At 38.1% G+C, this 72,089-nt stretch overlaps 2 protein-coding genes across 3 annotated transcripts; both read right to left on the bottom strand.

Moving 5' to 3' along the window:
• Positions 1-59,333: 59,333 nt before the first annotated feature.
• On the bottom strand, positions 59,334-64,385 carry LOC149677961 (uncharacterized). 2 transcript variants are annotated; one of them, XM_089837334.1, is made up of 3 exons: positions 63,918-64,385; positions 63,773-63,849; positions 59,334-59,927 (listed from the first exon to the last, which is right to left on the bottom strand). In XM_089837334.1, exons 1-2 carry the CDS (start codon positions 64,383-64,385, stop codon positions 63,835-63,837), a joined length of 483 nt encoding a protein of 160 aa, XP_089693460.1. In that variant the 3' UTR covers positions 59,334-59,927; positions 63,773-63,834. The 2 variants fall into 2 exon arrangements, with proteins under 2 accessions (XP_089693460.1, XP_089693459.1); XM_089837333.1 differs by having other exon boundaries at positions 59,918-59,927; positions 63,773-64,385.
• Positions 64,386-68,645: 4,260 nt separating this feature from the next.
• On the bottom strand, positions 68,646-69,862 carry LOC149677960 (hyaluronan-mediated motility receptor-like). The gene is made up of 3 exons (XM_089837427.1): positions 69,124-69,862; positions 68,985-69,033; positions 68,646-68,870 (listed from the first exon to the last, which is right to left on the bottom strand). The coding sequence occupies exons 1-3, from the start codon at positions 69,327-69,329 to the stop codon at positions 68,646-68,648; spliced, it is 480 nt and encodes a 159-aa protein (XP_089693553.1). The 5' UTR covers positions 69,330-69,862.
• Between the last annotated feature and the right edge of the window lie 2,227 nt (positions 69,863-72,089).

Genomic DNA, 72,089 nt, shown 5'->3' with positions numbered 1-72,089 from the left:
CCCCAAAATTTGAAGAAAGGGGGCAAGAGGGGTACCCTTTACTTTAAACGTCAATATTAGCAAAGTTTCGAAAGATAATAGGGACAACTTTATTTTAAACGATTTAACTATTTTTTAAGTTATTTACTGGCGATAAACTTATTTCTTTGTAATGACTCAAGTGAGGGTTTATATAGAACGAGTAATGAAGATTCCATCCGAATCGAAACACTACAGGCACATCAAAGTTAAAATAAAGCGAGTAGGATGATAAGATCTCTTACAAAACGATAACATTTCCTTTTTGCAGAATATTAAATGGAAATATTTAAAATATGTTTCGGAAATACGATTCTTTAAGTAGTTGTGTAGCTATAAAGCCCTGTTTCATCTTAATATTCCAAGAACATCTTTTGATATTACCATTTCAAATTTGGTATTTACTTTTTAATTCAGCTTTACTACATTTATTTACATATAGTGTAAACGCATTTTTTATATTCATTAGATAATATGGATGTTAATTCTTCATCTACTCACAAGTGTTGAAACGATTGGGTCTGTGAAATAAGATACTCTAGATTTAAACTAGAAATGACCTTGTTTCGCCTCCTCTTATAGGAGGTGTTAACGTTTCAGAGTGAGCCGAAAGTTAAATACGCCCTTCAGTGATACATTTTAGGTCCTCATTAGAATTATTGAGGACACAAAGGAAATTGTTAAACGCTTAAGCCTTTGCTAAAGACCTTGGCAATATTTCGCCAATTTGAACTATGTATTTCCGGTTTTTCTCATTGGCTGGTGGACATGTGTTTAGAAAGTAAATTTGTCTCGGCTCGGAGAGGTTTATTTTGGTTTCCCAACTTGTATACTTTTTACTAGAGTCAAGGCGTGTTCGAGAACAGACAAGTGAATTCGAGGTATTTAACATGTACGAGGGTAGAAAATTTTCGCGGGCAAAATTATCAGAAACCTTGCCATTGGACTATAGTTTCTCAGGTGACTTTTCTTTTCTTGGGGACATTTAGAGAAACCCCTTCAGCGTTTCTTGGATTGACCGTACGAGGGTCTTTGGTTTAACCGTATTTACCATCTCAAATAGTGACAGTACATGTTAAAAGCTTATAGAGGCTACTATAGTGAAAGGCAGCATGATGTCCTTACTTTTCAAAATTATTTCAACGTGTTCACGGTGGGCCCCCTACCCCCCCCCACGCGTTTGGGGTTCGCGACCCGGGGTGCTCGCGCGCGTTCGCTTATTAATTGAATACGTTTAAGTACGAATCATAGTTACAAATAATTTTCATTCGAGCATTAGCTATGATACCGTTCACTACACCTGGACATTTGTTTATTTTTGGTCTTTGGGATCTGGTAAAACAGTTTTATGTAAACTAATAATTGAAAATAAGGATAAAATGTTTGAACCTAAAGTCGATTTAGTTGTTTGGCATTATAGTATATATCAGCCTTGCTACGATAAATTTAAAAAAATGGACGTAATTATGCGTCAAGGTTTACCCGACGTCACTATATACGATGGCTATAAAACAATATTAATCGTCTTAGACGATCTCATGTTAGAAAGTAAAAATAATATTTTATCGGAAATATTTACTAAGCAATCGCACCTTAGGAAATTATTCGTCATCACCCTTTTACAAAATATATTTGAAAAAAACTCGAGAACAGCCTCCTTAAACGCACATTACATGATTCTTATGAAAACTGTGAGAGATCTTATGCAATTAGTGGCTCCCTCTAAACAATTGGCACCCAACAACTCTAAATTTATTGTAGAATGTTATCTGGATGCGACTGAAAAACCACACGGGTATTTACTTTGCGATTTAACCCAGAAGTGTCATTCCGATTTAAGGTTTAGAACAAATATCTTACCGGGAGAACAAATAGTCATCTATACTCCCAAGAAGAAAACGATATAATTAAACGACATTACTAAAATTTAATCATTCTTTACGATGTCACCACCGCGAAAGGTCAAGAAAACATCGGGTAATAAAAAGAAAAGTTTAGCATCTAAAAACATCAATTTGATAGCAGCGTTGGGGCAATTAATAAACCTCAAAGATTAGCTATTCTTAAAAATTCTAATCGTGAAATTATTGATTCAATCAGCGAGTGCTGTCATAACGCCTTACAAGGAGCTGTAAATCTGAAACCAGACGTATATAATAAATTGTGTAAGCATAAGAAACATATTCGCAAAATTTCTTGAAAAACACTCATTGGAAAGCCAAAAGAACCATATTATCTAAACAAACAGGAAGCGGTTTCTTTAGTGTCCTCTTTCCCGTAATTTCAAGCCTTTTAGGTGGCTTATTCTCAAAATGAATAAAACACTAGTTTACGCTAATAAAATGACATTAGTACCCTTGGAGCAACAACAACAACCTGAACAAAGTCATAGCCCATCAAATCAATTAATAAAATCAAATAATAAGATTTCAAGAAACAATACAGTGTTATCGGAGTTGGATAAGGAGATGAGCACGATTATCTCAAATCAATCTTTAGATGAAAGAACTAAATGGGTTTTTTATGAAGAGGCGATGAAGCGCTACCAAAACATCTCGAAACCCCGCCCATCGAATAAACAAGACAGCTGGATTAATATGTTTCCCCTGAAATATAGAGGAGCGGCGAAGAAAATATTCGACCACTTAGCAAGTAACGCTCCTAGTATACGTTGGGATGACTCGCGGGTTCTCTTCGTGAACGACCTTAAGATCCCAGATTCAGATATAGTTCAGCTAGTTTATTTTACTATATAACCTACCTTCTTCAATAAGTACGGAGTAGCCTGTTCACTCGTAGGTAATCCACCGAGGGGTGGACAGAATTTCAACCCTTTGTGCAAAACTTTCTAGCGCCAAAAAGCAAATCAACGTCTCGATTAGCACCGCCCCCCTCAACCAAGGCATCGCCCAGTTCTGTACCGCTGAAGAATCGGCTTCGACCCCGAACGTATATAAGAGCGAAGAAGAGATTAACTTTTGAAAATAAAACGAGCCCTTTAATTTCGAAGAAACAACCTTTTAAAGCCAAGAATACATTATGGGAGGTTTATCGAAGCTGCAAAAAGTAGAAACTTTAAAGAATACTTATCTCAACAGCAAACAACGGTCAGGGTTCACTGGTTTAAACCCATTGTACAAGGCTGTCAAATCTCAAGGTATTTCGAGAAACGAAGTCAAAACCTTTCTAGAAACCACTGACGTTTACACACTGCATAAAACAGCTATACATAAATTGAAAAGGCGTAAAATCCCCGTCTTTAACATCTCGGATAGATCTAAAGTAGATTTGGATGATCTGGGGTCAATCGCTAAATACTATGACGACTACAGATATCTTATGGTGGGTATCGACTGCTTCTCCCGAAAAGCTTTTGTAGTACCCATGAAAAGAAAACACGCAACCGAGGCTACGAAAGCTCTCGAGGTTATCATCGAACAAAGCAAACCTAAAGCCATCTGGTCTGATTTAGGTAAAGAATTTATTAATTCACAGACGCAAAACCTTCTTAAGAAAAATAAAATCAAATACGGCTCTATGACGTCAGAAAAATTCCACTGTCCATTTGTTGAACGTTTGCTGCTGTCTAACAACCAATTGTTTCACCCAATGCCAACCTGTATTTAATGGTTTCTAACTACAACACCATGCACTAGTCTTTGGTGTACACCACATACGCCACACGTGAGACATGAGAAATGTCTAGCCTCCTAATGGCAGATCTTCCACCCGAGGTTCAGGCAATCACGCATTTCTTATCTCTTAGTGTGAATCAATCACCTTATATACCCAAAATTTACAAAAGTTCTGATATAGGTGTTTCCTAGAAGTATATTTTTATAGATAGCTATGTATAAAATTATTTTAGGAATTAAGTTTCTTAACCGACCTAACTATAATTATCGAAAAATACTGACAATTAAAATAATTCATATCACTTATATTAATTTAATTATTTAAGACTCCTGTTTAAGATAAACTTCTTTCTTTGGAATGACAAAATTAAGAGTATATATAGAACGAGTAATGAGGATTGCATCTAAATCGAGACACAACACGCATATCAAAGTTAATATAAAGCGAGTAGGATGATAAGATCTCTTACAAAACGATAACATTTCCTTTTTGCAGAATATTAAATGGAAATATTTTAAATATTTTTCGGCATTACGATTCTTGTAGTAGTTGTGTAGCTATAAAGCTTTGCTTCATCTCAGACACACAGATACGTCCAGTGTAATTTCTCTCCGTGACGTCATCGTCACTCTGAGAGATAAAAACCTGTGTCAAGAGGAAATTCAAGTGATTTTTTACGAATTACTCTAATTCCAAGACATTCCAGCACATTTAACTCTTCGAGAATTATTTTGCAATGCTTGAAAAATCAAAATAAGTATAAATTCCCTCAAATATTAGAATAAACTAGTCCTAAAAATATAAAATAATTTTGTTTTTTAAAATCTTTGGGATATTTTTAGGATGCTTCACTATGCAGGTATAATTAGTAGATTATTTCCGCCTAAGCTCATATCGATAACGTTTCACTTAAACAACACTATATCAGCTAAAAATGAATAAAGTAAAGCGGCAAAGGTGTTCATTCGCACCATTCAAACAGATTTATATTAATAACACTACTTCCGTTTAAAAAAATATTAACTAAGGGTCAATTAACACCTAAAGGTGTGTCTACGTGCCTGTGAATCACCATTTCCTGAAAAAATACCTTAAAAGAGTCAACTAGCACCTTTTTTCGGAGGAAACACCATCTCAGTTAATAAACACTCAAAAAAGAGTTTATAAACACCTCAATGTATTTCCGAACACCCATGAAACACCTTTTTTTCTAACAGTGTTCTATTCTTTCAATTTCACGGTCTTCCTCCTCAGATTAGGTAGGCTCCGCGGAGTTCGGACGTGCCGATTTTCCGCTCCCAAATCGCTAAGCCTAGGCTAGATTTTAGTAACTTAACCAAGTTTCTCCTTTTATGGAAACCCTGTTATTTTATATTTATTCATTCAGTTTTATATTCGTTTAGTATATTTCAACTAGAGATTTTAAATCATGAAACAGTGTTTGCCCGAGTGTTCTTTCCATGGAGGCGGGGAAAAACACGGCGCTATGATTACCTGCGGGTGTTGCCAAACATCGTATCATATAGTTTGCATAAAACTGAAAAGTGCACTAGCTAACTTGTTTTGGATTTGTACTCAGTGCCTTAAGACAGTACAAAATATGAAAGGTCTATCAGATCAATTTCATAAATTTAAAGAAAACTCTACCAAATGGAAGCATTCCATGGATAAGAAAATTGAAACTATAATTGGTGATATGCAACAATTGAAGCAACAATCTCAGATTTTGCAAAACGATTTCGAAAAGCAGACGACAAAACTTTCTTCTGTGGCTACGTTGGACAACCTAAATACCGAAGTTGAAAATTTAAAGACTCATATCTTCACAGTAAATACCTCAATAACGCAAAATATATCAGAATTAGAAACTAAAATAGTAGCTACTAAAGCTAATGATAAGACACCGGGGCTATTCCTTTTGCCTTCAGCGATCCATTTACATCTACTGGAAGAGACAAAGGCCCAACAAATGGCCCTATACAGTGGGGTAATCAAATCAATAATCCCGGAGCCCCAAGGTTCAGGCCTAGGCCCTACACTACCCTGGTAAATCCGGAAATTGGACAAATATCCACAGCAGCAGACAGGTCCTCGGAAACCCTACCAACTACTGCACGAGCACAAACCACATCAAAAAGGAATCAGCAAAGTACAGCTAGCACGCACCGAAAGCTAAGGAAAAAACACAATCGTGTTTTTGGATCAGATGAGACTCCAAGCTCGTCAGGTCTTGCCCCTAGTGAAGAACTCATAGAATTCTATACATATTATTGGAATAAGGAAACTTCTAGACAAACTTTTGTGAAATACTTAGCCTCCAAAGAAATTCACTACGTAAGGCATATCAACGATTATATACCCAAGGACCAACGAAATTGGAAAGGTTTTTTCTTCAGGGCTCCAAGAAACAAGATACCTGAAATACTATCGCCCGCCCTCTGGCCAATAGGAACAAATTGCACCATTACGAGGAAACACCAAGAAAAAGATGCCCCAGTGGAACCTACTCGGGGTGTAGGCGTATTAGAAGATGGAGATACGTTTGTTGCTCCTGATTCAATACTTATGTTTCTTGGGCGATTAGCTGAAAGTAACACTTGTCAAACCGTTCAACTGCATCTAGAAGAAAAGTTCATAACTGCTATTGATATCGATTAATTGACACCACCAGAATACAGCGTTGCCAAGTCATTCAGAGTAAAGATACTCAGGAAAGACCTGAAAGCCTTTCTCTCCCCGGAAACCTGGCCACAAAGGGTCGTAGTAGACTACTACAAAGAACCAAAGCCTACGCCAACCCATATCCGGAAAGAAGCAGACACTGACCAGTGACTGAGCGTGAGAGATCTCACCTTCTTCTACACGAACGCTCGCTCTCTCTCATCAAACCATCATGAGATAGTCACAGCTTGTCAATTAATAAATACCCATATACTTATGATATCTGAAACTCATCTAAGTCCCTCAATATCGAATGTGGGAATATTTCCTCCGAACTTCAAAGTCTTCAGAAAGGACCGTAACACTCATGGTGGTGGAGTAGCCATAGCAGTGCATGAATCTATAAAGTCTGAACAAATAAGCATAGCCCCGGCACCCTTGGAAGCAATAACCGTCCAAATAAACTCAGGACAAAACTCAGTCATCATCTCCTGTGTTTATCGCCCACCTAATAATGATACACAGTTAATGGAAAACCTGGTTCACTACATTAGCTCCTTACGTGAAAACTACCCAAGATCTCGAATCATCAATCGAGGCGATTTTAATTGCCCAGATATAGACTGGGAAAAACAGACAACAACCTCGCAGTTTCAGAGGGAACTTCTCCACGCTTCTTTGGAAGAGGGGCTTACGCAACTTGTATCCGAACCAACAAGACCTTGCCCCTCTGGAGGTAATATCTTAGATTTACTATTTGTAACTCATCCTACTGCCATTTCGGATGTAAGGATTCTACCCGGGATTACTGACCATGAAATTGTAACCTGCAAAATACACATGTTGGACAAGGATCCCAAGATGCGCAAGCCAGGGACCCGCTTACTTTACCATAAATCAGATTTTAATGCTATGACAAATTATTTAAATGAAACTTTGCCTGACATATTTGCTGGACCAAGTGTATCTGTAAATGACGCCTGGGAGGCTATTAAAAATAGCATCTACAAGGCTATTGAAAAGTTTACTCCCAGAAGACCTCTTACTGTAAGAAACCACGTTCCATGGATAAATAGAACAATGAAACTACAATCAAAGAGACTTAAACGCCAGTACTCTCAAGCCAAGAAGACGAACTCAGCTGATAAATGGAATTTGTTTCGAGACACCCGAAGGAAACAAAAACAATTGCTGAAAGCAAGTAGAACCACATACTACAAAAACCTCCTAACACAAAACCCAGGAAGACGCAAATTTTTTAAACTTGTCCGACCGGAGAAGTCTATCCGCTCTAGTGTCTTACCAATCCCGAGTCACAAACCGGGTACCCTACTCCCTGCCAAAAACAGAGCCGAACTCCTTGGTCTGCACTTCACATCGGTGCATAACCGAGATGACACTGATCCAGTACCCTTGCTACCAAATAGAGCTCCTCCGATGCTGACTATCATGGTAACGGAGTCAGGGGTGCTTAAACTTCTCAAGGGACTTTGCCCGCACAAAAGCCAGGAACCTGATGACATACCACCTGTGCTACTAAAAAATTGCTCTGTAGCACTAGCACCGGCACTAACCAAACTTTATCAACTGTCATTAGATACGGGTACGGTCCCACTTGATTGGCAAACGGCAAATGTCGTCCGAATTTACAAATCAGGAAACAGGAAGGACACTACAAACTACCAACCTATATCCCTCACAAGTATGCCATGTAAATTACTGGAACATATACTAACGACCTCAATATGGAAGCATCTTGACGAATACCAGCTGATAACAAGTTCTCAGCATGGATTTAGAAGAAACCATTCCACCGAAACACAGCTCTTAACTTGCATTGAAAACTGGGCTCAAGCCCTGGACCAGCGAAAAATTGCAGATGTAGTCGCCTTCGACTTTTCAAAGGCATTTGACAAAGTACCCCATGAACTCCTAAAATCTAAATTACGCACCTTCGGTATAAACACCCAAATTTTGAAGTGGATTAGCTCATTCTTGGAAAATAGAAGACTCTCCGTCGTCTTAGAGGGTGAGAAATCTCTAGATCATCCAGTACTGTCAGGCGTTCCCCAGGGATCAGTCTCGGGTCCGTTACTTTTTCTCATTTATATAAATGACATTGGAGAAGGGATTACATCGGAATCTAAATTATTCGCCGAAGATCTTGTCCTCTTCAATGCTGTGCCCAAGGGAATAGAAACAAACGCTAAACTCCAAGCTGACATCAATCAAATACTCCAATGGTCTCTGAAATGGAAAATGCCTCTAAACATTGCCAAGACGAACCATATACGTATATTTCTCTCACCAGTCGCTGGAGACCCGCTCTATACCTTAGACGGATCAAATATACCAAGAGTACCGACCATTAAATACCTAGGTGTGCTCATAACTTCGAATCTTTCCTGGACCAAAAACATAGAAAAAGTAGCTTCTATTGCAATAGGAACCCTAGGAGCTCTAAAGCGACAACTTCACGGATGTGACAAGACTACCAAAACGGTTGCCTATAAAACGCTAGTAAGACCCCAGCTGGAATATGCCGCAGCAGTCTGGGACCCGTTTACTGCCAAATCTACTGATCTACTGGAAATGGTTCAGAGACGGGCAGCTCGCTTTGTGCATGGCATCCCTCAATATGAACGGAACATCTCGATCACTTCTCTCATCAAAAAACTAAATTGGCAACCTCTAAAATTTCGACGTGAAAAGCAGCGTTTATTGAGCTTTTCAGGAATCGTTTTTAACTTATCCCCAGCTCTTGCAACGTTAGTTGTGACCCCTGCACCAAGAGGCACCTCAGCAGCAGAGAGGAAGCGAAAGCTTTACCAAACCTATTGCAGAACGAACTTGTATTACCAGTCATTCTTGCCACGTACGACTCGCGATTGGAATAAAATGAAAATCCCTGACGACGCTATAGAGTCTTATCAAAAAACAATCTCCTATATCAATTACTTGTCTAACTCTGTAACTTAAAAAGATCAAATTTATCATGTATTTATTTATAACCTTGATGTGAACCTGGTGTGATGGACGACTTAGTCTTTGGCCGGGTTAATAAACTTGAAACTTGAAACTTGAAAGGGATAATTTTAAATTCGTCAAACAATCGTCTTGTTGTTTAATAACATCCCCTTGTTTATCCAACTCAGTTTTTAATGTTATATTATCGTTATGTTTAGTTGTTATTTCGTTTTGTAATTCGTAGTTATCACGTGATAATTGTTCCTTTATTTCTTGTTATTTATTGACTTCATCGTTCACCATCGAAAATTGTTCTTCTAACGAATGTTTTTCGTATTCAATCTGTTGAGTTGTTTCAGCCTGTAGCTTCAGATTTAGACAGCGTCTTTCGAGCTCCAATAATTGGCAGTTCAAAACATGAATTTCTTGATTTAGTTTCTCCTCAATTTGGTTTCGATCATTCAAAGAGTTTTCAAATTTCTCTTTCAAATTTGCGTATTTTTCCTCAGCCAATGTTTCATTTTGTTTCATCTCGTTCATCTCATCGTCGAGCTGTTTCTTCACTTCCCAAATTTGACGCTTCAACTCCTCTTCTAAATCAATCTTTTCTCGAAGTTGGTTACGATATTCTTCCATTTCGGTTGTAAAAAGTTCAATTTCATAATTGGTTTTTGAGCATTATCTTCTTGTTCTATCTTCATTTTGGCAATTGATTCTTTCAGCGCAACATATTTTATCATCAATTATTCTTCACTTTCATTCTTTTGCGACATATTACTCTTTAAAGTAAGAATTTCGTTATGCAGGCTAGATGCAGTGTCATTGTGTTTGACGATTTGTTCTTTAATCGATTCTTTCAAAACATCGAAAGACGACTGCTTTTCTCGAAGTTCAATTTCAGTGTTGATGACCCGAGTTTTTAACTGCTCAATTTTTTCGTCCTTTAGTTCAACGCTTTGTTTTAGTAAATTTCTTTCATCGTTAATTTTGGTAACTTCTTCTTCAAGGGTTAAAATTTGGCAATCCAAAGATTGTTTCAACGTATCTAAGAAAGACAGCTTTTCCCGTAGTTCAATCTCATTGTCGAAGACACGAGTTTTCAATTGCTCAATTTCTTTGTCCTTGAGCTCTAACGGTTTGTTCTAGTAAATGTCTTTCATCATTGATTTGGGAAACTTCGTTCTCGAGCTTAAAATTTGGCATTCCAAAGATTGTTTCAATGTATCGAAGGAAGACAGCTTTTCTCGAAGTTCAATCTCATTATTGATGACACGACTTTTCAATTGCTCAATTTCTTTGTCCTTGAACTCAACGGATTGTTTTAGTAAATGTCTTTCATCGATAATTTGGCAAACTTCTTCCTGGAGTTTAGTAATTTGACATTCCGATGATTCTTTCAACGCGTCGAATGATGACTGCTTTTCACGAAGTTCTAAATAATGTTTGACGACCTTAGTTTTCATCTGTTCAATTTTTTCATTATCGAGATCAAGTTCCTCTTTTAATGAATGATTTTCTTCATACAGTTTGACAATTAGAGCCTTGAGCGAGGTATTTTGCCGATCAAAGTCACGAAGCGAAGACTGCTTTGTTCGAAGCTGCACCTCAGTCTCGTTGGCTTGCGATTTTAACTGCGCAATATTTTCGACATTTTCGGCAACAATTGGTCTTAAAGAATTAATTTCGTCCCTAAATTTGGCTTCTTCATTCTGAACGCTTTCAGTAAGGCAATCTGAAGTTTTTTTCAACGAATGATAAGTATTGAACCAAGACGTTTTTTCTTGAACTTCCTGTTCCAATTGCATTTTGTACTGTTCAATCTTTTCATCTTTAACGATATTTGTTTTGTTCAGAGTACATATTTCTTCACTTAGCTAACTAACAATTTTATCCAACTTGGAATCTTTAATCTCGAAGATATTATTTTGATCCTGGAAATTTTCTTTCAGCGTACTGAAAAACGCCTGATTTTCCTGGAGTTCAGTTCTTAACTCCTGGTTTTTTTGTTCCTTTTCAAACATTTCTTTTTCGAAAACCACAAATTTTTCTTTCAATTGTTCGTAATCTTTAAGTTGTTCCATAAGCCTATAAATTTCGTCATCGGCTTTTGACAATTTTATCAAAGCAGTATGTTTAGCTTCGATAAATTCGCGATTTTCAGGAGTTAACTGTTGCGTTGTCAAACAAACTTGATCTTTTGTAACGGGACTTTGATCAATTGTAAAGGACACCTTAAATAAATCGGAACTTAGAAATCCATGTAACAGCTACTGAAAAGACTAATAACTTTTCCTTTAAATATTTACATGTTTTTCTGCTGGTTGAATAGCTATGGATTGAGCATTATTGGCAATACCTGCAATGGCCGTGCCTGACCTACTATTGAATTGATACGCTTGACCTTTGGGACAGGTGATGGAGATGGACTAAAGAATCTGAGCAAGGGTGATGAGCAACAGAATAGAGCGCCAGTATACGGTAATTAAAGATGGCGGCCACTCAAGGGGGAGGAGTCGGGTTTTCCCGATCTCCTCACTTTACCTGTCAATATTTGATTGATTGATTGTATATGCTTATAACAAAAGGAGGTTTTGTAGGAATAAAGATCATAATATAAAGTAAAAAACTATTTATTTTCTTTAAAAGTATAGGTTCTAATTAAAGATGGCGGCCACTCAAGGGGGAGGAGTCGGGTTTTCCCGATCTCCTCACTTTACCTGTCAATATTTGATTGATTGATTGTATATGCTTATAACAAAAGGAGGTTTTGTAGGAATAAAGATCATAATATAAAGTAAAAAACTATTTATTTTCTTTAAAAGTATAGGTTCTAATTAAAGATGGCGGCCACTCAAGGGGGAGGAGTCGGGTTTTCCCGATCTCCTCACTTTACCTGGCAATATTTGATTGATTGATTGTATATGCTTATAACAAAAGGAGGTTTTGTAGGAATAAAGATCATAATATAAAGTAAAAAACTATTTTTTTCTTTAAAAGTATAGGTTCTAATAAAAAAGACTTTTTTTCAATTTTTATTTTAAAATGCATTTGATTTATTCTAAAATAATTCCTTCTATCTTCGTAGGGAAGAAGATAAATTTTAATATTATTTTTAAATCTTACGTAAGTCATTAAGTTTTTCTTTGATATACAAAGCGTTAAGTTTTTTCTAATGTAGAGTTCCAAAACTAATCTTTCGAGATCTTTAGTTTTGACTTTAATGGTATGATAAGTTTCTTTCGCGATTTCTTGAGGTTTTTCAAGCATTTTTTCTCCAGTCTTGACTTTTATATTTTTGGTGTACGTTTCTGTTTCATCAATGGTAAAGGGTATGTTTTTAGTAGGCCCACCTCTGATAAAATTACATTTAGGGAAATGTTTTAAATGTTCTTCGTAAGGATTATCGGTCGGTTTCCAGGCTAGCAAAATCCCGTTGCATTTGAAACATTGTACTAGATCATCGGTATGTAACGAATAAAACCCCGCTCTGCTTAAAGCTTTTTTATAGTTTTCATCTTGAGGCCAGGAGTAAAAAGAGTGATATCTTTGCAGCTCAGAGTTCATGATGCTGAATGAATATGAAGATAGGATTATCTGAGTTATGTCCACACTAAATTTACTATCCCCCCTTTTTCCTTACCCCCTTCCTTAATATACGAAATAAAAGAAAACAGTATTAAAAAAAAGGTGACACATTTATTTTTTCAAAAATACAAAAGAGATTACAATGAGTATTTGTTAACAAAAGGATTAAGTTAATCTTTACGGGCGCACTTCAACATGTTTGTAACAATGACGTCATTTTTCAAGCAATCTCGTCCAAACTGTCGCATGAATGATTTGTGGCTCTTTCTTTTTGTTCTTTGTATTATATACATAATACAATAAAGTCCGCATGTCGAACTTGACAAGTTTTGAAGTCTTCTTTTGTTCAAGGACCATTTTCTTGAATTTCTTTTAACAAATTTTTTAATTGAGGGGATAAGGTTCCCTAAAGCCAAGGAGTCAAAGTAATAACCCCTTCTGTTACCATCAAAGTAAACGGACACCCAGTGGGATCTGTCTTTATAGTGATTGTCTAAATTTATTATAATGGATGAAGGAAACTTGTCAAATTTTTCGGGTAATAAATGACTTGGGTAAACACCTAGGAAATTTGGAGTGAATCGAAGAAATCGTGTTATCTGATCGGCGTTCATTATATCTCTTAACAAACGATTGACACGTTTCTATTTTTATCTATTTGTAACAAAGCCTGGAATTCGGATAGTACGATGCAGCTTAGTGTAGTGGGAGTGGATTTAATGCTTAAAGCTTGTTCACGAGCAAGTAGAATTTTAGGAGCTAATTGAAGCTTTAAGATGTATAATAAGGCTTCAACGATTACGGGTTTATGACCATTGCCTGACGCGTTAAGTTTACCCATAAGACAAAAACTAGCTTTGCTTCTATGTAATTTTAATTTCATAGAAACGCCGTTTATCAGGTATCGGGGGATATTGAACATATCTACGTAAAGGCTGGAATACATTTCAATTTCCTCGGATAATGCTGCGAGTTTCTGGCGTTTAACAAAACCCATATTTTCTGTAAGCGAATCCATGCTTCCGCCTGTATCCTTGTAAAACAAGGAGGCACCCAAATGGGACTCTTTAGCTGCCGGACCGTATGACGTCAGGGCCGAAAGCAAAGCAGTGTACGCGTAGTTACTAGCAGCGGGTGTTGTTGCGCAATCGCCCAACTCCAAATCGTCACGCTCAAATTGACTATGCTGAAAATTATTTACGGGTCCAACTTCGTCAGTAGCTGTTAAAGCAGTTCCATCTTCATTTACAATTTTAGTTCTGGTGTACAGCATTGTTAAGGCTGTATCCACGTATTCGCTACCGCTAGACATTACTTCTAATTCAATAGGTTGGTCGCCTTTCAATGAGGTCAAAGGTTGATAAGGAAACCATTTGGTATTTTCGATGGATGTTTGAAGGGGAGGGGGAGCGAAAATATCGAAACCCGTGCTGCAAGCCTCAGTCATTTTTATTGAGAGAAAATATCACGAACCGTTTTGAATGAAAGTTTACGTTTATTTGATTTAAATTTGTTTGTGTTGTTTTGTTTTATAGATTTCTTTCTCTTTGGTGTTTTTTTCTTTTTAGCTAGTCTTTTCTTTTGTTTGGCAACCCCTCTACCGTATTGTTGTTGCACATCATCCAAAGTTTCGGTGAACCTTCTTTTAGCCGAAGTTTTCAGATCCTTTCCAGAGGCGACGTCGCTTATGATATTTGAAGATGTACCCAGAAAGTGTTTACCAAGAACTTTGCCCCTTTAATTAAGAAAGGTGATACGTTTCTTCCGAAAGATTTCAAGAACGAGCCCATGCCTTCCCCGTTTTGGCCATGACCTTGTTGTCCTTGTTTCCCGACGTAAAAAGTCGGACCTGATCCTGACTGCGCTTGTTGGGTATTATAATCCGTGTAAACACATCTTTTGTTATCTAACTCGTTGGACTTGCGCATCTTAAATGAACTTTACAGTGCAACAGTCCAAACTGAAATAAAGCCGGTTCACCCATGTGATCCTTTATATGGATGCCAACCTCGCTAATATAATGTTTTGACAGAGGGAAGTAATGGGTTGAGACAAACGTAAGGCACAGATATACCCGTGTTTCTTGTCTTCGATGGGTATAATACGTAAGAAATGGTCGTGGGTGTTACCGACAATTTGTCCTTCGACCAGATCGCAATAAATTTATAATTGAGATGGTACGTGGTAGTTTAACCTGGCTAGTCTATCGCTCAATCCTTGTATATTGAGAGGGTTTCTGTACCCCAAAATCGCAGCTAATGATTCATGTGGTTTGAAGATAATTTTGGTATCTCCAGTGGCATCGGTTTTTAGTTTTACATGCCCCGTTGTCTCAACAAAATGAAATATAGAAGTGGTTTTTTCGCATACTTTGGAAGTATTGATAGTTTCCACAATGTGGTTAAGTGATTTGTAATGGCCAGCCGGTATATTATGTAGATGACAGCTTTCGACTCTACTAAGATCGCCATCTTCTTTTCGTTCAACCTGGTTGGTAACGTCGAATTGCTTGGGGTTTTTAAATTTTTTAGACCTACTTTCTTGGATTAAATCTTCAAGTGTTTTTCTCTTGCTCGCCTTCCTCTTACTCGTTTTGTATATAGCATTGTAGAAACTGCTTTCATATATTATTTCTACTAAAGAAATTTCCCATTGTCCTTGTAAATTAATAGGATCGGGAAGTGTAGTGATGTAATTACCCATAGTGTTATAAGGGTAGACATCCATACTAGCGTCGCTAGGTAAAAATAAATAGAATTCAGATTTTCTCGACATTTTCGGCGGTTACCCACGAGTTCTGCGATTTAGGTAGACCGATAAACGATACAAAATATTCTAATGTCCCTTTACGTTTACGTTTCTTGAGTATAGTATCTATCTTAACAGTTTGGGCTCCACTGTTCGAATGAGCTGATCAGAGTAAAACAACCCGGTTATATGCTTGCTGTCCAAATCTTTCAAACGATATAATACGGGTTTTCTGAAGTTCAAAATAGAGGAATTGACAAATACTTCCGTTGAAAAATTTGGCTCATAACCTTTAGAAAATGCTGGTTTAAGTTTGTTTATTCTTACGTAATCTCCGACACGAAATTTGACGTCTTTTTAGTAGGCTTATTACTCATTTCCGGTTTGTAAATGTTTTTGTACAATTCCAGAACGTTAGAGGGGGAAACATAGTCGGGTGTCATTTTTATTACGGAATGATAAGAGGCATTGTAGCCTTTAACTTTGTCTGTCAAATGATCTATATATCTATGAGAATTGAAATGAGTCAACATTTTGAATATTCGATGTTTCAAAGTTTTAATTAAACGTTCTACAAATGGACAGTGGAATTTTTCTGACGTCATAGAGCCGAATTTGATTTAATTTTTCTTAAGAAGGTTTTGCGTCTGTGAATTAATAAATTCTTTACCTAAATCAGACCAGATGGCTTTAGGTTTGCTTTGTTCGATGATAACCTCGAGAGCTTTTGTAGCCTCGGTCGCGTGTTTTCTTTTCATGGGTACTACAAAAGCTTTTCGGGAGAAGCAGTCGATACCCACCATAAGATATCTGTAGTCGTCATAGTTTTTAGCGATTGACCCCAGATCAGCCAGATCTACTTCGACTCTATCCGAGATGTTAAAGACGGGGATTTTACGCCTTTTCAATTTATGTATAGCTGTTTTATGCAGTGTGTAAACGTCAGTGGTTTCTAGAAAGGTTTTGACTTCGTTTCTCGAAATACCTTGAGATTTGACAGCCTTGTACAATGGGTTTAAACCAGTGAACCCTGACCGGTGTTTGCTGTTGAGATAAGTATTCTTTAAAGTTTCTACTTTTTGCAGCTTCGATAAACCTCCCATAATGTATTCTTGGCTTTAAAAGGTTGTTTATTCGAAATAAAAGGGCTCGTTTTATTTTCAAAAGTTAATCTCTTCTTCGCTCTTATATACGTTCGGGGTCGAAGCCGATTCTTCAGCGGTACAGAACTGGGCGATGCCTTGGTTGAGGGGGGCGGTGCTAATGGAGACGTTGATTTGCTTTTTGGCGCTAGAAAGTTTTGCACAAAAGGTTGAAATTCTGTCCACCCCTCGGTGGATTACCTACGAGTGAACAGGCTACTCCGTACTTATTGAAGAAGGTAGGTTATATAGTAAAATAAACTAGCTGAACTATACCTGAATCTGGGATCTTAAGGTCGTTCACGAAGAGAACCCCCGAGTCATCCCAACGTATACTAGGAGCGTTACTTGCTAAGTGGTCGAATATTTTCTTCGCTGCTCCTCTATATTTCAGGGGAAACATATTAATCCAGCTGTCTTGTTTATTCGATGGGCGGGGTTTCGAGATGTTTTGGTAGCGCTTCATCGCCTCTTCATAAAAAACCCATTTAGTTCTTTCATCTAAAGATTAATTTGAGATAATCGTTCTCATCTCCTTATCCAACTCCGATAACACTGTATTGTTTCTTGAAATCTTATTATTTGATTTTATTAATTGATTTGATGGGCTATGACTTTGTTCAGGTTGTTGTTGTTGCTCCAAGGGTACTAATCTCATTTTATTAGCGTAAACTAGTGTTTTATTCATTTTGAGAATAAGCAACCTAAAAGGCTTGAAATTACGGGAAAGAGAACACTAAGAAACCGCTTCCTGTTTGTTTAGATAATATGGTTCTTTCGGCTTTCCAATGAGTGTTTTTGCAAGAAATTTTGCGAATATGTTTCTTATGCTTACACAATTTATTATATACGTCTGGTTTCAGATTTACAGCTCCTTGTAAGGCGTTATGACAGCACTCGCTGATTGAATCAATAATTTCTCGATTAGAATTTTTAAGAATAGCTAATCTTTGAGGTTTATTAATTGCCCCAACGCTGCTATCAAATTGATGTTTTTAGAGGCTAAACTTTTCTTTTTATTACCCGATTTTTTCTTGACCTTTCGCGATGGTGACATCGTAAAGAATGATTAAATTTTAGTAATGTCGTTAAATTATATCGTTTTCTTCTTGGGAGTATAGATGACTATTTGTTCTCCCGGTAAAATATTTGTTCTAAACCTTAAATCGGAATGACACTTCTGGGTTAAATCGCAAAGTAAATACCCGTGTGGTTTTTCAGTCGCATCCAGATAACATTCTACAATAAATTTAGAGTTGTTGGGTGCCAATTGTTTAGAGGGAGCCACTAATTGCATAAGATCTCTCACAGTTTTCATAAGAATCATGTAATGCGCGTTTAAGGAGGCTGTTCTCAAGTTTTTTTCAAATATATTTTGTAAAAGGGTGATGACGAATAATTTCCTATGGTGCGATTGCTTAGTAAATATTTCTGATAAAATATTATTTTTACTTTCTAACATGAGATCGTCTAAGACGATTAATATTGTTTTATAGCCATCGTATATAGTGACGTCGGGTAAACCTTGACGCATAATTACGCCCATTTTTTTCAATTTATCGTAGCAAGGCTGATATATACTATAATGCCAAACAACTAAATCGACTTTAGGTTCAAACATTTTATCCTTATTTTCAATTATTAGTTTACATAAAACTGTTTTACCAGATCCCAAAGACCAAAAATAATCAAATTTCCAGGTGTAGTGAACGGTATCATAGCTAATGCTTGAATGAAATTTATTTGTAACTATCATTCGTACTTAAACGTATTCAATTAATACGCGAAGGCGCGCGTGCACCCCGGGTCGCGAACCCCAAACGCGTGGGGGGGGGGTAGGGGGCCCAAACGACACGCTGGGGGTGGAGGTGGGAAGCGCGGCTGACGCGGGTAGGCCACCGTGAACACGTTGAAATAATTTTGAAAAGTAAGGCCATCATGCTGCTTTTCACTATAGTAGCCTCTATAAGCTTTTAACATGTACTGTCACTATTTGAGATGGTAAATACGGTTAAACCAAAGACCCTCGTACGGTCAATCCAAGAAACGCTGAAGGGGTTTCTCTAAATGTCCCCAAAAAAAAGAAAAGTCACCTGAGAAACTATAGTCCAATGGCAAGGTTTCTGATAATTTTGCCCGCGAAAATTTTCTACCCTCGTACATGTTAAATACCTCGAAGTCACTTGTCTGTTCTCGAACACGCCTTGACTCTAGTAAAAAGTATACAAGTTGGGAAACCAAAATAAACCTCTCCGAGCCGAGACGAATTTACTTTCTAAACACAGGTCCACCAGCCAATGAGAAAAACCGGAAATACAGAGTTCAAATTGGCGAAATATTGCCAAGGTCTTTAGCAAAGGCTTAAGCGTTTAACAATTTCCTTTGTATCCTCAATAATTCTAATGAGGACCTAAAATGTATCACTGAAGGGCGTATTTAACTTTCGGCTCACTCTGAAACGTTAACACCTCCTATAATCGTTTCAACACTTGTGAATAGATGAAGAATTAACATCCATATTATCTAATGAATATAAAAAATGCGTTTACACTATATGTATATAAATGTAGTAAACCTGAATTAAAAAGTAAACACCAAATTTGAAATGGTAATATCAAAAGATGTTCTTGGAATATTAAGATGAAACAGGGCTTTATAGCTACACAACTACTTAAAGAATCGTATTTCCGAAACATATTTTGAATATTTCCATTTAATATTCTGCAAAAAGGAAATGTTATCGTTTTGTAAGAGATCTTATCATCCTACTCGCTTTATTTTAACTTTGATGTGCGTGTAGTGTTTCGATTCGGATGCAATCTTCATTACTCGTTCTATATAAACTCTCACTTGAGTCATTACATAGAAATAAGTTTATCGCCCGCCAGTAAATAACTTTAAAAATAGTTAAATCGTTTAAAATAAAGTTGTTCCTATTATCTTTCGAAACTTTGCTAATATTGACGTTTAAAACAAACGGTACCCCTCTTGCCCGCTTTCTTCAAATTTTGGGGTATATATACGATTCGTTTCCATTATTATAATAGATTAAAACGCATTCGCGTGAACCGATGGTGGAAAACCTGCCATTGGGAGGCTAGACGTTTCTCATAACCCTAGCCGATCGCCGCGTATATCTTAAAACCAAACGATAACGATGGAGAAAAAGCCGGAATGGACAAAGACCTGAAGATGGTGGTGCATAGAAGCTGGTGTCAATGTGGCATTGACGAAGATGGTGGTGCTTACGAGCCAGCAAGTACAGGCTAGTGTCCATGTGAGATGGACAAAGACTAGCAGATTGTGGTCCTTAGAAGCCAGTTAGTAAAGACTGGTGTTGGTAGATGAATGGCCAGATTTCCGTGAACCGCGAACGCGTTCCGGAAATCGGGTTTTTGTTTGCTCCGATTTGTAAACTGCGAACGCGGTCACGTGGGGTGTGAAAGACACACAGACAGACAGACACGTCCAGTGTAATACCTCTCCATGATGTCATCGTCACTCGGAGAGGTAAAAAACCTACAATTCTCTTTGAAAAGTAAATTTTCGGGGATCTGAAAGTATTTGGTACTTCTAAACTAAAATAGGCGTTTAATATTTTACAGAATGTTTGCGTATGGTGCTCAATTTCTTTGACCATTATTTTATTATAAGTCAAAGAAATTCCTTGCTTGCAAAGATGCAAGCTTAGCGCTCCCGGGAATTAAATTCATTTTAGTTCCATCGGGTGTATATGCGCATGCATTCTTGTCCCAATGGATCGAATCCGAAACCCGGAGAAGTGCGGGTTTTCGCTCCAATGGGACTGTCCCTATGGACCGAATCCGCCAAAAGTGCGGGTTTTTCGGTTCATTGGGACTGGTTTCGGTTGAATACGATTCGGTCCAATGGGGCAGAGCCAATGTCTCAACCATTTACTGTAACATGCTTATTTACCCTAAATTAAATATAAATTGGTCTTTACAATCATCATTTTACAATAATATCAAATGAATTGCGTATTTCACCTTTCCCTTATATTTACATAAGACTTCAAATCGTTGCTACGCAATTATTATCGGAAAAACATGAATATGGTCACATTCGTCAAGTGCAGTCCCTGATGGCTATATACCACTTATTGTAAACCGCCCAAGGCGCGGGAGTTTGATCTAATGGAATCTCAGCATTTAGGTTACGGTCGAATGGGAATACGGTGCATTGGAAAGAAATCAACACAAATATCGAGGGTCGGCATTATTGGAGATATAATGGTCCACTAAACTATTCAAAACTATGAGAATTTGTCATTGAAGGCTGTCAAAAATACCACTGTAAGCTTTCCAAATTGTCATTTACACCATTCAAAATTGATACATTATCTTTGTCAAATTATTAACTATACTGTTCGATTTTGCATCTCGAAGAAGAAATCTTACCACACACAGTGTTCATTAATGAGCATGAAAGTGCGCAACCTAGCACACTGTTTAAGTGTTTAATTTTGGTCCCTGTAATAACTGGTCAAAACTGAACGCAAAAGTGTCCCCCCCGTGTGTTGAGGCTCTGCACAATTATTTGTTCAAATTAGAACAAATATTTCTTAAAGTGTAGGTACCCTTTTTGAAGTTTTAACTGTTTTTTCGTCTTCTCATAAGGTTTTTTGTTTTGGTCGTTGTTCAGTAAAATATTAATCGTCAATGGTGGGTGAAAGCAATCTACTTCAACGAGTAGTGTTTTATCTTTTAGAACCTCTGTTTCCGTGCAGGGGGTTAGAACCAGATCCAAGATATTTCCAGAAATATTATGTATTAGGGTCAGCTGCCCTAATTTGGAACACTTTTCTTAAAATCGTCATAACTTAAGTTTGAGAGCTTCAAATGAATATTTTAAGGGCTCATTTGGAAGAATGAACATCTCTCTATCCATAAAACACGGCCTCAAGACTCTATCATAAATTTCAGAGACGATACGAGCGAAATTAGACAACCTCATATTTTGCATAATTTATTTTTTCCAAAATGAAGGGAAAGTTCTCCCATGGGTCTTGGGAAATAAGCTTTCACGGCCAATGGGAAAAATATAGGCCTACGAAAACGATTCCATTGAAAACCTCGGATCTTTCTCTTCAAACAAAAACCTTTAAACGCCAGGTTAGGCCCAAAAATTATTGAGAAACCTCCAATAGAAAATATGTCATCATTTGCCTAAAATGGAACACCCCGAAACACGGAAATTTACTCTATCTTTTTACATCCATAACAAATGTTTTACTCACTAATGGACAACAAAAAAGGCCTTACAAGAAGCGTAGATTCATTACCTGTCCAATAATTTTGGTCCCGTAAGCGTAGATGAAGATGCGGAAAAGATACGGGAATTAGCCCAGTACCAAGATTTAGTCATAAACCTGATGCCAATACACATACACACGTCCAGTGTAATACCTCTCCGTTACGTCATCGTCACTCAAAGAGGTAAAAATGGCAAGCGTTGGTCGCTAGAAGGTCGTAGCATCGCTAACAAATTATATTTGCTTATTATTAGTTACAAAAACTCAGATATTTTCGTATTTAAATTAGGGTGTTCCAAATTAGGACGGGGTGTTCCAATTTAGGACGGGGGCGTTCCAATTTAGGACGGACCGTTCCAAGTTAGGGCTCAAATCGACCTTTCTTAAACCCATTTTGCAGGAAAAGTACGCGTCTTAGCATTCTGAAAATGGGTGCAATCGATCGGCAATAGTTTATTTTTATTGTATTGGTCTGCTTTTTAACTTCACTAACTTATTTGGTACTGAAAAATCTGACTTTCCAAAGAGCTTGACAAAGAGTTCCAAGATAGGGCTACTGACCATAAATTACGTTGATTGAGGTTTAAACTTAGAACAAAATGAAGGACAGTTTCTGCCTTTGGTTTAACCCAGGAATTACATGCTGTCGTCAACCCTAGTTCCCAGTTGACTCAAGGAATATTTAAATCTCCAACGATTATATTGGACTGCTTCTAGTTGAACATGAAATTCATCGAAATATTGGATATATATTGTTCCTTTGCTATCTGAGGTGCGAAGAAGTGATTTCGGATCAAGGTGTTCGATCCATTTCGCCCGTCTATTTGAACCAATACGCACTCGAGTCGATACTCTAGATCAGTTCTTCTCTTAACGGAATGAAACTACTTTGCCAGAATCAAGATGCTTCCCCTCTTTTGTCCTTGATATAAGTTTGTACCCGATCGGCTCTAAAAACATTCATATCCGGCGGAAAAAAGTCATTGTCAAAATGTGTGTGGTTTAAGCAAAGAATTGTTTCGGTCAGGCATACTACGTCGTCATCGTTGTTAAATAGGTTGGCCTTTACGATATCTAGTTTAGGCCTCTGATATTTTTATAAGCGACTCGCAGCTGTCGATTAAAGCAAGGAAATAAATTTCTAGTGCTTCCTCTTCATAATTTCGCTACTCGGTCCTGTCACTGCACAATAATCTGTCCGGATATTGTAGTCCTCATTTATTTGTTATTTCAATGTCAGGACGGGTGTCAGTGTCTTTATCAAGGCTCTCAGCTGAAGACTTGTCATTTTTGTCTAGTAACTCATCATTGTTCGTGCCGAATGATTTGTTCCTTGGTCTAGCTTCTTGGCCTTCAGGGTTAATTTGGATGTTGTATAAACTCGCGAAATTGTTTGACATGTACGTCCTTTGGCCAAATATTGGGATCCTATAGTCTTTCATATTCATCCTGTAAGGCGGATATATAGAATGAGGAGAATTTAAGGTGTGTTAATTTAAATTTTAGACATTTGATTGTTGTAAAGCCATGTCTATCCAAAAGCCAATCTCTCAAGTCGACGCTAGTCAGTCCAAAATCAAAACGTGTTGCAAATACGGCCTTTTTTCGCAGCACAGTTGTATGCTCTTTTTCCGCAGCTTTGAATAGGGCCCCTGATAAGCTTCCGACTACGATTTGCTTTCGCTTATTCAACCCTAGAACACTTGCCATTTTACGAATTTTTCGTTGTGTTTGACTTTGGTTTGTTTGATTTTCTTCTCGTTACTCTATCCGATGCTTGAGCAGTAGTGTTGGGCACGTTGTGGTCCTCAGTCATGTTCTTGTCCTCAGTTCCATCAGGTATACGGGTCATGAGCGAAGTGTCATCTTTTTCGTTTAATTCAGAGACCTCTCTCGAAGGGTGTCCGTTGATCCTCGATTGTTTAAGTTTCAGGGATTGAATTTCAGAGGTAAGGTTTCCCAGCTTAATAGTGCCCTCCGATCGTGCGGAGAGGTTGTCTGCCAATAGAATTGTCAACGTTTTATTTCCGCATTTTAAGTACTGTATTTCCACTTGCAGATTGTCCAGCTTTGAAGTGTCCATCATAATTGTCGATAATCTGATGTTTTCAGCACTCACAGCCTGCAGCTGTTTTCTCAAAGCGTTCACCATTACCTCTTGCGACTAGATTTCCCTCGCTTGCGTTTCAGTTAAAGATTTTTTAAGTACTGTATTTCCAGTAGCAGATTGTCCAGCTTTGAAGTGTCCATCATAATATTCGATAATCTGATGTTTTCAGCACTCAAAGCCTGCAGCTGTTTTCTAAAAGCGTTCACCATTACCACTAGAGACTTGATTTCCCTCGCCTGCGTTTCAGTTACTGATTTTACTGCGTCTGTTTGTTATCGTTGTTTTCCAATACCGTTCTCGTGCCTGTACTTATCAACTTCGCAACATATTCCGAGATGTGGTCTTGTTGGGATTTTCTTTCGCTTGAATAGAAGGTCTTGATAGAGTTAAGGGAGCCGGCTGTCAAATTAACTTTTGATACTTTCATTTTACTTGAATCTTCCTTATATGAGAAGTTATGAGGGCCACTGGTTGGGAATATATAACACTAGTTTCTTTATCTTTGTTCCCAGTTACATTACTTCCCATATCATTTGTTTCTAGCTGCGAAGTCATTGGCTTGCGATGAATTAAAAGGATTTAAAGGTAGTTAACCATCACTTCTTTTTCTTTTACAGTTATTGCACGTATGTTTAGACAGAACCCCATCCCAAAATTCTAAATTATCCTCCTCAGCAATAATGTCTAAACACTTCGTATGTACTCTAGCGGAACATAGCTTACAAGGAGTAAACCTTTGACTTCCATAAACTCCCTTTCCACATTTTGGACATAATATTAGATAAGGGGCCATTTAAACAATTGTTTTCTCCTCCAAAATTAAAAAGGGTGATTAAATATAAAAAGTGCTTACATTTCGGATTTGCCTAGTTCAATCGTAAAACCTCAGATTAATAACCCCCTGGATATGAAAGGAAATAGGGAGGCATACTTGAATAGGGCATCGGCATCTCTAGCGCCCCTATAGTCAAAACTTGGAAAAAGGTTACCCCAAACAGACTCAGTAAGCGCGTGACCGCGTTTGCTACTCCATGGTCGGCTACTTTTTATCCGCGGTTCCCGTTTCTTTTTCTCTTCTCATCCCGGTACCTGGTCCGGAGGTTTTGGACACTAAATTCGGTCGGTTTTTGGTTTTTTTATTTATGTAAAAATTAGATTAAACTATAAATTTGATAAATCAAATGACATGAAAGAAATAATGGTCTTCGGAGACACAAAAAAACCGTTTACGTTTGCTAGGTCTTGCCAGAAAATCCATACAATTCAAGTTACGTCGTCTGCATGGGGTGACAAAGTTTTACGTTTTGACGTCTGAGGGCGCCACATGGCGATACTATTTGAAAACGCCCGGTTTTGCTTACCTTTCATATCCAGGGGTTATTAATCTGAGGTAAAACTAACTTGGGCGTAAAAATTCTGAAAAAAATATATTCCCCAAGTGCTCCTTTTCGTGGTAGGAATAGAAAGTACTTTACACTGTTTTCATTTCCAGGAACAGAGTGTTCTCAAGACACAGAGAAGTTGGCGTGGCAATAAAAAAATTCACGGGTACCGTAAAACGGGCCTCGATCACGGGTAAAATTACTTAAAGCATAGCGCGGCTCCTGTGAATCCCCTACAAGTTGACTTTCCTTGCGAACTCCAGTTTTGGCTTGGCGAAGGTAGGAGGCATTTGTGGGCGGGATTTATACATGCATGTATAAATCCCGCCCACTAGTCCTTGCCAAGCCAAACCCGGAGGAAAGTCAACTTGTAGGGGATCCACAGGAGCCGCGCTAGGCTTTAATAAATTTCGACGCGGTTTTCACTCTGTTTACAGACTTCCATGGTTACTCTGGCGCAACTGAAACGTTTAATAATGATAATAGTAAGAAAGTAGCCCAGACAAAAAAGTTCGGTGTGAACTGAGAGGTAACCCCAGCTTAAACTCCATAAATCAAAATTTAAAAAAATTTGTAAAATCCCAGGTCTAGTCGTTCAGTACACGAAAAGATAATTTGTTTTCAAAAGGGTTTGCCACTCATATGTTGGAGTGGTGATATAAATGTTAATATCCCGTGCTTTGTAAGATCAAATAAATTATGCATGACGTCAAGGTGACGAATTCTACACCTCCCTTTAATTCAAGCAGAAAGACCCAGAAACTGGCCGGTTAAAGATTCCATGTAGAAGAAATCAATGTTTTCCTGCTAGTACTGAACTTGTACGAGACTATACGAATGAATTGCACTTAAAGCCGACGAATTATTTTTAAACGCCTTTCGCGCATATATTGGTTATTAAAAAAATTATGGCGAAAATAATCTATAATGATTTCCAAAACGAGGGTCAATGATGACAGCGACAGAAGGACCAGCCATAGTTGAAGAAGGGTCGCGATACTCTCAAAGGAAAGCGCAAGAGGAGCCGTATCTACTTCAACGCCAAGATCCGAGTTTAATTTAAAGCCTTCGGTTCTTTCCAAACGACGATAGAATGGAATGTGTTGATTAAAATCAAAGAAAGATCGTAGCCTAAAATGAGAGATCGCATTTGTAAAAAATTCGGTTATTACTAACACCACGGATAGATTTAATTTTAGAAGTAGGAATGGAGAATGGTTTGTATTTAATTCAGTCCGACTCATAGCCCAGAATAGAGTCCCTCCCTCCAACACGTATCGAAAAATTTAAATTATCTTATTGGCTCAATTAAACTACGTTTTGATGACATTACTGACGGGAACGGTGCAAAATAAGTAATTCATTTTTACCTCTGTCGCTATGACCCGCCTGTTCATTCATACCCCTCCGTCCCTCGTGAAAGGAGGTTCCGGACTAAACATACTAATATATGGTATTCCATGCAGCAAATCTAATAATAATTCTCGAAATCATTGAGGACTTTATATTAGAATGTCTTCTGCTTATATTTTGGTTCCACCCACAATTCTCGCTTCACAAAACTGGTAGCGGATCGTCTGCATGGGTTATGACCAATCACGAACGCTTGTAATTCTCTTTCCTGGGATAGTCTTTAGTCCAGTTTTCATTAGCAGCATTGGCATGCTATTATGTTCCCAGTTGTATGTTAATGTAAACCCCAAACTACACGCTCAATGATTTGCGCAAAAAACGTGGGACCGGTTGTTTTACTTACAAAGTATAAATAAACGTTATCCAGACTAACATTTTCTATCCAGACTAACATTTGCGCAAAGTTCAAAGCCACAATATTTTTTGGGAAATGGAACTTCATTTTCAATACACTTTGCACAATATTTCAATAAAAAAACCGAAAATACATATTGTGCGAGTTTTTACCTCTCCAACGGACGTATGTCACGGAGAGGTTCTAATTTTGACGTGTCTGTCTGTGTGTGTGTCTGTTTGTCTGTTGTTACACCCCAGGGGACCGCGTTGGCAGTTGGAAAATCGGATCAAATGTGTTCTCAGTTTCCGGAACGCATATACAGTTCCCGGAAATTCGGAAAATTATATTCCACTTATAGTGGCTATTACTCCAATGTCTGTCTATCAGCACCATCCTCTGGTCATTTGTTCATCAAACATGGACATCAGTCTGTTCTTACTGGCATCAAAACACCACCATCATCTGCCTCTTTGTCCGTCCCACGTGAACACCAGTCTGTACTTATTGGCTCCTAAGCACCACCATCATCTGACCTTCTGTCCACCCCACATAAACATGAGTCTGTACATCCTGGTTTCAAAACACCATCATCTGTTTTTTGTCCATCCCATATGGACACCAGTTTGTACGTACTGGCTTCTAAACACCACCATCATCTGGTCTTTTCCTCCATCTCACATGGACACCAGTCTGTATGTACTGGCTTCTAAACACCACCATCATCTGATCTTTTTCTCCATCCCACATGGACACCAGTCTGTACATACTGGCTTCTATCTCCATCATCATCATCGTTAAGGTTAAAGGCCTGTCCAGACTAACACATTTTGGGCGTTCGCATCTTTGCTTCGCTTTTTTGCAACATCGCTCTACTTTCCAAATTGGGTTTTCGTTACTTCGCGTGCTCCTTTCGCGAAGATGCAAACTTCTTGCGACTAGGCCAAGAATTTCGCGCCTTCGCGAGAAAAGCACCAATGAGGAAGGGTGGGGTGTGCAGGGTGTCGATTAGTTTCGATTTTATCACTTTTTCACAATGACGGAAGCAGCGTGCAGCTCAATCGAGTCACTATTAAAAAATATGGTCAACGTAGATGGTGCAATGATTTTTAAAATTTCATTGGCTCTCAGAATAGGAAAAGCAAAATATTTGCGTGTATCTGACTAGTAGGGCAAACATGTTTCATGTACTGTTACGAAGATGCAAATAAACGAATGCGCGAACACGCTACTGCGAGCTAAATGTGGACAAAGCTTTAGACATACGCGGCGATCGGCTAGGGTTACGAGAAACGTCTAGCCTCCCAATGGCAGGGCTTCCACCAAAGGTTCACACAATTGCGCTGTTATTACCAATAGCTGCGATTCGAAACCTTTATATGTATACTACCTATTTGAGTAGAGCGAAGCAACAGGCGTATGCTTCATCTCAAACGTCAATTTTAGTCAGGACTCTCAAGATTGATTACTTGTTCTTTTTTAAAACGATGTAGAGCTTAATTAGGCGAATAACTAACGAAGAAAATGTATAATATTAATTGTATTTAGTTTAGTATTTAAGATAATCTTTTTTTTTCAACTCAAAAGTAATATGAAAAGGGTTAAAAAAGCAGTCTATGTGTGTCCGTTTGTTGTTACACTAGTGCATCACGTTAGCAGTTCGTCTTGTGTTGATGTGTAAAGAAATCCTACTGAACCTTAATATTCCCTTTTTCCATATACGTGGAAATATGTTTCGTAATTACGATGAGTTTTGTAGCTGTAAAGCTCTGTTTCAGTTTGATATTCCAAGGATATTTTTTAATATTATTATTATTATTTGAAATAGCTGTTTATATATTACTTAAGCCATACTACATCTGTATATAGAATAATCCTTGCTATAGTGATCAGGAGAAGAAAGCTTTTTCGTCGGGTAATTAAGTATTATCCGTAATCGGCTTAGTGAACCAAAGAGGAAATAATTGAGACCCAAGATGAACTAAACTATGGGTTTTGATTTTCTTGTTTGTTAAGAAGAGACATTAACGGTTCAGAGTGAGCCGAAAGTTATGTAAACGTTTAAATAATAATGTCTAGATATAATTAATAGAAACTGTCTTTGTAGACAAAGACGGGAAAAATTTTGAGATAAATGTAGAAAATTAAATGCCTGAAGTTCCAGATATTAAATTTTCACTAGTCAATTTTCAACACATGACTATAAAACATCAATTATTTGAAAAAATTCTTATCTTAGTTTTTTTCACCAAAATTACTAAAATTACCTAGAAAAAAATATATTAATATGACACTTATATATCATTTTAAAAATAATTCGCGTTTTCCATTTTTTCTCTCAAATATTTACAATTGTTGAAGATAGAAAAACGTTAATCGCTGATAAAGTGTAGACCGTATCAAAACGAGAAGTGTTCGTAATTCGAAGTTTCAAATATTGACCTAATGTATAGCTCTCTAAAGATCACGATCAATCTACAGATCTTGTTGACACTAATATCAACATCAAAATCAAACTGCCTATGTTACTTTCCGCTTCACAATATTTCTCATTTAAAAATATGAAAATTAAACTCATAAATCTCAATTTTTTCAGATATGCAAGTATTTGAATCTCCTTAAAGGCCATGTCAGTCGAAAGTAAAACCAGGGTGGAGAGACTTCAGTCTCAAGTCTCTCCTCCCTGGTAAAACGTAGTGTCAAGCTAGTATCCCTTAAAAAATCTAGAAGAAGCCTTTTTCTAGAGCTAATATTGGAATCAAAATTCAAGGGGAAATAATGTTGAAAAATATGTTCGCATATGAAATTTTGGTGAAAAAAACTAAGATAAGAAATTTTTAAAATAATTGATGTTTTATAATCATGTGTTCAAAAGTGAAAATTGAATACCTGTTACTTCAGGAAATTAATTTTCTACACTTATCTCTTACTTTTTCCCGTCTTTGTCTACAAAGACAGTTTTTATTAATATCTGTTACTTCAGTCTCAATATTAATTAAATTAGTTTAGAAACCTTAGGTAGGGATAGATTTTTTTAAGACGGAATGCACAACGTTTGGACTTTACTTTAGTCCGACTCATAGCCGAGTATATAGCCCCTTCCTTCAACACGTAACCAAAAAATTAAATTATCTTATTGGCTCACTAAAACTACGTATTGGTGACGTTGCCAGTGGCGGATCATGATTTTGTGTGGCCCCGGGCGCAACCTGATCTGAAGGCCCCCTATTGGCTAAGAATGGGATAGTATATTTAAAGAAACGATGTATCACAACGTTCTTTTATTTTTGAAATGAACAGAAAATTAGAATAAGGAAATGCAAAAAATATTTTCAGGTATTAGAAAAAAATTCAATTCCTACTAAAGACTTTCCCAGGAAAGAGAATTACAAGCGTTCGTGATTGGTCATAACCCATGCAGACGATCCGCTACCAGTTTTGTGAAGCGAGAATTGTGGGTGGAACCAAAATATAAGCAGAAGACATTCTAATATAAAGTCCTCAATGATTTCGATAATTATTATTAGATTTGCTGCATGGAATACCATATATTAGTATGTTTAGTCCGGAACCTCCTTTCACGAGGGACGGAGGGGTATGAATGAACAGGCGGGTCATAGCGACAGAGGTAAAAATGAATTACTTATTTTGCACCGTTCCCGTCAGTAATGTCATCAAAACGTAGTTTAATTGAGCCAATAAGATAATTAAAATTTTTCGATACGTGTTGGAGGGAGGGACTCTATTCTGGGCTATGAGTCGGACTGAATTAAATACAAACCATTCTCCATTCCTACTTCTAAAATTAAATCTATCCGTGGTGTTAGTAATAACCGATTTTTTTACAAATGCGATCTCTCATTTTAGGCTACGATCTTTCTTTGAATTTAATCAACACATTCCATTCTATCGTCGTTTGGAAAGAACCGAAGGCTTTAAATTAAACTCGGATCTTGGCGTTGAAGTAGATACGGCTCCTCTTGCGCTTTCCTTTGAGAGTATCGCGACCCTTCTTCAACTATGGCTGGTCCTTCTGTCGCTGTCATCATTGACCCTCGTTTTGGAAATCATTATAGATTATTTTCGCCATAATTTTTTTAATAACCAATATATGCGCGAAAGGCGTTTAAAAAGTAATTCGTCGGCTTTAAGTGCAATTCATTCGTATAGTCTCGTACAAGTTCAGTACTAGCAGGAAAACATTGATTTCTTCTACTTGGAATCTGGGTGCACGGCAGTGCACCCGACAAGTTGTCGTGCACTACCAGCAATCCTTTACCCGAAACATTTCAGCCTCATTTTGACCCCCTCTTAACTCGGTACTGGGGAATAGTACACCACTCATATTTGCACCTCAAGGGCACAGTGTTAATCCTAGGAAGTCCTCCAACTTCCAGCTTTCTAACTCATTTGGTTTCTGTGATAATCCTATGTGAAAATGACACATTATGAGACTGACTGACTGACTGACTGACACATCATCAAAACCTCTAGGGCATTTCCGGTGGTGCTAGAATGATGAAATTTGGCATACTTGTACCACTAAGCATACAAGCAAAGGGAAAAGTCCCAAAAGCGGGAGTTTCCCCCTTTTAGCCCCTGAAATGGGGGTTTAAAATTAGAGTCATCATCTAAACCTCTAGGGCATTTCCGGTGGTGCTAGAATGATGAAATTTGGCATACAAGTAGGACTTAGCATACAAAGAAAGGGAAAAGTCCCAAAGGCGGGAGTTTTCCCCTTTTAGCCCCTGAAATGGGGGTTTAGAATTAGAGTCATCATCTAAACCTCTAGGGCACTTCCGGTGTTGCGGGAATGATAAAATTTGGCATACAAGTAGGAATTAGCATACAAAGAAAGGAAAAAGTCCCAAAAGCGGGAATTTTCCCCTGTTAGCCCCTGAAATGGGGGTTTTATAATTTATATCCCCTCGTAATAGGACATTATAATTTAATTTTTTCGTCTTTTAATATTAATATTTTTTACTAATATGATTTTTTCGTATTATTGCAAAATTTATTTTTTTTACATAATGTTTTAGTAATTAAATTTTTTACTCATTTCCTTTTCATTTCGTCTGAAATGGTTCTAAGCGTGTTTTGATTCATTTAGTTTTTCTTAAATCTATTCTGTTGATTAAAAGTGTTACTTGCCACAATATTGTGTTCTTCGAATAGAAATACGGTTAACAATTATCACAGCCTGAGGAAAAAAAAAGAAAGTTGAATGCAAAAAAGTTGAAAAAGGCAAAGCCAAGTAAAACTCTTGGAAAGAACAAATAAAAATCTAAAAGTACAAATGTTTATTTCACTTCATAATCCTACTTCTATAAATCTACAAGAACATGCACGTACAAAAAGGAGTGAAATCTCACCAAAAACATCTCTGTAAAAATATGCCAAGTTGTTTGGCCGTAAAAAGAAGTGAGATCTAAAATACGGCCAAGTTATTATCTCCAGGTGAACCAACATTTTATTCGACTTAAGTTAAAACTTCTCAAGAATGTTTTTCTGACTTGGCCATTAGCATTCCAAACTTGCATCCTTCTTCTTTGCACCCGTGAAGGTTAATAACGGAAATTACAAGTTTAACCACAAAGGCTTATCAAGAATATTTAACCAATTTGATTTAATATTTTAATTTCGATCCATATCTGGAATTAAACGAATCCTTGATATGCAAATGGCCAAGTCAGAAAAACATTCTTGAGAAGTTTTAACTTAAGTCGAATAAAATGTTGGTTCACCTGGAGATGATAACTTGGCCGTATTTTAGATCTCACTTCTTTTTACGGCCAAACAACTTGGCATATTTTTACAGAGATGTTTTTGGTGAGATCTTTAACTGGCCAGTTTCTGGGTCTTTCTGCTTGAATTAAATGGAGGTGTAGAATTCGTCACCTTGACGTCATGCATAATTTATTTGATCTTACAAACCACGGGATATTAACTTTATATCGCCACTCCAACATATGAGTGGCAAACCCTTTTGAAAACAAATTATCTTTTCGTGTACTGACCTAGACTTGGGATTTTACAAATTTTTTTAAATTTTGATTTATGGAGTTAAAGCTGGGTTACCTATCAGTTCACACCGAACTTTTTTGTTTGGGCAACTTTCTTACTATTATCATTATTAAACGTTTTAGTTGCGCCAGAGTAACCATGGAAGTCTGTAAACAGAGTAAAAACCGCGTCGAAATTTATTAAAGCATAGCGCGGCTCCTGTGGATCCCCTACAAGTTGACTTTCCTCCGGGTTTGGCTTGGCAAGGACTAGTGGGCGGGATTTATACATGCATGTATAAATCCCGCCCACAAATGCCTCCTACCTTCGCCAAGCAAAAACTGGAGTTCGCAAGGAAAGCCAACTTGTAGGGGATTCACAGGAGCCGCGCTATGCTTTAAGTAATTTTACCCGTGATCGAGGCCCGTTTTACGGTACCCGTGAAATTTTTTATCGCCACGCCAACTTCTCTGTGTCTTGAGAACACTCTGTTCCTGGAAATAAAAACAGTGTAAAGTACTTTCTATTCCTACCACGAAAAGGAGCACTTGGGGAATATATTTTTTTTCAGAAGTTTTACGCTCATGTTAGTTTTAACTCAGATTAATAACCCCTGGATATGAAAGGTAAGCAAAACCGGGCGTTTTCAAATAGTATCGCCATGTGGCGCCCTCAGACGTCAAAACGTAAAACTTTGTCACCCCATGCAGACGACGCAGTTTGAATTGTATGGTTTTCCTGGCAAGACCTAGCAAACGTAAACGGTTTTTTTGTGTCTCCGAAGACCATTATTTCTTTCATGTCATTTGATTTATCAAATTTATAGTTTAATCTAATTTTTACATAAACAAAAAACCAAAAACCTACCGAATTTAGTGACCAAAACCTCCGGACCAGGTACCGGGATGAGAAGAGAAAAAGAAACGGGAACCGCGGATAAAAAGTAGCCGAGCATGGAGTAGGAAACGCGGTCACGCGCTTACTGAGTTTGTTTGGGGTAACCTTTTTCCAAGTTTTGACTATAGAGGCGCTAGAGATGCCGATGGCCTATTCAAGTATGCCTCCCTATTTCCTTTCATATCCAGGAGGTTATTAATCTGAGGTTTTACGATTGAACTAGGCAAATCAGAAATGTGAGCACTTTTTATATTTAATCACCCTTTTTAATTTTGGGGGAAAAAACAATTGTTTAAATGGCCCCTTATCTAATATTATATTCAAAATGTGGAAAGGGAGTTTATGGAAGTCAAAGGTTTACTCCTTGTAAGCTATGTTCCGCTAGAGTACATACGAAGTGTTTAGACATTATTGCTGAGGAGGATAATTTAGAATTTTGGGATGGGGTTCTGTCTAAACATACGTGTAATAACTGTAAAAGAAAAAGAAGTGATGGTTTAATACCTTTAAATCCTTTTAATTCATCGCAAGCCAATGACGCCGCAGCTAGAAACAAATGATATGGGAAGTAATGTAACTGGGAACAAATATAAAGAAACTAGTGTTATATATTCCCAACCAGTGGCCCTCATAACTTCTCATATAAGGAAGATTTAAGTAAAATGAAAGTATCAAAAGTTAATTTGACAGCCGGCTCCCTTAACTCTATCAAGACCTTCTATTCAAGCGAAAGAAAATCCCAACAAGACCACATCTCGGAATATGTTGCGAAGTTGATAAGTACAGGCACGAGAACGGTATTGGAAAACAACGATAACAAACAGACGCAGTAAAATCAGTAACTGAAAGCAGGCGAGTGAAATCAAGTCTCTAGTGGTAATGGTGAACGCTTTTAGAAAACAGCTGCAGGCTTTGAGTGCTGAAAACATCAGATTATCGACAATTATGATAGACACTTCAAAGCTAGACAATCTGCTAGTGGAAATACAGTACTTAAAAATCATTAACTGAAACGCAAGCGAGGGAAATCTAGTCGCTAGGGGTAATGGTGAACGCTTTGAGAAAACAGCTGCAGGCTGTGAGTGTTGAAAACATCAGATTATCGACAATCATGATGGACATTTCAAAGCTGGACAATCTGCTAGTGGAAATACAGTACTTAAAAAATCAGTAACTGAAACGCAAGCGAGGGAAATCTAGTCGCTAGGGGTAATGGTGAACGCTTTGAGAAAACAGCTGCAGGCTGTGAGTGCTGAAAACATCAGATTATCGACAATTATGATGGACACTTCAAAGCTGGACAATCTGCTAGTGGAAATACAGTACTTAAAATGCGAAAATAAAACGTTGACAATTCTATTGGCAGACAGCCTCTCCGCACGATCGGAGGGCACTATTAAGCTGGAAAACCTGACCTCTGAAATTCAAACCCTGAAACTTGAACAATCGAGGATCAACGGACACCCTTCGAGAGAGGTCTCTGAATTAAACGAAAAAGATGACACTTCGCTCATGACCCGTATACCTGATGGAACTGAGGACAAGAACATGACTTAGGACCAGAACGTGCCCAACAATACTACTGGTCAAGCATCGGTTAGAGTGACGAGAAGAAAATCAAACAAACCAAAGTCAAACACTACGAAAAATTCGAAAAATGGCAAGTGTTCTAGGGTTGAATAAGCGAAAGCAAATCGTAGTCGGAAGCTTATCAGGGGCCCTATTCAAAGCTGCAGAAAAAGAGCATACAACTGTGCTGCGAAAAAAGGCCGTATTTGCAACACGTTTTGAATTTGGACTGACTAGCGTCGACTTGAGAGATTGGCTTTTGGATAGACATGGCTTTACAACAATCAAATGTCTAAAATTTAAATTAACACACCTTAAATTCTCCTCATTCTATATATCCGCCTTACAGGATGAATATGAAAGACTATAGGATCCCAATATTTGGCCAAAGGACGTACATGTCAAACAATTTCGCGAGTTTATACAACATCCAAATTAACCCTGAAGGCCAAGAAGCTAGACCAAGGAACAAATCATTCGCACGAACAATGATGAGTTACTAGACAAAAATGACAAGTCTTCAGCTGAGAGCCTTGATAAAGACACTGACACCCGTCCTGACATTGAAATAACAAATTAATGAGGACTACAATATCCGGACAAATTATTGTGCAGTGACAGGACCGAGTAGCGAAATTATGAAGAGAGGAAGCACTAGAAATTTATTGCCTTGCTTTAATCGACAGCTGCGAGTCGCTTATAAAAATATCAGAGGCCTAAACTAGATATCGTAAAGGCCAACCTATTTAACAACGATGACGACGTAGTATGCCTGACCGAAACCATTCTTTGATTAAACCACACACATTTTGACAATGACTTTTTTCCGCCGGATATGAATGTTTTTAGAGCCGATCGGGTACAAACTTATATCAAGGACAAAAGAGGGGAAGCATCTTGATTATGGCAAAGTAGTATCTTTCCGTTAAGCGAAGAACTGATCTAGAGTATAGACTCGAGTGCGTATTGGTTCAAATAGACGGGCGAAATGTATCGAACACCTTGATCCGAAATCACTACTTCGCACCTCAGATAGCAAAGGAACAATATATATCCAATATTTCGATGAATTTCATGTCCAATATAATCGTTGGAGATTTAAATATTCCTTGAGTCAACTGGGAACTAGGGTTGACGACAGCATGTAATTCCTGGGCTAAACCAAAGGCAGAAACTGTCCTTCATTTTGTTCTAAGTTTAAACCTCAATCAACGTAATGTATGGTCAGTAGCCCTATCTTGGAACTCTTTGGCAAGCTCTTTGGAAAGTCAGATTTTTCAGTACCAAATAAGTTAGTGAAGTTAAAAAGCAGACCAATAAAATAAGTATGAACTATTGCCGATCGATTGCACCCATTTTAAGATTGCTAAGACGCGTACTTTTCCTGCAAAATGGGTTTTAAGAAAGGTCAATTTCAGCCCTAACTTGGAACGGTCCGTCCTAAATTGGAACGCCCCCGTCCTAAATTGGAATACCCCGTCCTAATTTGGAACACCCTGATTTAAATACGAAAATATCTGAGTTTTTGTAACTAATAATAAGCAAATATAATTTGTTAGCGATGCTACGACCTTCTAGCGACCAACGCTAGCCATTTTATACCTGTACATTTATTTAAAGGGCACTGAGTGTCATCTGCTTAAAGCTTCAAAAATTGGCGCGCTTTCAGTTCATTACGGTTAAACATTGTAAACTAAATGCACACTAACGGTATTTCGAATGAAATAATTACCAAGTTAGATCAAAGTAACCTACACTGTTATGTTTTTGTGGCGTAATTGTGTCGAATCTACATTTCACTTCAAGTGTTTACTACGGTGTTTGAAAGTATAGCTAAACCCAATATCACTCGGCCACATGCTAAATCAGCTAAAATTGGCATCACGTTTATGAATAAATCTGGGTACTGGGCTAATAATTCCCGTATCTTTTCCGCATCTTCATCTACGCTTACGGGACCAAAATTATTGGACAGGTAATGAATCAACGCTTCTCGTTCGGTCTTTTTTGTTGTCCATTAGTGAGTAAAACATTAGTTATGGATGTAAAAAGATTGAGTAAATTTCCGTGTTTCGGGGTGTTCCATTTTAGGCAAATGATGACATATTTTCTATTGGAGGTTTCTCAATAATTTTTGGGCCTAACCTGGCAATTAAAGGTTTTTTTTTGAAGAGAAAGATCCGAGGTTTTCAATGGAATCGTTTTCGTAAGCTTCAAAAAGGGTACCTACACTCTAAGAAATATTTGTTCTAATTTGAACAAATAATTGTGCAGAGCCTCAACACACTGGGGGGACACTTTTGCGTTCAGTTTTGACCAGTTATTACAGGGACCAAAATTGAACACTTAAACAGTGTGCTAGGTTGTGCACTTTCATGCTCATTAATGGACACTGTGTGTGGTAAGATTTCTTCTTAGAGATGCAAAATTGAACAGTATAGTTAATAATTTGACAAAGATAATGTGTCAATTTTGAATGGTGTAAATGACAATTTGGAAAGCTTACAGTGGTAGTTTTGACAGCCTTAAATGACAAATTCTCATAGTTTTGAATAGTTTAGTGGACCATTATATCTCCAATAATTCCGACCCTCGATATTTGTGTTGATTTCTTTCCAATGCACCGTATCCCCATTCGACCGTAACCTAAATGCTGAAATTCCATTAGATCAAACTCCCGCGCCTTGGGGGGTTTACAATAAGTGGTATATAGCCACCAGGGACTTGACGAATGTGACCATATTCATGTTTTTCCGATAATAATTGCGTAGCAACGATTTGAAGTCTTATGTAAATATAAGGGAAAGGTGAAATACGCAATTCATTTGATATTATTGTAAAATGATGATTGTAAAGACCAATTTAGATTTAATTTAGGGTAAATAAGCATGTTACAGTAAATGGTTGAGACATTGGCTCTGCCCCATTGGACCGAATCGCATTCGGCCGAAACCAGTCCCAATCAACCGAAAAACCCGCACTTTTGGCGGATTCGGTCCAATGGGACATTCCCATTGGAGCGAAAACCCGCACTTCTCCGGGTTTCGGATTCGATCCATTGGGACAAGAATGCATGCGCATATACACCCGATGGAACTAAAATGAATTTAATTCCCGGGAGCGCTAAGATTGCATCTTTGCAAGCAAAGAATTTCTTTGACTTATAATAAAATAATGGTCAAAGAAATTGAGCACCATACGCGAACATTCTGTAAAATATTAAGCGCCAAATACTTTCAGATCCCCGAAAATTTACTTTTCAAAGAGAATTGTAGGTTTTTTACCTCTCCGAGTGACGATGACGTCATGGAGAGGTATTACACTGGACGTGTCTGTCTGTGTGTCTTTCACACCCCACGTGACCGCGTTCGCAGTTTACAAATCGGAGCAAACAAAAACCCGATTTCCGGAACGCGTTCGTGGTTCACGGAAATTTGGCCATTCATCTACCAACACCAGTCTTTACTAACTGGCTTCTAAGGACCACAATCTGCTAGTCTTTGTCCATCCCACATGGACACTAGCCTGTACTTGCTGGCTCGTAAGCACCACAATCTTCGTCAATGCCACATTGACACCAGCTTCTATGCACCACCATCTTCAGGTCTTTGTCCATTCCGGCTTTTTCTCCATCGTTATCGTTTGGTTTTAAGATATACGCGGCGATCGGCTAGGGTTATGAGAAACGTCTAGCCTCCCAATGGCAGGTTTTCCACCATCGGTTCACGCGAATGCGTTTTAATCTATTATAATAATGAAAACGAATCGTATATATACCCCAAAATTTGAAGAAAGCGGGCAAGAGGGGTACCCTTTACTTTAAACGTCAATGTTCGCAAAGATTCGAAAGATAATAGGAACAACTTTATTTTAAACGATTTAACTATTTTTAAAGTTATTTACTGGCGATATACTTATTTCTATGTAATGACTCAAGTGAGGGTTTATATAGAACGAGTAATGAAGATTCCATCCGAATCGAAACACTACAGGCACATCAAAGTTAAAATAAAGCGAGTAGGATGATAAGATCTCTTACAAAACGATAACATTTCCTTTTTGCAGAATATTAAATGGAAATATTCAAAATATGTTTCAGAAATACGATTCGTTAAGTAGTTGTGTAGCTATAAAGCCCTGTTTCATCTTAATATTCCAAGAACATCTTTTGATATTACCATTTCAAATTTGGTGTTTACTTTTTAATTCAGCTTTACTACATTTTTATACATATAGTGTAAACGCATTTTTTATATTCATTAGATAATATGGATGTTAATTCTTCATTTTTCACAAGTGTTGAAACGATTGGGTCTGTGAAATAAGATACTCTAGATTTAAACTAGAAATGACCTTGTTTCGCCTCCTTTTATAGGAGGTCTTAACGTTTCAGAGTGAGCCGAAAGTTTAATACGCCCTTCAGTGATACATTTTAGGTCCTCATTAGAATTATTGAGGATACAAAGGAAATTGTTAAACGCTTAAGCCTTTCCTAAAGACCTGGCAATATTTCGCCAATTTGAACTATGTATTTCCGGTTTTTCTCATTGGCTGGTGGACATGTGTTTAGAAAGTAAATTTGTCTCGGCTCGGAGAGGTTTATTTTGGTTTCCCAACTTGTATACTTTTTACTAGAGTCAAGGCGTGTTCGAGAACAGACAAGTGAATTCGAGGTATTTAACATGTACGAGGGTAGAAAATTTTCGCGGGCAAAATTATCAGAAACCTTGCCATTGGACTATAGTTTCTCAGGTGACTTTTCTTTTTTTGGGGACATTTAGAGAAACCCCTTCAGCGTTTCTTGTTTTGACCGTACGAGGGTCTTTGGTTTTAATGTATTTACCATCTCAAATAGTGACAGTACATGTTAAAAGCTTATAGAGGCTACTATAGTGAAAGGCAGCATGATGTCCTTACTTTTCAAAATTATTTCAGCGTGTTCACGGTGGGCCTTCTACCCCCCCCCCACGCGTTTGGGGTTCGCGACCCGGGGTGCACGCGCGCGTTCGCGTATTAATTGAATACGTTTAAGTACGAATGATAGTTACAAATAATTTTCATTCGAGCATTAGCTATGATACCGTTCACTACACCTGGAAATTTGATTATTTTTGGTCTTTGGGATCTGGTAAAACAGTTTTATGTAAACTAATAATTGAAAATAAGGATAAAATGTTTGAACCTAAAGTCGATTTAGTTGTTTGGCATTATAGTATATATCAGCCTTGCTACGATAAATTTAAAAAATGGACGTAATTATGCGTCAAGGTTTACCCGACGTCACTATATACGATGGCTATAAAACAATATTAATCGTCTTAGACGATCTCATGTAAGAAAATAAAAATAATATTTTATCAGAAATATTTACTAAGTAATCGCACCATAGGAAATTATTCGTCATCACCCTTTTACAAAATATATTTGAAAAAAACTTGAGAACAGCCTCCTTAAACGCGCATTACATGATTCTTATGAAACTGTGAGAGATCTTATGCAATTAGTGGCTCCCTCTAAACAATTGGCACCCAACAACTCTAAATTTATTGTAGAATGTTATCTGGATGCGACTGAAAAACCACACGGGTATTTACTTTGCGATTTAACCCAGAAGTGTCATTCCGATTTAAGGTTTAGAACAAATATTTTACCGGGAGAACAAATAGTCATCTATACTCCCAAGAAGAAAACGATATAATTAAACGACATTACTAAAATTTAATCATTCTTTACGATGTCACCACCGCGAAAGGTCAAGAAAACATCAGGTAATAAAAAGAAAAGTTTAGCCTCTAAAAACATCAATTTGATAGCAGCGTTGGGGCAATTAATAAACCTCAAAGATTAGCTATTCTTAAAAATTCTAATCGAGAAATTATTGATTCAATCAGCGACCGCTGTCATAACGCCTTACAAGGAGCTGTAAATCTAAAACCAGACGTATATAATAAATTGTGTAAGCATAAAAAACATATTCGCAAAATTTCTTGCAAAAACACTCATTGGAAAGCCAAAAGAACCATATTATCTAAACAAACAGGAAGCGGTTTCTTTAGAGTCATTTTCCCCGTAATTTCAAGCCTTTTAGGTGTCTTATTCTCAAAATGAATAAAACACTAGTTTACGCTAATAAAATGACATTAGTACCCTTGGAGCAACAACAACAACCTGAACAAAGTCATAGCCCATCAAATCAATTAATAAAATCAAATAATAAGATTTCAAGAAACAATACAGTGTTATCGGAGTTGGATAAGGAGATGAGCACGATTATCTCAAATTAATCTTTAGATGAAAGAAGTAAATGGGTTTTTTATGAAGAGGCGATGAAGCGCTACCAAAACATCTCGAAACCCCGCCCATCAAATAACCAAGACAGCTGGATTAATATGTTTCCCCTGACATATAGAGGAGCGGCGAAGAAAAAATTCGACCACTTAGCAAGTAACGCTCCTAGTATACGTTGGGATGACTCGCGGGTTCTCTTCGTGAACGACCTTAAGATCCCAGATTCAGATATAGTTCAGCTAGTTTATTTTACTATATAACCTACCTTCTTCAATAAGTACGGAGTAGCCTGTTCACTCGTAGGTAATCCACCGAGGGGTGGACAGAATTTCAACCTTTTGTGCAAAATTTTCTAGCGCCAAAAAGCAAATCAACGTCTCCATTAGCACCGCCCCCCTCAACCAAGGCATCGCCCAGTTCTGTACCGCTGAAGAATCGGCTTCGACCCCCGAAGAGCGAAGAAGAGATTAACTTTTGAAAATAAAACGAGCCCTTTAATTTCGAAGCAACATCCTTTTAAAGCCAAGAATACATTATGGGAGGTTTATCGAAGCTGCAAAAAGTAGAAACTTTAAAGAATACTTATCTCAACAGCAAACACCGGTCAGGGTTCACTGGTTTAAACCCATTGTACAAGGCAGTCAAATCTCAAGGTATTTCGAGAAACAAAGTCAAAACCTTTCTAGAAACCACTGACGTTTACACACTGCATAAAACAGCTATACATAAATTGAAAAGGCGTAAAATCCCCGTCTTTAACATCTCGGATAGAGTCGAAGTAGATCTGGCTGATCTGGGGTCAATCGCTAAATACAATGACGACTACAGATATCTTATGGTGGGTATCGACTGCTTCTCCCGAAAAGCTTTTGTAGTACCCATGAAAAGAAAATACGCGACCGAGGCTACGAAAGCTCTCGAGGTTATCACCGAACAAAGCAAACCTAAAGCCATCTGGTCTGATTTAGGTAAAGAATTTATTAATTCACAGACGCAAAACCTTCTTAAGAAAAATAAAATCAAATACGGCTCTATGACGTCAGAAAAATTCCACCGTCCATTTGTAGAACGTTTAATTAAAACTTTGAAACATCTAATATTCAAAATGTTGACTCATTTCAATTCTCATAGATGTATAGATCATTTGACAGACATAGTTAAAGGCTACAATGCCTCTTATCATTCCGTAATAAAAATGACACCCGACAGTGTTTCCCCCTCTAACGTTCTGGAAGTGTACAAAAACATTTACAAACCGGAAATGAGTAATAAGCCTACTAAAAAAGACGTCAAATTTCGTGTCGGAGATTACGTAAGAATAAGCAAACTTAAACCAGCATTTTCTAAAGGTTATGAGCCAAATTTTTCCACGGAAGTATTTGTCATTTCCTCTATTTTGAACTTCAGAAAACCCGTATTATATCGTTTGAAAGATTTGGACAGCAAGCATATAACCGGGTTGTTTTACTCTGATCAGCTCATTCGAACAGTGGAGCCCAAACTGTTTAAGATAGATACTATACTCAAGAAACGTAAACGTAAACGGAAATTAGAATATTTTGTATCGTTTATCGGTCTACCTAAATCGCAGAACTCGTGGGTAACCGCCAAAAATGTCGAGAAAATCTGAATTCTATTTATTTCTACCTAGCGACGCTAGTATGGATGTCTACCCTAATAACACTATGGGTAGTTACATCACTAAACTACCCGATTCTATTAATTTACAAGGACAATGGGAAATTTCTTTAGTAGAAATAATATATGCAAGCAGGTTCTGCAATGCTATATACAAAACGAGTAAGAGGAAGGTGAGAGAGAGAAAAACACTTGAAGATTTAATCGAAGAAAGAAGATCTAAAAAATTTAAAAACCCCAAGGAATCTGACGTTACCTACCAGGTTGAACGAAAAGAGGATGGCGATCTTAGTAGAGTCGAAAGCTATCATCTACATAATATACCGGCCGGCCATTACAAATCACTTAACCACATTGTGGAAACTATCAATACTTCCAAAGTATGCGAAAAAACCACTTCTTTATTTCATTTTAATGAGACAACGGGGCATGTAAAACTAAAAACCGATGCCACTGGAGATACCAAAATTATCTTCAAAACACATGAATCATTAGCTGCGATTTTGGGGTACAGAAACCCTCTCAATGTACAAGGATTGAGTGATAGACCAGCCAGGTTAAACTACCACGTACCATCTCATTTATATATTTATTGCGATCTGGTCGAAGGACAAATTGTCGGTAACAACCACGCCCCTTTCTTACGTATTATACCCATCGAAGACAAGAAACACGGGTATACCTGTGCCTTACGTTTGTCTCACCCCATTACGTCCCTCTGTCAAAACATTATATTAGCGAGGTTGGCATCCATATAAAGGACCACATGGGTGAACCGGCTTTATTTCAGTTTGGACTGTTGCACTGTAAAGTTCATTTAAGATGCGCAAGTCCAACGCGTTAGATAACAAAAGATGTGTTTACACGGATTATAATACCCAACAAGCGCAGTCAGGATCAGGTCTGACTTTTTACGTCGGGAAACAAGGACAACAAGGTCATGGCCAAAAAGGGGAAGGCATTGGCTCGTTCTTGAAATATTTCGGAAGATACGTATCACCTTTCTTAATTAAAGGGACAAAGTTCCTTGGTAAACAGTTTCTGGGTACAACTTCAAATATCATAAGCGACGTCGCCTCTGGAAAGGATCTGAAAACTTCGGCTAAAAGAAGGTTCACCGAAACTTTGGATGATGTGCAACAACAATACGGTAGAGGGGTTGCCAAACAAAAGAAAAGACTAGCTAAAAAGAAAAAAACACCAAAGAGAAAGAAATCTATAAAACAAAACAACACCAACAAATTTAAATCAGATAAACGTAATATTTCATTTAAAACGGTTCGTGATATTTTCTCTCCCTAAAAATGACTGAGGCTTGCAGCACGGGTTTCGATATTTTCGCTCCCCCTCCCCTTCAAACATCCATCGAAAATTCCAAATGGGTTCCTTATCAACCTTTGACCTCATTGAAAGGCGACCAACCTATTGAATTAGAAGTAATGTCTAGCGGTAGCGAATACGTGGATACAGCCTTAACATTGCTGTACACCAGAACTAAAATTGTAAAGGAAGATGGAACTGCTTTAACAGCTACTGACGAAGTTGGACCCGTAAATAATTTTCAGCATAGTCAATTTGAGCGTGTCGATTTGGAGTTGGGCGATTGCGCAACAACACCCGCTGCTAGTAACTACGCGTACACTGCTTTGCTTTCGGCCCTGACGTCATACGGTCCGGCAGCTAAAGAATCCCATTTGGGTGCCTCCTTGTTTTACAAGGATACAGGCGGAAGCATGGATTCGCTTACAGAAAATATGGGTTTTGTTAAACGCCAGAAACTCGCAGCATTATCCGAAGAAATTGAAATGTATTCCAGCCTTTACGTAGATATGTTCAATATCCCCCGATACCTGATAAACGGCGTTTCTATGAAATTAAAATTACATAGAAGCAAAGCTAGTTTTTGTCTTATGGGTAAACTTAACGCGTCAGGCAATGGTCATAAACCCGTAATCGTTGAAGCCGTATTATACGTCTTAAAGCTTCAATTAGCTCCTAAAATTCTATTTGCTCTGAACAAGCTTTAAGCATTAAAGCCGCCCAATATAGTTACACTAGAACGGAAACTAAAATATTCACAATTGCGCCAAATATCTTAAACACATCAAGCGGAAACATCTACCTAGGTACCCAGCCTTCACGGATTACAATCGCTATTGTAAAACACACCTCTTACAATGGAAACTTAGATAGTAACCCCTTTGACTTTGGGCATCAAAATGTCAATCATCTAGCAGAATTCATCAATTCCGAACAATACCCATCCAAAGCCTTAAAACACCACTACAATAAAAAGCAATTTGTCCGAAGCTATTACACTTTATTTTCGGGGTCAAACAGTCACTACAACGACACGGGGAACAATATCTCTATGTATGACTTTGCCTCGGGCTACGCCATATACTGTTTAGACTTGACACCTGACGGTAGCGCTAGTCATTCCGATCATTGGAGTCCTACGAAGCAGGGACAGTTAAGATTAGAATTGGGTTTTGAAAAACCCACGCCCACTGCACTAAGCTGCATCGTACTATCCGAATTCCAGGCTTTGTTACAAATAGATAAAAATAGAAACGTGTCAATCGTTTATTAAGAGATATAATGAACGCCGATCAGATAACACGATTTCTACGATTCACTTTGATGGTAACAGAAGGGGTTATTACTTTGACTCCTTGGCTTTAGGGAACTTTCTCCCCTCGATTAAATAATTTGTTAAAAGAAATTCAAGAAAATGGTCCTTTAACAAAAGAAGACTTCAAAACTTGTCAAGTTCGACATGCGGACTATATTGTATTATGTATATAATACAAAGAACAAAAAGAAAGAGCCACAAATCATTCATGCGACAGTTTGGACGAGATTGCTTGAAAAATGACGTCATTGTTACAAACGTGTTGAAGTGCGCCCGTAAAGATTAACTTAATCCTTTTGTTAACAAATACTCATTGTAATCGCTTTTGTATTTTTGAAAAAATAAATGTGTCACCTTTTTTTAATACTGTTTTCTTTTATTTCGTATATTAAGGAAGGGGGAAAGTTAAAAGGGGGATAGTAAATTTAGTGTGGACATAACTCAGATAATCCTATCTTCATATTCATTCAGCATCATGAACTCTGAGCTGCAAAGATATCACTCTTTTTACTCCTGGCCTCAAGATGAAAACTATAAAAAAGCTTTAAGCAGAGCGGGGTTTTATTCGTTACATACCGATGATCTAGTACAATGTTTCAAATGCAACGGGATTTTGCTAGCCTGGAAAACGACCGATAATCCTTACGAAGAACATTTAAAACATTTCCCTAAATGTAATTTTATCAGAGGTGGGCCTACTAAAAACATACCCTTTACCATTGATGAAACAGAAACGTACACCAAAAATATAAAAGTCAAGACTGAAGAAAAAATGCTTCAAAAACCTCAAGAAACTTATCATACCTTTAAAGTCAAAACTAAAGATCTCGAAAGATTAGTTTTGGAACTCTACATTAGAAAACAACTTAAAGCTTTGTATATCAAAGAAAAACTTTATGACTTACGTAAGATTTAAAAATAATATTAAAATTTATCTTCTTCCTTACGAAGATAGAAGGAATTATTTTAGAATAAATCAAATGCATTTTAAAATGAAAATTGAAAAAAAGTCTTTTTTATTAGAACCTATACTTTTAAAAAAAATAAATAGTTTTTTACTTTATATTATGGTCTTTATTCCTACAAAACCTCCTTTTGTTATAAGCATATACAATCAATCAATCAAATATTGACAGGCAAAGTGAGGAGATCGGGAAAACCCGACTCCTCCCCCTTGAGTGGCCGCAATCTTGAATTACCGTATACTGGCACTCTATTCTGTTGCTCATCACCCTTGCTCAGATTCTTTAGTCCATCTCCATCACCTGTCCCAAAGGTCAAGCGTATCAATTCAATAGTAGGTCAGGCACGGCCATTGCAGGTATTGCCAATAATGCTCAATCCATAGCTATTCAACCAGCAGAAAAACATGTAAATATTTAAAGGAAAAGTTATTAGTCTTTTCAGTAGCTGTTACATGGATTTCTAAGTACCGATTTATTTAAGGTGTCCTTTACAATTGATAAAAGTCCCGTTAAAAAGATCAAGTGTGTTCGACAACTCCTGAAAATCGCGAATTAATCGAAGCTAAACATACTGCTTTGATAAAATTGTCAAAAGCCGATGACGAAATTTATAGGCTTATGGAACAACTTAAAGATTTCGAACAATTGAAAGAAAAATTTGTGCTTTACGAAAAAGAAATGTTTGAAAAGGAACAAAAAAAACCAGCAGTTAAGAACTGAACTCCACGAAAATCAGGCGTCTTTCAGTACGCTGAAGTAGTGATAGCTATACAAATACGCATGAATCCAAGATGGCCGCCACCCCAAGATGGCTGCCCTCTCCTCATCCACCAAACTTGCAAACAAAGATTAAGCTAAATTCCTACCTGATCAGCCCTACCTTCTAGCATGCTATGACTCTTTAGAGGGGTTTTACCCATTTTTCCCCCAAAACAAGCTGTAGTTCTTTTAATAAACCAGTCTAGTTATTTTGTAAGATTCTTGTTTGAATTTCCCGCCATAAAACCTTTAAAGTATGTCTGAGAAACAAAGATAAACATATAAATAAAGATTTTTTAATAACAAATACCAAATAATATATACAATAAAATAGAGAATAACAAGAATATAAATAGAGAATAACAAGAATATAAATATAAACAAAAATTAAATTAAAACCAGAAATATTTACCGCTACTTTTACCGCTAATGTCTTTAAATCGAAATTTTGAAGGTAGTTGTTTTTATCTTTGGCGTAAAAAGCATCTTGCTCAAAGTGACATTTTGATTTTCAAAACTTGATATTTTAGTCGAAATCTTAACTGAAAGCCGCTCTTTAAATCGTAATTAGCGCCGCGTTTTATTAACAATTTCACGACATCAACGTGGCATTCACTCTAGCGGGGCGTCGGCCACTAGTTTTGTTCAGGCACTCTGGTGGTACATGCCTCCATTGATTCAGGAAGATCTTGGGCATTTCGGCTCCGAATCTTATCCACGTTGATCGAGCGAACAGCTGTTAAGTTTGAGAAGGACATCGAAGTCAAGGCCTCACTGAAGAGAACGTGCTCCATTTGGTGCAGGGTACGCAGAACCTTATGCGGTGGCAGGGCTTGTCGGGTTGTACGGGCCGATAAAATTCTTCGTTGACCCTTTACCTCCCGAAGGAAGTTACATCCGAGCCACTGTGGGGTCTGGTCGTCTTGTTCTGGTCTGGTTGTTTGAGCCAGAACTTCTCCTTCATTGCAGTGTCAGCCCGACCTTGCGAATGAAATCGAACCACAACCAAAAAGCTTTGCTCGTGCATTCTTATGGCTGAGCCGACTTCACACAAATTTTACGCAACTTTCAAGAGACCAATGGAAAACACGTCAAATTAAGTCTTGCCACGGAAGAAGTAGCAGGACTTAACTTAAACTCGATTTTCCTTCATTGCAATAGTCCGTTGTGTGGACGCATATCACACTGCAATGAAGGGCGATTCATGAACCTCCTCAACATCATCCGGGACCAAATTTTCTGGATTTCTGACGTAAATCTCTTGCATTTGGTCGCGAACTATGGCCGACGTTGAGTGGTGGGCCGCGAAAAAAAAATGCGACTTCACACAAATTTACGCAACTTTTTGTGCAGCCACATGTAGCAAAGCAGAGATTGCACCGAAAAGCTACGTAAATCTAGCCCATGAATCGAAATTGGTCCCTTTTCAGGCAATGCCTGAGAAGAGACAGCTAGAAAAATCGAAATTGGTCCCTTTTCCGTTGGAAAATTGAGTTTGGTCTTTACTCACCCAACAAAAGCGGCACGAGTTAAAGCAAGACATCTTTAGTTGGACTTTTAAGAGCATAGCTGGGCAACTGATAACTTTCTCCGCGAAACACAGAGCTTATATACTAAATGACCGAGAGCAGATTTAATATTAAACAATTTCTCTAGATAAAAAAATTATTTTTTACCGACCACACCCTGTCGACCACACCCTGAAACGTACTATTAAAGCCCGACGTCTTATATAATAACCGCTTGAAAACAGGTTGAAACCGGCTCAATCTAACCAGGGCGTTGTCTTTTTTATCGGAATCGGGTAAGGTCAATTACCTAGCTACGTAGATTTTTCAAGGGTAACGACTTTTAAAAGTTTAAGAATTTAAGTTTTTTTGATGAAGATAAACGGCGTGTATTTTAAGATCGTCCATAGCTCAGTGGTTAAAGGCAGGGTCTACTAATGTAATACCTAAAAAGGTGGCGAGTTCAAATCCCGGCCAGTCTACCGAGCTATGGCCGATCTTTTTATGTATAAAATAAGGTTTGTTTAAGAAGTTGGGGTTAGTTGATAAACAGGCGTTAGTCATGAATGACGACTTTTTTTTAACTTTAGCGTCTAATACGTGTTTAGATATATACCCAAACAATACCCAATCAAGTTTTAAAAATTATTTGCATCAACCTCTTAACTTGAGTAGCGATTATGAAGTTGGGCTGGCAGAAATCATATTTCCAAATCATTGGGTGAATATAAGCGAAGAGTTTAACAAGTTTGAAATTCAGGTTGTAAGTGACCCAAACCATGGCAACTATGCAGCTGTTCGAGAGCCTGTTGAATATCAAAAAATAGAGATACCTGTCAATCGTTATACCAAGACCAAAGAGTACGAACTGCCCCAAAATTTTGTCGAGCTGTTAAATGATGATGTAAACAGTCATCCGTATTTAAAAGGCAAATTATCTTTTAAATTAGTGAATAAATATAAAGACGGGGCCCTGGGAAAACAGTTAGATACAAACTTTCCCGTTTACCTGCAAGTTTTAGGAGAGGAAAACATACGGTTCAAAATACCAGCTGATTCCCCCTTGACCACGCTATTTGAATTTAAAGAGAATAATTACGAGGATGTTCCATATATATCAAAATATCCTGTATCAAAGCATGCTAAAAATATAAGTTTAAATTACACTAATAATTACGTGGAAATCGAAATTGATAATGTTGGAGATAGTTTTAAAAAAAAATTTGATTACAAGTACATTCCCAAAGCCGCCATTAAACGTAAAACAAGCAACGAAGTTCCGTCGATAAGAAAAAAACCTCAACCGGAATATAAGCCTGTAGCCCCATCTATGCCTATTTTACCGCGAACTACTCCCTTTCTTCCAATTCCTATTACTGCAGCTAAGCCCGTAGTACCTGTACAACCACAGCCACCCAAAATAACCCCTCTTCCAAAACGAAAACCTTCACCACCACCCAAAATAACCCCTCCTCCAAAACGAAAACCTTCACCACCACCCAAAATAACCCCTCCTCCAAAACGAAAACCTTCACCACCACCCAAAATAACCCCTCCTCCACCACCCCCGAGACGCTCCTCTCCTCCACCACCCCCGAAACCTCCCTCTCCTCCACCGGCACCAGCACCACCAGCCCCGAAACAAACCCTACCACCGCCCCCGAAAACCTCTTCTCCGCCACCACCCCCAAAACCTCCCTCTCCTCCACCGGCACCAGCACCACCAGCCCCGAAACAAACCCTACCACCGCCCCCGAAAACCTCTTCTCCGCCACCACCCCCAAAACCTCCCTCTCCTCCACCGGCACCAGCACCACCAGCCCCGAAACAAACCCTACCACCGCCCCCGAAAACCTCTTCTCCGCCACCACCCCCAAAACCTCCCTCTCCTCCACCGGCACCAGCACCACCAGCCCCGAAAGCCTCTTCTCCGCCACCACCCCCAAAACCCTCCACTCCACCACCGCCCCCACGGTCAAGACCCCTCGCCCCCTTTGAACCATTAACACCCACACCTTCGCCCACACCTCCCTCATCTCCAGAGCTACCCGTATTACCGACCCCCTCCCCACCAGCGATTGATGAAAAACCCTTGTTTCCGCAGCCGGTTGATCCGCCAAAGAAAAAACCCGAGCCAACTATTTCTGAAAAGCCTAAGCAAATTAACCCCGAAGATTATGATAACTATAAGATATTGTTCTTACCGCAAACTTTTAGAGCCAGTAAAACGCCAGAGAAAAACGCCGAAGGGCTTTATCGAGCTGTAACGCGTACTTTAGAAAAATTAGTATTTAAAAAAATTGAAGTAACATATCACATTATAGATAATCGGGGTGATGCTATCATGTATAATTTTAAAACACCGGAATGGGTGGAAATTAAATTTTCTCCCCAACTAGCTAAATTGCTCGATCTTGACCCAAATAAATACTACACAGGACGCAATCAATCTGGTCCTTTGAGGATGACGGTACAAGAATATACCATAAACGAAAACAATGCGTATCTAGAATATCGAGTTAATAGAACCATAAAGCGCTATACCCCTTGGGAAGAACCCTGGCTTTATTTCTTTTTTAAAGTGTCAGGCGAGTTTAGATCGACAGATGATTATAAGATTTACGAAGATATTGCCGAAAACCTCCAAATAACGGCGCGCAATTTTGACCCTTTAAGATTGCACAATGCTGAATTTAGCGTTATTAAGCAAGGAGCGGAGCATTATTTTAGAGTCCATTGTCCGGCAAAAATTGAAATGCTCTTGCCAAAAGAATTGCGTGATATATTAAATTTAGAAGCTGAATACGTTGGTGGGACGTTTTTATCCACTAAACCTTTAGAGCGTAATTTTACGCATTTCAAAACAACTAATGACACATTTATCAATTATCGCGTTCATGACTCGCTAATGTATGTATTTACTAGGACTAATTTTACAAAAATTAAAATACCCGCGGGCGAATATACCTGCGATTTGACGGCGACCGGGGCCGTAATTCCCTTCTCTTTACATTTAAAAATTATAAATCAGTTATTGGGTGTTCAAGAATATATGCCTCGCCAGTATTTTAAAATGTACATTCTCAAAACGGAAACGGAAAATAGATACTATGTTCGTCTCGAAATAGAGCCAGGTGTTCGCGTGTCGGTAGCTGGACCAATGGCCAAGTTATTTAACATTCCCGAAGAGGGGGAATTTTTTAAACACAGTCACTCGGGAGTAGCTTTGGTAAATCCCCGATTAAGATCAATGACATTGACGGATAATAATAATTTTTGGACTAGCGAATACGATGTGGATAGATTTCCAGAAGATCCCGACTATGCTGACCAACCGTATTTACCCGGGTCTCAAGCCAGACGAGTTGATAATTTCGCGTGCGAGATACCTCCCGGGGTTTATTATCATATTAGCGATGTTTTAAGTGCTATGAGCGAAGCCATGTCGCCGATGCATAGAAAAAGTCTAAAATTTACGCAGAATGTAGACGGAACCGTGACGGTTTCAAAACTGAACGATACGGTCTCAATTTTGTTTCCCAAAACAACACCCGGGAGGGGGCTGGGGAGACTGCTAGGCTTTAGTGCCAATCAATTAGATCGGTATCTTAATAACGAGACTTCGGAGTATCCCGCTGATATCATGAGAGGCGTCGATGCCATGTTTGTTTATACCAATATTATCCGTCAACAAGTAGTGGGTGGTGGTCAAGCTCCTCTGCTACGTTTCATAAAAATGCCGGCTTTTTCGCTGCTAGACGAGGAGAACCAGGAAATATTTAATAATATCGACTTTTATCCAATTTCAACCAGCGATATACAAGAAATTGAAATTGAATTGAAATCCGATTACGGGGAAAATATTCCGTTTAATTTGGGCAAAGTATATATTAAACTGTTTTTTAGGCGTCGACGTCAATAGCCCAGAAGCAATGGTACCTAATAGATACACTCTGTATTTCCAAAGAGGATCCTCCCTTCCGGCTTTACACGCAAACGTTTTCCAATCCGGAGGTCGTTTTAGTGTTGGCGGTATCTTTAATTCTTTATTGCGCAAAATTACACCCTTTATTAGGCCGGCCATTAGTACTTTAGCGTCCGAAGCTGTTGGGTTAACGAGTAGAGTAATTAGCGATGCCCAAAACCCCGGAATATCACCTCGAGAATCGATTAAAAGAAATGTCAAACAATCTATAAATTCCCTACTACATAAAGGCGTGGACCGGTTCGTCAACACTCAAAGCGGGACGGGCCGAAAACGAAAGAGGACTGCTAAAACAAGCCGGAGCAAACGTGTTAAGCAACGCACTAAACGCGATTTTCTAGACTAATCATGTCGACCTACGAAAGTGTTCTTTCCGACTTTGAAGTATTTGAAAAGCCAGTGGTGAATAATAATATTGTTGGGACTAAAACGACTGCTCATTATCCCATTGCCCCACTAACTAATGCTAAATATGTAGAATTTATCATTCCCCCCTCTAACAATTATCATGATTTGACTAAAACTCTTTTGAGAGTAAAATTTCGCGTTTTGCACGAGGACGGCACGGTCGTTCCAGATGCGGAAAAGAAAGTCTCGGTGACAAATTTAATAATTGCCTCGCTATTTTGTCAAGTAGAATTATTTCTCAATGGCGTCGCTGTCCAGCAACCAAATAATATGTACCCATATATGGCCTATTTTAAAATACTTTTAAATTATGGACAAACGGCGGCCAATTCCTGGTTAACTTCTATGTTATATTATTTGGATACCATTATTGATCCGGCGACGGCTTTAGCGGACGCCGATATCAACAAAGAAGATAATGGTATTGGTCGTCGCGCTAAACGCGTGGCCCAATCAAAGACGTGCGATGTAATTGGCGAATTATTTTTGGATATGTTCAAAACGCCCAAATTCTTACTAGATAATATCGAGGTGCGAATTAGACTTCATCGAAGCTCCGCGGATTTCGCTATTATTCACAATGAGCAGGGCAAAAAGTATAAGATTGATTTAACGGAATGCACCTTGTTTACGCGCGAAATTGAGGTTAATCCCGAACTGCAACTAGCTCACGCCCAGATGTTAAACTCGGGAATAAACGCTCGCTACGAAGTAAACTCTATTGTTATGAAAAATTTCTTAATAACCACCGGAACGCAAGATTTTATTAGGGACAGCTTGTTTACGGGGCAATTACCCTCGCGAACTGTCGTGGCTTTCGTTACTAATAAAAAATTTGTAGGGGAAGCAACTTCCAACCCCCTGGATCTCCAACACTTCAAACTCGATTTCATGCAATTCTCTTTAAATTCGCAAAATTATCCCGATATCCCCTTTACGCCCAATTTTGACGACGACCAGTACGTTAGATGTTACAATTCTTTATTCGAGGGTCTCGAGATATTAGGTCTTGACCGAGGAAATATTATTTCTTACGATTTATATAAGAAGGGCTTTTTTGTCGTTGTTTTTGATTTGAGTAGAGAGCATCTCGCTTCGTTAGGTCTAAATTCCATGCCCCAGACTGGTAACTTGCGATTATCGTTAAGATTTAGCTCTCCGCTAACCGAAAACGTCACGTGCATTGTCATGGCCGAATTTCCAAACAACCAATTAATAATATCTAAAAACAGAGAAATTATTTATAATCACCCCAACGTATAAAAGACTAAAACTTTATAAATACAATATCAGTCGCGAGCCAAGATGCACCAAGTACACACCGTCACGCCAAAGCTCGATATTTGCGTCATTGAATCTATTGAACCTAAAATATTAATTCAAAGATCGGATACGCGTACAAAAACTATATTAAAACCTAACGCCTGGTACGCTTTGTTTCGGTTTCAAAATGAACTCACGTCCTTTTTTGACGGAAAAATACCTCGCTATCATATTTGGTTGCCCGTCAAAGAGCGCATCAAGCTGGAATGCTTCGTCAACTCGAAAGATGAACGTCTAATCGATCTTCGATACTATGAACGAGGCAGCGGCAGTCGTTTTTTCCTCAACTTTAGCACCAGCGAAGGATTTAGCCTGAACAAAACAGGATGGCAGACGTTGATCGACTTAAAGCCGTTGATTGACGAGGATCTCAAGGCTAAAGGGATAGCTGTCTGTCGCATGCGCGAATTAATTTTAAACGAGCTCACTACCACCTTGTTTGACGTCACTTCCACTTGCGCCAACGTCGAGTGCCGAAAACAAATATGCCACTCTCAAAGCTGCTCGGAATTTGACACAAATTTCAGCGATCGAGTCGAGCGTAATTTGCACGAAGCGCTGCCTCAACTGGATCGTGAGAAAATTTTGCATCAATTTGAGACCGAACACGGATGGATCGAGGACCAAGAGGATATTTACGCTTATTTTGTCAACAGTTTTGCCGATTTAAAGAATGCCTTGATTTATGGCTATTAAGATAAATGTATTGATATATCGTATTTGTTTAACTGATATTGTTTTTATAAAATACCTTTGCGTGTATTAAATAAAGTTGTTTATTGGGAAACCATTTAGTCGTTATTTATACTTGTCAAGACATGGATGCTAAAATTAGAAAAATTTATTACGACGTGGCAAATCCGGCCGCCTATGGGTCGCTAGCCAGATTACAAAAGGCCTTACCGGACGTGTCAAAAGCAAAATTAATCGCCTTTCTCGAGAAACAGCCCGCCTATACGAAACATCGATTTCGACGTTTCCGATTCAAAACTAACCAAGTGTACGCCTCAACTATCGATGACGTTTTTCAAGCTGATTTGTTGGATCTACCGAAATTAAAACGTTTTAATAAAAATGTTCGCTATGTTTTGTGCGTCATTGACGTCTTAAGCCGCTACGGATGGACAGTACCTCTTAGAAACAAAACATCTGGCGAGGTTATCGAAGCTTTTAAAAAAATATTTCGAGAGAGGATCCCTTTAAAAATATACACGGACTACGGTGGGGAATTTAGTTCGCGCAACTTTGCCTCCTTCTTGAAACAAAACAATGTGCAAATACATTTTGCCAGGAGTCAGCATAAGGCTAGTTTAGCGGAACGCTTTATTAGAACAATTAAGGAACAAATTGCCCGGGTTATTACGGCCACGGGGAATAAAAATTACGTTAAATATTTACCTTTAATTACTAAAGCTTATAATGAACGGGTTCATTCAACTACTGGAATTGCACCGGTTCATGTTAATATAGATAACGAATCAATCATTTGGAATAAACTGTACGGGAAATCAAACGGCATTAATCGATACGCACCGAGGCTTAAAGTTGGCGACTACGTGCGTCTTTCTATAGCTAGTAGAGTATTTAGAAAAACCAGCTCGGGAGGCACCTTTACTGACGAAATATTTCGCGTTGTTGACGTCATACCCAGGTCACCGCCCGTCTATCGCGTAGCAGATTTAAAGGGGGAGCAAATTCTGGGTGTTTTTTACGGCGCCGAACTACAAAAAGTCTCGTTACCCGAGACTAAATTATGAACACTTCGCAAATAAACGCTCTTTTAACTTGCGACAAAAGAACGCGACCCTACTATTTAGGATGCTTCCCAGTAAACAGACTCCCAGAACGGCCAAAAAGGTCCAAATTTTGCTTTATATTCAATAATGAAGCAGCTGGAGAGGCTGGAGAACATTGGATAGCGTGCTTTTCTAACAATGACACGGTGGAAATGTTTTGCACTTACGGAAATTCGCCGCGATACTATAAAGTTAATTTAAAACGATACGGGAAACGAGTTGTTTACAATAAACAACAAATTCAACATCCATTCTTTCAACTGTGTGGCGTCCATTGTTGTCTGTACCTAGCACTCCGCTGTAAGGGCGTAGCTAGAAAGACGATATTAGACGCCATCTATGACCAGAATCTTAAACTTAACGACTATGTCGCTTTATTATATTTATCTTTACATTTAAAAAAACATGTACACAGATATTGTTCGCAATAAAACAATTTTTTATTTGTCTAAATATTACATTTTTTTTTATTAATCAATATCGCGCCATTTATTATGCCTCTTTCTCCTCTCGTTAGATGGAACCAGCGGTCCTAAGTTTTGGAGTTCGTCTTTCTTCTTCCGAGGTTTTTTCTTTTTTTTCTTGTTTTTCTGTTTAGCGGAGGCCGTCTCAAACAGGTTTTCCAAGTCCGTTAAATTGTCCCCGTTTTCCTCCGCTAAATTCTCTTGTTCATCGACAATTTCCTCTTGTAAATCGTCGTCACGATTTGCATAACCGACAGCTCCTTCTTCTAGCTCTCTTTTTGGCGTGAAAAATGTGTTTTGCAAATGATTTGCAAGAACTTCGGCTTGCCGTTTCACCATATCTCCAACATAAGTCGGCCCAAATTGTTGGTAAAAATCTTCTGGTGTTGGTGTCCCCGCAGTCGTTTCGCTTTTTAAAACCTTTTGCCGAGGCTCGGTTCGTTTAGGCGTAGTAAAAGAACTGCCCGAAGCGCTTGTTGTCGGTGATGACGTGGCATAGCTCGGCCATGACAATTGTTTTTTTCGCGGGGGCATTTTAGGGGTGACCGGTAATGGCGGCGTGGGGACATTAGACATTGCCTGTGTTACGACCTCAAATTTAGGTAAAGGAATTTGTTTCTCAATACTTAAATATTTCTTAAAAGCGTCTAAATATTTATATAATTTATCGTAGGCATTCAATGGCGATTTTAAAATATCCTCAATCTCTCGGTCCAAAGCCGAGTGCTCTTGGGCAGCTGTTGAAGTTACTGCGCTAGCGGGCACAAGAACCATTTGTTTCATAGTTTAGCAGCTATGGCTTGGACAATCGAAGGCAAGATTGCGGCAAGCAACGTCGTAAGAAAACCACCTGATTGCTGCAACAACAGCTTTTTTTTGCTTTTCTGCGACAAGGTACTTGATCCGAGTTGTCTAATAATTTTCTTGTACTTTGCTAGCTTTTTCTTGCGGTCTTTACTCAAATAAATGCCCCCGCCCTTTAAATTCTTACAAATTGTCTGAATGCTCTTTAATTGAGGCGCACTACTATTGTTTAAGAGGGTTCGCCGTTGTTTACAGCTAGTTTGACGCAAGCTCTGTAAATAAGGGACAAATTTGGCAAACTTGGTCGAGGGACGCGCTACGACGAGCCGGGAGCGTTTTGCTGATCGACGTTTAGCGTGTGGGGCCATTATTCAAATGACAATTAAATTTAATCGACATAGACATACATAGGTGATTCGTGAGGTAGAACACGCGACCTTAATCGTAAATTTTCCGGAGTTTCTTGTTTTAAATCAATTAACAAGTAGCTATAGGGTTCTTTAGTGGCTAGTCTGTACGCCTCCGTAATACGCTTCGGGTTATCTGGACTTATTTGTTGCGCTAAATATCTAATAGAGGCGACATCTCGAGGATTTTTCATTATTATAAAATAGGAAGAGTTTTGAGAAATTATCCGCGATTGGCTACCCTTGGGAAACAGCTGTTGAGTAATAATAATAACCGTATACCCTAAATGATGCGACGTCACGCACACTAAATCGGCAATATGAGTTTGTTTAAATAATTGGCTAGCTAAGTCGTCTAGTATCAAGTAGGAGTCGCGATGAGTCTCCCAAAAATCCGGATCCGCCGTTGGCAAGCCTTGAATAAATTGAATTCCCGGAATCAATTGTTTCAATTTTTCGTAGTTTGGCTGCCAGGCGGCGTAGCAATAAATAACCTTTTTATGCGGCGGGTCAAACATAAGCTGATGATTTTGCAATAAGTTACTTAAAAGAAAACTCTTCCCCGCTTGCGTTGGCCCCACGATTAGAAACTGAGCGGGTGTTTGGAACTTTAAAGAATGCGAGACTGACTCGGTTGGATTCATCTTGATTAATAAACATTTTTATTTTAATTAACAGTTTATATATATATATAATCAAAAATACAATTAACCCAAAACCCAAAGACCCTTAATAAACACAAATTAAAAAATATTTAAACAATATAAACGAAACCTTTTTACCCAAAAAAAAAATCCCCTATGAAGTAATTGTTTTTTTAAAAAGTTTCTCTTCTAATTCCAGACAACGCTGGCGGAAGCGTTGAACGTTGAGGAGGTTAAAGTTGACGCGAGACTCGGAGGGTAGTTGGTACACACGCACTACAGAAGAAAACACGACGGATTTATGCGCACGCGCACTTTTTCGTTTCCCGACCGCTCTTTGTTGGTGGCTGGGCATGTTTGGATTAGAGGCTCGCAAACATCCTCGCCCTCGCTGGTCGGGAAGTCGGGAAACCCCTGACGCAGTGGTTTGTTGTTGCACGGTTTTTTGGAAACCATCGGACACGATGGGCTGTGTTTCCGATGTTCCCTCGATGGATGGTCCGTGCAACGCCACTGGTACAAGGCGATGCCGCAAAAGGCGCAGCGCGTCGTCTGTGTTTCTACATCTGCAAGATAGAAACCGTCTTTGGCCAGGGCTTCGATAGGAACGCAAGATTCCCACAAGCCCTCAAAAGTATGTCTTCGCCTAGCCTCGTAATTCATGCGAAAGAGATGTTGAAGCGGGTGTTGCCTCTTTGAAACCGTAGGGTCGACTGGTTGTCAAATCGGCGTTCAACAATCTCTTATTCGAGGTTTGGCGAAATCTTTTGGTGATTTTAACGGCCTCTAGCTGCAGCTTGTATTTATCCCGTTTAAAATTAAAAGGGACATTGACTGTAACTTCCTTTTCCGGATTCATCGCTACACTTTCAAAGGTTTCAAAGTCAAGTTTTTCAAGATTTTCTCGATTTAACGTCAACCCTTTAATTTTCTTGACTTCTTTTCCTTTGCTAGTGCGAAACGAGTAACTTTTGGCACCGGTACTACAAAAGGAAGTTATATAATCACCGCCGAGTTCGTCCGCCCAGCAACCAATATGATTGCCAGTTGGAATGTCAAACTTTCCCGGTAGATGGCGGTAGATTATTGAGTCGGTGTCACAATACAAGGCTGCGCGGTCTAATTGAAGCAACATCTTGTTCAATTCGAGTCGCCCGTAGCACGAGACGAAGCTCCCCACAATGGCCGACCCCAGTTTGTAGTCTAGAATGTAATCGCTTTTGGCTTTGTACGATAAGAGAGCGATCGACTCCGTAACTGGCCGTAAGTCGACTAATTCCAGAGTGTAATCGCTCGCGTATCGTATCAATTCGTAATAATTGTTGATAAAGATGCTGCGAATCTTTCCCGTATTCAGAGCCATGCGACCCCAAAGAGAATTTAAATTAATTTTAGCGATATTACGCAGAGAAGGATTTGATTGAATATCCGCCACGGTCAGAGAAAGCTTTTCATTCTTGTTTATATCGGCGATATACGCCTCTTTTTGCAGAGGCGTTTGAGCGTGAGCGGGAAATCCGGAATTCTTCACTTTTAGGGCGATAAAATCAGTCATGTACTGGGCGAAGAAATATTCCGTTTTTGGATAATGGTACACCTCGAATATATCGAGGAGTTTATAACCATGCTCCATAGCGGCATAGACTTCAACCGTTGGCCAGACTGATTCGAAAGCCCGTTCGTTGACAGTGTGATCGCAGATTTCCGCTCGCAATTCTAGGCACGTGCGACAGAGGGCGTAGGCTAATTTACCACCGCTGCGGAAGGGAATTAAGGGGATGTGGAGATCTTGAGGGGGCAGCAGACGACAACTCATAACGCCAAAATACCACCCTGGCGATTTGTCAAAATCTCTGCTATAGATTATGGGGTGGCCGCTAGGGTACGGACAATCGCGACAAACTTTTGGGTACAAAGAAATAATATCCTTGTAGAAAATTTTCTCCTCACCTTGCACGTGGCAGTTAAGAACAAAATTTTCCGTTCGTCCCCCATAGAGAGCGCTACGGGCTGATATTTGAGGTCGAAAAGTTAAACTTTTGCAGAAAGCCTTTGCTTCGGCGTTTTCTTTTAAAAGCTTAGCAAATTGACACTCAAAAATCGAGGTATATTCATACCCGACCATCTTCTCTTTAATAAACAGCTCTCTATCTAGCGTTCGCTCGTACAGAAATCTGTTGCTGGCTTTGAGTTGGGTATTGTAGGCATTGAGTTTTTGGCATGGACAACCGTGAAAGTAGCAACCGTGGAAATCGTAGATTTTGGGCGGAGTTTCGCTATAGCCGTCGACTAAATAGCGCCCCACCCGATACTCGCCCCCATAGCTTAAAGCCGTTCGCAATTTTATATTTTCAGTTTTCTCCACCCAAGCGAGATATTTTAAGCTAATTTGACTGTGATTAAATTTTGCGTTATAGCCGTTAGAAGGAACAATACCCATGCTGTAAGGTTTATAGTAATTGTTAAGATAAATAGTGGTTAGAGCACCCGCCAAAGTAATATTTTTTAAGCAGAAAGGGTCTAATTTGGTTAGATCTACGTAAATTTTTCTAAAAGCTTCGACGCCTTGTCTCAGGACTTTGACGTCTTGAATGCAATATTTAATAAGCTCCTCTTTGATGTTGTAAATAGATCCTTCCATTGACGCGTACCAAGTTTGAAAATCTCGATAATCATTGGCTTTCATTTGAGCTACGTTAAAGTACGAAGCTTCAGGGATGACGCCAATGTAATTAAGATTTTCTTCGGTATGAAAATCAAATGGAAAGAATCCTTTCGCCACATCGCCGAGGCTAAACATGCTAGTGAAATTACGCAGAGGTTGACTAATGTAATTAAAGCTATCGTGGAATCTAATTTGCGGTCCCTCGAGATGAATCATGAGAATTTTACTGCCGTCAAAAATAACGGTAGGGGTGACGTGTCTATGGACTAAAGCGTTAAGAATTAAGAAGTTATCAAAAGCTTTCGCGTAATGAGCTACGACTTGAGTGTTAGTAAAGCGCGGTTGGTACGTTTTACGTTTCTGTCCAGTCAAAACTACCTGCTCGACGCTAAATAAATAATTTAAAAATTGCTCGACGCAATTGGCGCCGTAAAAAATTTTGGTTTCAAAGCCGGCTTCAGTCTCTACGTCGCAAACTAGTAAAATGGGGACGTGGATATTATTTCTAAGAATAGTCTCAATGTCGTAATAAATAAACCGCGAGGCTTTCACTTTGGTTTCCAAAGGCATAACAAAATGTTCACCTGGCGGATGAACTATTTTACACTGAGAGCATTCGGGATTGCAGTCGTGATCGTCACCCATCAGTCGCCCACATTCTAAACATCGTTTTTGGCTCGCGCAGGTGCCATTAAGTAAATGAGTTTCGTAGCAGGGGCCCGGGAAAAAGTAGCGGTGGCATTCGTCGCAACGTTTTAGAATATCGTCGTCGTTGGTTAAATGAAAAGCTTCTCCTTGACACCGAAAGCATATATAGGGTTTTGTATCCTCGGGGCATTTATGCTCTTTTAACAATTCGTATTTGTAAAAAGATTTTAAGCATAAATCGCAAGAGATACAACCCCCCATCATGCCGTGCCAAGTTTTCGCGGGGTGGATATGGTCGCCAATTTTTAATAAATAGATAAATTTAGGAGCTTGGGGGCCTTTGAAAAATATGGTAAAATTATTCGCAGCATCAACGATTACGATTCGATAATGGGGAGCTAAATAATTTTGAAATTTTTGAATATCTTCTAGAGTAACGAAACCTTCGGGAACTCCGGCTTTCCTGTGCAAGATTTTTGCAATATTACCTTGAAGGTCGCTATTGCGTCTCAGTTTGTCAAAATTGTTCCGGTTAAATGGTTGACCTTGCTTTTTTTGTCGATAAAAATTGCGATCGGCCAGCTCTTTACCCAAAACTAAACTCCGAGCAAAACAAAGGTTATCATTATTCTCCATAAAAATAAATTGGTTATTTTGTTTAACGAAATAATCCAAATTAACCAAAGTTCTATTTTTTATGGACTTATAATAAACTCCTATATTCGCGTCGAGGTTTAAAAAAATAATGTCAAACTGAAAATCTTCCCCATTAAAGACAAAGTCCCGACTAGATTGCGTTACTCTATAGATGGTTCGCATGATTCGCTTACTGGTGAATTTGTCAATTTTTATAAATTTAATATTAACGGGAGTCGTCAATCCGGGGGAGCTTAAAACAAATCGAACCCGATTATACCCGGGATTCTCGGTTACTAATTTACGTATAACTTCGTCGAGAATTTTTCGAAAAATTCGAAAAAAATCTCGCGTTGGAATGTCATTCAAATTTTTAAAAGCTATACGCAAATCGATTTGTTTACAATGCCACTTGCGACTCGTTTTGTCAATCTGCCGCTCAATTGTGTAGTACCGGTTTACCTGTGCGTGTTCCTCTCCGCCACTACCCTCCGAGTCACTCCCGCTGCTGCCGCTGCTCGAACTCATTTTTTGAATCTCTATCAGAAATAATAAAAATTGGAACAAAATTTTTGGTTTGTAAATTTATTGTTAATAAGATACTTACTTTGCTTGGCGGCTGCTGAGCGGCTTCTGCGTCGTTCTTCACGTCGTCCACCAAGCGATGGAAAGCGTTTAGAAGTTTGATGGCGTCTTTGTTTTTAGCGTCAACGACTCTTTTTAGCCGTTTATGTCTACACTCCCACAGTTTGTCCGCCTGGGCGTCTTTTATATCTTTAAATTTATATATACTGATATCTATGTAGAAATCCCCCTTTCGCGGGGGGATTTTAGTTTCGAAATATTGCCCGTCGCTTCTCAAGCGATAGGACCCCTCAACCCCGTTGACGCCGACAACGTGTTTCTGCAACACGTCCTGGACAAACTCCTCGTCGTCAGAATCGAGGAGGATCTCAACGGGGTCGGGTTTTACAAATTGACTCAGCGTTCGTTGACCGTTGCTGGATCCTTGTCGATTATTAGGAGAAGACGGTGGAGATTCAAACATAGATTGAGACTCTTGGTACTTGTTCATGGCTGGATCGATTGTGAGAATCCAATACCAATGCTCAAGCTTTTATACCCAAAATCTCAGGGCCATTTTTTTTTTAGAATACAGGCTTAGACATGGTTTTTTTTATTAAGAATTTAAAAAATATAATTATGTCTGATACGCTATTTTTAATTTGACCTAAAAAACATTTTTTTACTGTGGAGTTGGTACTAAAGATTATAGAAGACATTAGGATATCTATCTATATAAAAAATAACCTCTCTAGTTTAATATTAATATACATTTATTTAAATTTAAATCATGTTAAAAAACAATTTCCGTCCCTCCCAAAGTAATTAGTTTTAACCTTCACTAATAAATTGTTTTTCTTATATAAAGCGATCTCGTGAGAATTATTCAAATTATTCGAAACACGCCTAAACAAGTTTTTGCATACGAATAATATTTGTCCCCTTAGGCATTTATCAAAGTAACTTCTTTTTAACCTTCGCTAAAGGGTTTTTTTATATAACACGATCTCGTTTGAATTATTTAAAACACACCTAGACAACTTTTTTGCATACGAAAAAAAAACTTAGACCTCGGAGAGATTTTGTAATTTTATGCCTATATATCTAATTAACTTTTTGGCTATTTATTGAATTTTAAGAATCTTGAAAGTATTGCCTAGACACTATTAGATTTGACCTCGCTAATTTTGTATATAAGCCCCAGGTTTCAAAATGAAAGTTATCAGTTGTTTAACTTCTGTTTCTGAAACACCAGTCCCAAAAACTTTAAGATGTCTTTCTCTACCGCTCCTCGTTTGCCCTGCCTGCCCGTGATTAAAATCCATCCGGCAGCGCTTACTCCCCGTCGCGCCACCCCCCAGTCGGCCGGACTGGACTTATATTGTCCAGTGGATACCGTAATCGACCCTCACGGTATCAAAATCGTGTCGACTGGGTTAGGCGTGATGCTGCCCGAGAACAGCTACGGCCGCCTTGTTGGCCGTAGCAGCTTAACAGCCCAAGGGCTGTTTGTCGCCGAGGGGACGATAGGTATGTTTATTAGTTATTTTATAGTGCTTAAAAGTATAATAATTCTTAACAATAATAGACGCCGACTATCGGGGACCCATAAAAGTCGTCATAGCCAACGTCGGGGACACCGCCTACAATATTCGGCGGGGCAATAGGCTTGCCCAATTGATAGTGACCCCGGTTATATTGCTAAGACCGGTGGAAACGGCGGTAAATATTTTCAAGTTTTTAATTTAGGTTTCAGCACGTAACACATTTTTATGTTGTTTCTAGACTTTGACCCCGACGTCACGCGGCAGTGGGGGGTTTGGGTCGACCGGTGTTTAATCTTTTTAAATGGTGGTGGGTTTTTCATATAAATATTTGTTATTGTATATATTATATTGTTTGTTATTAAAAAATCTTTATTTCTATATTTGTTATTCTTGTCAGACTTATAATTATAGGCTTATTTTCTAACTCCACCTTAATTAACCTATCCAATGATATTATCTCTTTACTTACGCTCCGCCTAATGTAACCTCTCTAGTTTGTTACATATAGCACGTACTAGCAATTTAAATATCATTTGTTATCATAGCCCTCGCAATATGTTGTGCCTCATTTTCTTTTTTGTTTACGGGTTAATAGTCAACGTTTTGTTAACTCTTTACGAAATTGAACGGCGAAGCAGAAAACAATTAGAAAATAAGCCCAAACGTCCCTCCGCCGATTGCACTTCCGAGTCAAATAACGATACAGGGTCAACGTGAAAAATGAACTCTTTAAAACATGTTTGTTTATCCTTGTTGGTTGTTGATTATTTTGTAATATATATTCTGTATTTATTTATCACCCATATCTGTACATCTTATAAAAAGTAAATATTTGATGTCTTAAAATCTGTGTTTTTATTAACTTTAGGCTTACAGAGAAAAAAGGGTAACACCCAATGTTAGCAAGCCAGGGATGACGTCAAGGTTGACTATAGTTTTAGTTTTAGTTTAAGTTAAGAAGATGATGTCATGGGAGGGATGAAACTAACAGCTCGGGCTAGTCTAGACTTGTCTGAAAAGTTTGGTTTGAGTCTGGTGGATGGGGAGAGGGCGGCCATCTTGGGGTGGCGGCCATCTTGGATTCATGCGTATTTGTATAGCTATCACTACTCGCTGAAAGAAAATTTCCAGGATCAAAATAATATCTTCGAGATTAAAGATTCCAAGTTGGATAAAATTGTTAGTTAGCTAAGTGAAGAAATATGTACTCTGAACAAAATAAATATCGTTAAAGATGAAAAGATTGAACAGTACAAAATGCAATTGGACCAGGAATTTCAAGAAAAAACGTCTTGGTTCAATACTTATCATTCGTTGAAAAAAACTTCAGATTGCCTTACTGAAAGCGTTCAGAATGAAGAAGCCAAATTTAGGGACGAAATTCATTCTTTAAGACCAATTGTTGCCGAAAATGTCGAAAATATTGCGCAGTTAAAAGCGCAAGCCATCGAGACTGAGGTGCAGCTTCGAACAAAGCAGTCTTCGCTTCGTGACTTTGATCGGCAAAATACCTCGCTCAAGGCATTAATTGTCAAACTGTATGAAGAAAATCATTCATTAAAAGAGGAACTTGATCTCGATAATGAAAAATTGTAAGGTCGTCAAACATGATTTAGAACTTCGTGAAAAGCAGTCATCATTCGACGCGTTGAAAGAATCCTCGGATTGTCAAATTACTAAACTCCAGGAAGAAGTTTGCCAAATTATCGATGAAAGACATTTACTAAAACAATCCGTTGAGTTCAAGGACAAAGAAATTGAGCAATTGAAAAGTCGTGTCATCAATAATGAGATTGAACTTCGAGAAAAGCTGTCTTCCTTCGATACATTGAAAAAATCTTTGGAATGCCAAATTTTAACGCTCGAGAACGAAGTTTCCCAAATCAATGATGAAAGACATTTACTAGAACAAACCGTTGAGCTCAAGGACAAAGAAATTGCGCAATTGAAAACTCGTGTCTTCGACAATGAGATTGAACTTCGGGAAAAGCTGTCTTCCTTCGATACGTTGAAACAATCTTTGGATTTCCAAATTTTAACCCTTGAAGAAGAAGTTACCAAAATTAACGATGAAAGAAATTTACTAAAACAAAGCGTTGAAATAAAGGACAAAAAATTGAGCAGTTAAAAACTCGGATCATCAACACTGAAATTGATCTTCGAGAAAAGCAATCGTCTTTCGATGTGTTGAAAGAATCGATTAAAGAACAAATCGTCAAACACAATGACACTGCATCTAGCCTGCATAACGAAACTCTTACTTTAAAGAGTAATATGTCGCAAAGAATGAAAGTGAAGAAAAATTGATGATAAAATATGTTGCGCTGAAAAAATCAATTGCCAAAATAAAGATAGAACAAGAAGATAATGCTCAAAAAGCCAATTATGAAATTGAACTTTTTACAACCGAAATGGAAGAATATCGTAACCAACTTCGAGAAAAGATTGATTTAGAAGAGGAGTTGAAGCGTCAAATTTGGGAAGTGAAGAAACAGCTCGACGATGAGATGAACGAGATGAAACAAAATGAAACATTGGCTGAGGAAAAATACGCAAATTTGAAAGAGAAATTTGAAAACTCTTTGAATGATCGAAACCAAATTGAGGAGAAACTAAATCAAGAAATTCATGTTTTGAACTGCCAATTATTGGAGCTCGAAAGACGCTGTTTAAATCTGAAGCTACAGGCTGAAACAACTCAACAGATTGAATACGAAAAACATTCATTAGAAGAACAATTTTCGATGGTGAACGATGAAGTCAATAAATTGCAAGAAATTAAGGAACAATTATCACGTGAAAACTACGAATTACAAAACGAAATAACAACTAAACATAACGATAATATAAGATTAAAAACTTAGTTGGATAAACAAGGGGATGTTATTAAATAACAAGACGATTGTTTGACGAATTTAAAATTATCCCTAGAGGAGAAAGACCGTGAAATTGAAAGACTAGAAGGTGAAATTCAAATTTCGGTTCATAAATATGATGAAGCCTTGAAACACTCCTCGAATTTGCAATCGACGATTGAAACCCTGCAAGAATCCGAGATTTGCCTGGCAACTGAAATTATCAACCTCCGTTTTGATCTACAAATATTAGGAGATGAAAATGTCCTTCAATTTTACATTTTCCTGCAAAAACCCACGCCTTGTTAAATTAATTATAGTTAAGAATTTTAGCTTAAAAATGGTAATATAATATAGCGCATAAAACTTTCAAAGATTCACTTTTGAAAGAAGTAGGTAGAAATGCATTAATCTTACGGTTCGTAGGTCTCGAATTTCGCTTTGCAATTGGCGAAGATATTTAATTTTCTGCTTATGATTACTATGTCCCATAGATTCTGAATATTTCTTTTGGAGTTCGTTCAATTTTTTAAGAGCCTGGTCTGTTTCATTGACTAACAAACTTCTTTCGTGAGTGTAAGCATCCAGCTGGTCCTGTAATCAAAAAGTATAGTAGTATAATATCCAATTATTAATTATACGGGTGACATTTTAAGTCCAATATTTGGCATTTCCCGTTATTTCCGTAATAACCAAGCCAGAAGTTACCTTAAATGGTTCCACTTTAACCAAGAGCTCTTCGTAAAGATTCTTACACCTAAAAACAAATAACGAAATTTTAAGATCTAAAATATAATAACTTTTTACACTATCTATTGACTTTCGTGTACATAAAAGTATCACTTACTTTTCAAAGTCACCGGTCTTTTCCTGGGCATTCTTCAACTCATCTTTCAACAATTCAATTTCGACACTCTTGTGTTTCACTTCATTATTTTTCTCAATTTGTCTCCTCCACGTATCATTAACCTTTTCCTCGTATTCATTCATTTGTTTTGCAAACTTATCAGTTTGCTTTTCAAGTTCATCTTCCAACACTTGATTTTCCACCATGAATCTTTGAAGGTCTTTCTCGTTTTGTCTTAAGGCGTCAATCTCTTCTGGTAAGCAATTCCCTAAGATATCTTTCTGCGATATTACATCTTGAAGATTGCTTATTTCTAAAATAAGGTCAGAGTTTTCATCTCTTAATATTTGTAGATCAAAACGGAGGTTGATAATTTCAGTTGCCAGGCAAATCTCGGATTCTTGCAGGGTTTCAATCGTCGATTGCAAATTCGAGGAGTGTTTCAAGGCTTCATCATATTTATGAACCGAAATTTGAATTTCACCTTCTAGTCTTTCAATTTCACGGTCTTTCTCCTCTAGGGATAATTTTAAATTCGTCAAACAATCGTCTTGTTATTTAATAACATCCCCTTGTTTATCCAACTCAGTTTTTAATGTTATATTATCGTTATGTTTAGTTGTTATTTCGTTTTGTAATTCGTAGTTTTCACGTGATAATTGTTCCTTAATTTCTTGTAATTTATTGACTTCATCGTTCACCATCGAAAATTGTTCTTCTTATGAATGTTTTTCGTATTCATTCTGTTGAGTTGTTTCAGCTTGTAGCTTCAGATTTAAACAGTGTCTTTCGAGCTCCAATAATTGGCAGTTCAAAACATGAATTTCTTGATATAGCTTCTCCTCAATTTGGTTTCGATCATTCAAAGAGTTTTCAAATTTCTCTTTCAAATTTGCGTATTTTTCCTCAGCCAATGTTTCACTTTGTTTCATCTCGTTCATCTCATCGTCGAGCTGTTTCTTCACTTCCCAAATTTGACGCTTCAACTCCTCTTCTAAATCAATCTTTTCTCGAAGTTGGTTATGATATTCTTCCATTTCGGTTGTAAAAAGTTCAATTTCATAATTGGCTTTTTGAGCATTATCTTCTTGTTCTATCTTCATTTTGGCAATTGATTCTTTCAGCGCAACATATTTTATCATCAATTGTTCTTCACTTTCTTTCTTTTGCGACATATTACTCTTTAAAGTAAGAATTTAGTTATGCAGGCTAGATGCAGTGTCATTGTGTTTGACGATTTGTTCTTTAATCGTTTCTTTCAACACATCGAAAGACGACTGCTTTTCTCGAAGTTCAATTTCAGTGTTGATGACCCGAGTTTTTAACTGCTCAATTTTTTCGTCCTTTAGTTCAACGTTTTGTTTTAGTAAATTTCTTTCATCGTTAATTTTGGTAACTTCTTCTTCAAGGGTTAAAATTTGGCAATCCAAAGATTGTTTCAACGTATCGAAGGAAGACAGCTTTTCCCGAAGTTCAATCTCATTGTCGAAGACACGAGTTTTCAATTGCTCAATTTCTTTGTCCTTGAACTCAACGGATTGTTTTAGTAAATGTCTTTCATCGATAATTTGGCAAACTTCTTCCTGGAGTTTAGTAATTTGACATTCCGATGATTCTATCAACGCGTCGAATGATGACTGCTTTTCACGAAGTTCTAAATAATGTTTGACGACCTTAGTTTTCATCTGTTCAATTTTTTCATTATCGAGATCAAGTTCCTCTTTTAATGAATGATTTTCTTCATACAGTTTGACAATTAATGCCTTGAGCGAGGTATTTTGCCGATCAAAGTCACGAAGCGAAGACTGCTTTGTTCGAAGCTGCACCTCAGTCTCGATGGCTTGCGCTTTCAACTGCGCAATATTTTCGACATTTTCGGCAACAATTGGTCTTAAAGAATGAATTTCGTCCCTAAATTTGGCTTCTTCATTCTGAACGCTTTCAGTAAGGCAATCTGAAGTTTTTTACCACGAATGATAAGTATTGAACCAAGACGTTTTTTCTTGAACTTCCTGTTCCAATTGCATTTTCTACTGTTCAATCTTTTCATCATTAACGATATTTATTTTGTTCAGAGTACATATTTCTTCACTTAGCTAACTAACAATTTTATCCAACTTGGAATCTTTAATCTCGAAGATATTATTTTGATCCTGGAAATTTTCTATCAGCGTACTGAAAAACGCCTGATTTTCGTGGAGTTCAGTTCTTAACTGATGGTTTTTTTGTTCCTTTTCAAACATTTCTTTTTCGTAAACCACAAATTTTTCTTTCAATTGTTCGAAATCTTTAAGTTGTTCCATAAGCCTATAAATTTCGTCATCGGCTTTTGACAATTTTATCAAAGCAGTATGTTTAGCTTCGATAAATTCGCGATTTTCAGGAGTTAACTGTTGCGTTGTCGAACACACTTGATCTTTTGTAACGGGACTTTTATCAATTGTAAAGGACACCTTAAATAAATCGGTACTTAGAAATCCATGTAACAGCTACTGAAAAGACTAATAACTTTTCCTTTAAATATTTACATGTTTTTCTGCTGGTTGAATAGCTATGGATTGAGCATTATTGGCAATACCTGCAATGGCCGTGCCTGACCTACTATTGAATTGATACGCTTGACCTTTGGGACAGGTGATGAAGATGGACTAAAGAATCTGAGCAAGGGTGATGAGCAACAGAATAGAGCGCCAGTATACGGTAATTCAAGATGGCGGCCACTCAAGGAGGAGGAGTCGGGTTTTCCCGATCTGCTCAATTTACCTGTCAATATTTGAATGATTGATTGTATATGCTTATAACAAAAGGAGGTTTTGTAGGAATAAAGACCATAATATAAAGTAAAAAACTATTTATTTTCTTTAAAAGTATAGGTTCTTATAAAAAAGACTTTTTTCAATTTTCATTTTAAAATGCATTTGATTTATTCTAAAATAATTCCTTCTATCTTCGTAAGGAAGAAGATA

Source organism: Phalangium opilio, unplaced genomic scaffold, assembly GCF_054372755.1.
Source record: "Phalangium opilio isolate 3A_F unplaced genomic scaffold, DU_Popi_V2 ptg000043l_1, whole genome shotgun sequence".
NCBI lineage: Eukaryota > Metazoa > Arthropoda > Arachnida > Opiliones > Phalangiidae > Phalangium > Phalangium opilio.
This window is presented reverse-complemented; position numbering and strand designations above follow the sequence as displayed.

What these genes read in the sequence shown, in the direction of transcription:
- LOC149677961 (XM_089837333.1), bottom strand. Translation starts at nt 64,385, where the DNA reads ATGAACAAGTACCAAGAGTCTCAATCTATGTTTGAATCTCCACCGTCT.
- LOC149677960 (XM_089837427.1), bottom strand. Translation starts at nt 69,329, where the DNA reads ATGGTGGAAAATCAAGTGTTGGAAGATGAACTTGAAAAGCAAACTGAT. An exon ending in AAGACCGGTGACTTTGAAAA is followed by an intron (nt 69,034 to 69,123) that starts GTAAGTGATACT and finishes ATTTGTTTTTAG; the next exon opens with GTGTAAGAATCTTTACGAAG. An exon ending in TTAAAGTGGAACCATTTAAG is followed by an intron (nt 68,871 to 68,984) that starts GTAACTTCTGGC and finishes TTTTGATTACAG; the next exon opens with GACCAGCTGGATGCTTACAC.